The sequence below is a fragment of the Spea bombifrons genome, chromosome 1 (assembly GCF_027358695.1).
Source record: "Spea bombifrons isolate aSpeBom1 chromosome 1, aSpeBom1.2.pri, whole genome shotgun sequence".
In the NCBI taxonomy this organism is placed as follows: Eukaryota; Metazoa; Chordata; class Amphibia; order Anura; family Pelobatidae; genus Spea; species Spea bombifrons.
Genome location: NC_071087.1, coordinates 40201909 through 40273997, shown reverse-complemented (window position 1 = coordinate 40273997; position 72089 = coordinate 40201909). Strand labels below are relative to the sequence as shown.

Genomic DNA, 72089 nt, shown 5'->3' with positions numbered 1-72089 from the left:
AATTTCCACAGAAAGGCTAAAACGTCAGAAAAAACTCCAGAAAAAACGCCAAAACGCAGGTAAATGCAGTGGCAGTTTTCTTGGCGTTTTTCCTGGCGTTTTTCATCAAGAAAAAAATGCAGGACAAAAACCTAAGTGGAAACCTAGCCGAAACCTAGCCTTATTCAGGCCTCTCAAGGTGGTTGCGGAAAAAAGGAAGGTTTCTTTTTTCCTTTTAACGGAAGTGCTCTGGGAGGCCTGATTAACGGAACAGATAGCTCCCAATTTGTCCGCACAGAAAGAGCAGGAATCAAAATCAATTGACTGAATGAATGGACCAAAAAAAATGAAACGAAAAATTGGTCTGAATCATTTTTGGTCCATATGCAGTCTAGTAGCTATTCCTAAGGTTTGAAAACCCCCAAAGATTCCTATCCCAATACATATACAAATGCATTCGCAAGAAATTACTTCTCCCAACATATAAAATATATAATCCTTAAATGCCTAATCTCAAAGGTTTCCATCACAAAATGCAGACACTTCCATAAAATTCCATAAATAATAATGGCCACCAATGCATTAGACAAATGTATTTTATTTTTAAATAAGACTTCAAAATTTGATTTGTACCATTTCCAGTGTGAGGCCATTGCAGCTGTGCTGCTGAAATACCATTTATCAAACATTTTATAGCATTCTGTTGCTTGTGAAAATTATTTATATATATAGAAAAGATGTGCTGCTATTTCTATAAAATAAAGCATAAACCTAATGCATAACACATGTTTATATGTCAACAAATGTGTTGCAGGTCTGCTAAGTTTGGTGATTTAAGAGTAATTGGCCTTATGTTGTGAACAGCCTTGACCACATACTGTAGTTATACCTGGGAACTCTCCAGGTTTCCTCTGGGCGAATTGCTGCTTCGCCTAGTCACTGGGCCGCTCTCTCTCTTTCTGCTCTTTCATGGGGACATAGAAGTGGTGTCTAGTCATCCAACTCCTTGCCTAATTACACTTTCACTCCCAGACAATTCAATGCTATTTGGGAATGGGACATGTCATAATGCCCTTTGTACGGCTAGCCTTTCCCCCTCTGTGGGAAGTTCACAGATATAGCCTATGGGTTTTAGATCATCTTCTGCTGACAGGGGAGGAGTCCAGGTTGTCAAAAGATGTCCCTGTTGCTGCACGAAAATCAGGATGTACATGTACGTCCTAAGGGGCTTTATTGAATGACTTTTTAGTATGTACATGTACAAGCAATTGCAGGGGCTTAACAGCACTAGCCCAATACGCATATGTTCTCTACTTACCCTCTTCACTCTTTCTGTGCTTTCTCAGGCTAATTCCAAAAGACCCTTAGAAGCCCTGCTTGCACCTCAATCGTCCAGCCAGTCTACTGCTTTCAGTAGAGGATGATGGGATTACCCAGCCAGTGGTCTGCATTAGGTCTTGGTTTAAATTGTCATTGTCTGTATAAATCAGTGTGACTTTGTTCTTATACATAAAAGATAATAGTATATTATAATGAAATGATACAAATGTGTGTTTGCAAGGAAAAATAAACGTATTCTTGTGGTGTTCAAATAGTTAACTGTTCGGACAATGCACTGCAGTATTTTTAAGCAAGACAATAAAGTTGGCAATATAACCACAGCTACCACTCTATAAAGAGCCCCTTATATTCATCATCACATACAGAATTTATTCACCTAACATAAGCCTTGGGGAGAATGAAATGAGAAGTGTATACATTTACTGTACTGAATTCAAATCACAATCCCATTACGGAACACATGTCTCAGACAGCGACAATAAAAAAACTCAGTTGTGCAGGTTTTATTGGGTAAATTTTCTTCTCTCGGGTCACATTCAAACATAACCTGAGCAATAAAAAGATATATATATATATACTGTATTTATATCATAGGTGTAGAATGATGAATATGTATGTCAAAACTGTTCATATAAAGAAAATGTCAACATAAGTATCCTTCATATGGTACACACCAAGGTGTTACATTATAAAAAGCAAGAGTTGAAGGAATATTTAAAGGCCTTGTATACCTTGCTTTTCTTCTTCATGAACGTTAATTGTGGTGCATCCTATTCCAAAGTCTGAATATTTGGATTTTTCTTGTCCTGGACTCTTCTCTGGCAATTATTGTAAGCTGCACCATGGGACTAATTACTTCTAAAATAGTAAACACTTGTACAAATATGTGATATCTCTGTAAATCAGAGATATTTTGGGTAGTTTTCAATATAAATAAATAATCCATAAAGATTTTTAAATGGGAGCTAACACTCAATTTTGTTAACTGGTGTTGCATGATATTAAAATACTATTTTCAATATTAAAATACTATTCCTAGCAAATATCTGAACGCAAATTTTGCTTCATTGTTGTTGTTTTTTTGTCCCATTCCCTGCAGTTGCACATAACCTGCTCAAAAAATCCACAGCAATAGTGTAAGATGTGTGAAAGGAAAAAATATTGAAATAAGTCTACCATCAAAAGAAATCCCTGCTCATCCATACAAAAAGGATATCAATTTGCCTGGATACACTATATACAAAGGAAAAAATTATAGTTGGAAAAAACCATAGCTGAATTGTTCTTGTCCCCTGGTGTAAAAAGAAGTCATGGCCCTGAAGGGGTGAAATTTCATCTGAAGCATAAAACTGTATTTTTCTTTTTCATTTAAAACCACAAAAAAACCTTCATACATTTTTTTTTATCATAAGCTACTTTCATTTATTAAGCTGGCCTTTGATGTATTGTTTTCTTACCATTTTTTTTCAATACAGGATATACTTTTTTATTTTTTATATTTTTTTATTACTAAATTTATCTAATGTTGTAACTTTTTTATTTTAGTGAGTAAGATACTCACTAAAATAAAAAAGTTACAACATTACATAAATTAAGGCCAGATGATTAAACTATATTCAATTACATGCATTACATTTTTTTATGTATTTTTCTGTCAAATATAGCCGATGAGAGAGTTGATATTCACTAATCAGATAGATAGATAGATAGATAGATAGATAGATAGATAGATAGATAGATAGATGGATAGATAGATAGATAGATAGATAGATAGATAGATAGATAGATAGATAGACATAGTTTTGTCAGTACATCTCAACAGTAGAAGATAAAAACTGAGGCATAACAACTACTGAGATTACTGTACACAGTGGTCATTCACAAATATAAGAGAAGAGGGGGGCAGAGAGGGAGAGAGAGGGAGAGAGAGAAGGAGAACCCCCCTCCTCCAGCTCCCATGAATCTGAAAATACTGTAATTTTTCTATCTTTTTTCTGCAGCATCAAATCCAAAAAAAAAGTATTGGGTACCATTTTTTTTAAAAAAAAGTATAGCATCATGTAACGCTTCCCCATGCGCTGGCTGGACTTGTTTATACTTTGCCTTATTTATTTCCTGTTTCCAGCCACTAGTGGCCGCCCTTGCTATTCAGAGCCTCTCAGACTAATTATCAGGTCCAGCTGCAGTTGATCTCATGATCAAATCAGCCTTTATAAACCTGCCCAGCCCTGCAGTCTGGGCCTTGACTGTAATGTTTGAGGACTACCTGTTTGGTTCCTGATTTGTTCCAGTACCTTGCCGTGTTCCAGTACCTTGCCGTGTTCCAGTACCTTGCCGTGTTCCAGTACCTTGCCGTGTTCCAGTACCTTGCCGTGTTCCAGTACCTTGCCGTGTTCCAGTACCTTGCCTTTCTCCAGTACCTTGCCTTGCTCCAGTACCTTGCCTTGTTCCAGTACCTGCCTTGTTCCAGTACCTGTCGTGTTCCTGAGTTGCGGCCTGCGCCCCACTAAGTGGACTCCCGAGAGGAGTGCCCTGCATCGCGACTCCCAGGATGACTGCCAACTAGCGGACTACCCTGGTTGAGTGCCCTGCAAGTGGGCAACCTGCCGTGTGCCCTGCAAGTGGGCAATCTGCCGTGTTCCTGAGTTGCGGCCAGCGCCCCACTAGTGGACTCCCAAGAGGAGTGCCCTGCATCGCGACTCCCAGGATGACTGCCACTAGTGGACTACCCTGGTTGAGTGCCCTGCAAGTGGGCAACCTGCCGTGTGCCCTGCAAGTGGGCAACCTGCCGTGTGCCCTGGAAGAGGGCTTCTAGTCGTGTGCCCCGCAAGAGGGCTTCTAGCCGTGCCGTGTGCCCCGCAAGAGGGCTTATCTGCCGTGTGCCCCGCAAGAGGGCTTATCTGCCGTGTGCCCCGCAAGAGGGCTTATCTGCCGTGTGCCCCGCAAGAGGGCTTATCTGCCGTGTGCCCCGCAAGAGGGCTTATCTGCCGTGTGCCCCGCAAGAGGGCTTATCTGCCGTGTGCCCCGCAAGAGGGCTTATCTGCCGTGTGCCCCGCAAGAGGGCTTATCTGCCGTGTGCCCCGCAATTGGGCTTCCTGCCGTGTGCCCTGCAATAGGGCTTCCAGCCAAGAGTCATTCCTTGCTTTAGTTCTGCTTCCTTTATTAGGTCTGCCCCATCCGTGTGTTCTGTTTGTCTCAGTCTATAGTCCAAAGGTATGTCTCCGTGTTATGTGTTTTGATTACATGTCTGGTTTGTTCTGTATGTCTGTCATGCAGGGATTAGCGTTAGGACCCACCGTCATTGGAGTACTTTGGCGTAGTGGTGGGCTAAGCATACTATGGCCATAAGATGTGACGGAATCTCCAATAGTTATCTAATAGTCCTAGGCTAGTTTCTGTATAGTGTGTCCTGTCTTGTTCATGTCTGTTGTATCCCCTGCACCTGGGCTCCTTATCTATCTGTGTCCTCAGTTCGTGACACATCAAGATGGACAACTTATAATAAAACTTGGAGTCAGTCGTCAGTCGTCAGTCTTCACCGAATGTATTACCATTACTTCAAAAGCAACACACATATTATACAATGTTTGTGTAACAATGTTTCAAGCAGTAGATTAAACGAGTAACAAAATGTATTTTCAAAATAATAACATAAGAAAATCAGTAATAAGGTAAGTGAAAACCCAAAATGGATTTCTCAGATACAATGTGACAAAATTGAGAGAGAGAGAGAGAGAGGGACCGGACGCGACCCACCACCAGAGCACCAATGATCAACCCTCCCATAACTTTGTGTTCCGAATATAGATACTTAGTTTAACCCTTTGGTGAGGGTCAGAGGTCTTTCCAAAGTTCTACTCTTGGTGACATTTTCACTTGATGAGGTGAATTTTGAAACTATCCCTAAATATCAAAATAACCTTCTCAAACTATATATTGTTTGAAAGCACACCCATTCAAAGAACAAAGAACTTTTGCTTTTTTTACTCGACTTTTTTATGTTCCATACTTGAGCATATGCTTTGTATCCAGGCCTAGTTGGAATATATGTGGTATCTATGTGCTCTAGTCCAGCATTATGTATCCATCCCAAAAGGTGGCTGATGTAACAATGAAGATTTGTGTTTGTAGTGGACAACCTAGTAAGGATTGGTTCCCACACCAATTTTGGTCACCATGAAACTGTTCTTTGCTTATTCACATTGTATGTCTATTATGGCACCAACAGTGTATCCTTTTTCAGTAACTCTGAAAACAGTGTATCCTTTTTCAGTAAAAAAAAAAAAGTGCTCTCAGTGGCTAAAACATGATGATAAGGCCACTATGGACACTGTGTCCCCTTCTTTTTTTCTTTGGGGGCCGTGCAGGAGGGCAGGATCTTGCATCCCTTTTCAGTTGGTCTTGCATACCCTTTCAGTTGATTTACCCCAAGGCTCAGTTCTAGGACCACTTTGTTAACCCTTTAAACTCCCTCTGGTCAAACTAATTTTGCCCTTTGGCTTACAGTACCTTCTGTATTAACATAACATGTACATGGTTATTTAATCAGTGTTTACACTGAGATACACTTATGTGGCTGGTCCACTTAAAACATCTAGTGTAATATACCCCCTACCTCCTTCTAGATTGTAAGCTTGTTTGAATGAGGTCCACTCACCTTTTGTTTCTGTAAGTCCAAACTGTGGTGTACTACTTGTTATGTCCTATTTAACCACTGCACTGTACATCACTGTAAAATATGAAGGAGCTATATAAATTGATAGATAATAATAATAGTCACATATTAATTAGTGATTATCTATTCTATCCACATAGAATTTTTTTTAGTCTAACTTGATATGCTAATGGTATGTCTTTCAGTCTCCTGGTGGCATTTCCTGTGCAAATATGGCTTGTGTTATGAATAACACCCCATGAATTATACCATTAGAAATCATAAAAGTGCAATATCCAACAGAGTTTATATTGCCAATACTCTCATTTATACAATACATTTGAATGTGTTACATAGTATAAATAGCATAATTGGAGGACCTAACTTTGGAACCACCTTTAATAAAACCACTAGCTTGAAATGGTGTGAGATTATTTAGCTGAGTTTTAAGATGAACCACTACGAAATAACATAAAACTAGGAGAAAGTAAAAGTATAACAATAGAATGTCTTGGTTGAACCCTTAATGCATTAAGAAAACATCAATTTTATTGTGCAGAACGATCATTACACTAAGTAGATGATGACAGTCGATATGGAACAAGAACAATAAATGTAGTGACATACATTATGTCATTCAGAAATAAAACTGTGTTATGTAAGTAATTAGTTTATTTCTCCCCTTCCAGAGATCACAAACAAAAAAACAACAGAGGGGAAAAGGCCAAATGTAAAAGGTCTTCTTTAATAAGATTATCAGGATTTTGGATAATATATTCCCAAGCAAGATTACAAACCAAGTAATTTGGCGACTTGGTGGTTGTTTCCCTAGAACCAGGCCCGGACTGGCCATCGGGCACACCGGGCATTTGCCCGGTGGGCCGGGCCGGGGCCACGGTCGGGCCGGGACAGAGCCACGGCCGGGCCGGATTGACTTAGGGGCTAATGGAGCTGCAGCTCCAGGCCCCTACCTTAAAAGAGGCCCAGTCAGGACCGGACTGACTGGGCCTATGCGGCCGTCCTTAACGCAGGGCAAAAGGGGCACCTGCCCCTTAAGCCCGCAGCAACCGCGACCAGGTCCGCTACTTACCTGGCAGACGCGCGCGAGCAGCGTCCCTTCCGCGGCCAGGGGGACGCAGGAATCCAACGGAACGGAGCCATGTGACGTACGTACGTCACGTACGCCACATGACCCTGCTGTGCGTCTGCTTCCCCTGTACAGATCCGCGGAAGTCTGCGAGCGGCGCGTACATCGTGAGTCCAGGTAAGGGGGTGAGGGAGGCTGTATGGAGTATGTGAGATTGAATGAAAGAGAGAATTAATGAGTATCTGTGAAGGAGTGAGTGAATAAATGTTTGTGAATGAGTATATGTAAATGAGTATCTGAATGAGGGAATTAATGAGTATCAATGTATGAATGAATATCTGAATGAGTGAATGATTATCTGTGAATTAGTGAATAAATATTTGTGAACGAGTGAATGAATATGTGTGTGTGATAGCATGGATGTGTAGGGGGGGGGCAAAGATGCCACAGGCAGGCTGTTTTGGTGGCAAAGATGCCACAGGCAGGCTGTTTTGGTGGCAAAGTTGCCACAGGCAGGCTGTTTTGGTGGCAAAGTTGCCACGGGCAGGCTGTTTTGGTGGCAAAGTTGCCACGGGCAGGCTGTTTTGGTGGCAAAGTTGCCACAGCCAGGCTGTTTTGGTGGCAAAGTTGCCACAGGCAGGCTGTTTTGGTGGCAAAGTTGCCACGGGCAGGCTGTTTTGATGGCAAAGTTGCCACAGGCAGGCTGTTTTGGTGGCAAAGTTGCCACGGGCAGGCTGTTTTGATGGCAAAGATGCCACAGGCAGGCTGTTTCGGTGGCAAAGATGCCACAGGCAGGCTGTTTTGGTGGCAAAGTTGCCACAGGTAGGCTGTTATGGGGGCAAAGATGCCACAGGCAGGCTGTTATGGGGGCAAAGTTGCCACAGGCAGGCTGTTTTGGTGGCAAAGTTGCCACAGGCAGGCTGTTTTGATGGCAAAGTTGCCACAGGCAGGCTGTTTTGGTGGCAAAGATGCCACAGGCAGGCTGTTTTGGTGGCAAAGTTGCCACAGGCAGGCTGTTTTGGTGGCAAAGTTGCCACGGGCAGGCTGTTTTGATGGCAAAGTTGCCACAGGCAGGCTGTTTTGGTGGCAAAGATGCCACAGGCAGGCTGTTTTGGTGGCAAAGTTGCCACAGGCAGGCTGTTATGGGGGCAAAGATGCCACAGACAGGCTGAGTGAAACCGTCCGTGGAAACCCTCCGGATGCGGGTGTCAGTGTGGCATAGCCTGTCCTGGTGTTTGTGATTGGGTGTCAGTGTGGCAGAGCCTGTCCTGTTGTGTGTGTTTGGGTGTCGGTGTGGCAGAGCCTGTCCTGGTGAGTGTGTGTGTGTGTGTGTGTGTGTGTGTGTGTGGGTGTCGGTGTGGCAGAGCCTGTCCTGGTGTGTGTTTGTGTATGGGTGTTGGTGTGACAGAGCCTGTCCTGGTGTGTGTGTTTGGGTGTCGGTGCGACAGAGCCTGTCCTGGTGTGTGTGTCTGGGTGTCAGTGTGGCAGAGCCTGTCCTAGTGTGTGTGTGTGTGTGTGTGTGTGTGTGTGTGTTTGGGTGTTGGTGTGGCAGAGCCTGTCCTGGTGTGTGTACGAACACAGAAAAGAACCCCAGCACTTGGCCAAACAGGGCCTTTGTCAAGCTCAAAAGGCCCTGTTTGGCCGAAACGTTGCTATTTTTGTTATGCTTCCTGTTTTTGTTTTGCCCTTTTTCCTGCTAGCACCCAGCTTCCTGGGAGTTGAGTGCTGAACCATTTCTTCTTTCTTTAACTGTCCTGGTGTGTGTGTTTGGATGTCGGTGTGGCAGAGCCTGTCCTGGTGTGTGTCTTGGTGTCGGTGTGGAAAAGCCTGTCCTGGTGTGTGTTTGGGTGTCGGTGTGGAAAAGCCTGTCCTGGTGTGTGTGTTTGCTTATCTGTGTCCTTAATTTACAGTAGGAACTATTTCATTTTTACTTATCCAGAGATAAAACACCCTCCTGAATTTGAAGTGACTTCAGGGAACAAAACATTCAAGGCCCTGAAATCATTTAGTGGAAAATATAAGGTATTGTGTTCTTTACTCTATAATATTTATTTCAAAGATTAGTCGCACTAAATTGTGGCTTCAGGCCTCCCATGTTGAATGACCAAGTATTATGTATGTGTATGTACGTGTATGTACATATATGTTTTTAAAAAATGGGCTGCTCAGCCTGAAATGCCCGGGCCTATTTTTTGTCCCAGTCCGGGCCTGCCTAGAACTAAACACATATAGAATACATCTCTGATCTTAACAACAAAAGCTCCTTTGATGGTAAATTTCTCATTAAAGCATTAAGTAAATATTACTTTAATTCAAACTCAATGGGTGATTTTGTATCACCATTATAACACATAACTACACCCTTTGGGATTTAGTCTTTAGGGTCCATTATGTTGTAGCTGGAGTTATCAATTACCGTATTTGCTCGATTATAAGACGACCCTGATTATAAGACGACCCCCCAAAATCTGAATATTAACTTAGGAAAAAAAGAAAAAGCCTGAATATAAGACGACCCTAAAGGAAAAAAGTTTTACCAGTAAATGTTAATTCATGTAAACTATTTTTTTTAATAAAAGCTATGATTGAGAAAAATATTTTTTTTGTTTTTATTTCCTTGTATTTTCCAACCTGCCCCCAGTTACGCACATCTGCCCCCAGGCTTGCCACTCCAATATGGCACTGTGGCCCATGATATGCCTTTTAACCCTCTATATGCCACTGTGCCCCATGGTATGCCTTTTGACCCCCTATGTGCCACTCTGCCTCCAGAAATGCCTTATACCCCTATATCCCATTCTGGCATTTAGGGGGTTAAAATGCATATTATGGGGCAGAGTGGCATATAGGGAGGTATAAGGCATTCCAGGAGGCAGAGTGGCATTAAGGGAGTTGAAAGGCATTATATAGAGCACTCTGCCTCCAGAAATGCCTTATACCCCTATATGCCACTCTGGCATTTAGGGGGTTAAAAGGCATATTATGGGGCAGAGTGGCATATAGGGAGGTATAAGGCATTTCAGGAGGCAGAGTGCTCTATTAAATGCCCCCTTAACGCCACTCTGCCTCCTGAAATGCCTTATACCTCCCTATATGCCACTCTGCCCCATAATATGCCTTTTAACCCCCTAAGTGCCAGAGTGGCATATAGGGGTGTAAGGCATTCCAGAAATGACAGACACACACACACACACACACACACACATTTACTTACTTACTTACCGGTGCTTCCAATTTCCTGCTGTATTGCCGGGTTGACGTCTCATTCCGCGGCAGCCGGAAGGAGGTGGAGTTGGCAGCGGGGGTTTGTATGCGTCCGTCGCAAATACCTTCCCCGGCTGTCAGCGATCAGGAACTCTGGAACTCTGATCTCTGACACTCGGGGAAGGTATTTGCGACGGACGCATACAAACCCCCGCTGCCAACTTCACCTCCGGAAGCACCGGTAAGTGCGTGCGTGCGGGGGGGGGGGGCGACGATAGGAGGATCCAGGTCCCCTGCAGCGGTGCGGGGAATCTGGATCTTAGTCTCCTAATCAGACCTCTATTTGAGGTCTGATTAGAAGACGACCCCGATTATAAGACGAGGGGTATTTTTCAGAGCATTTGCTCTGAAAAAAACCTCGTCTTATAATCGAGCAAATACGGTATGTAATAGTGGTTACAAGAAAGATGTTACATAGATGTTGTATAAACATTTCATCAAGTAAAATTTTTAAATGTACTGTTTTCTAGAATTATTAAACAAAGATCAACTTGCTAGCTAGGTACACCATCTCCATTTGTTTGTGTCTGTATAATGTGGAGGCTAGACGAGATCATTTAGGAACCCTTTACTAATAAAGTAAGAATAGAACTGAAACTGTTATTGGGACTGCTAGGTTGCTTGCTTGTTTGTTTAACTCTGCGTCTAAAAAGTGGATTCAATAATTGACCTCGTTATTACTGAAAATCATTGAAACAGGCAATAATAACATTTGCACAAGCAATGGGAGACAAACACATTGAAATGCAATCCGTGACCTTTTTAGTGCTGTATGGAAATGAAGACATGCTATCAAACATATCTTTAAATATAAATCTTTCTAAATATGCCATATAAATATATGTCAATACCTTACAAAGAAAACTCATAGAACAATGTTAATTCTATGCACTCTTTTTTTTAAAAGAAATCAAAATTAGATAATTTACTAGCCTAATATGAGACAAACACGCAAAAATTGTGTGATTGGGAAAATTATTGAAACATATATTTATACTATCATTCAAAACATGTGAGCAGATGCAAAGTCAGTAGGAGATGCAAATATAGCAGTTTAGGCAGATGATGCTATAAATGGCATAGGAATTCCAGTATATTAAACAAAACAATAGATCAGATGACCCTCAAAGGATATCACCAAGCTAAATGAGCTTGCACCTGGTAGTGTGGGGAACAAACTGGCAGTACCATGCAAAATGAACAAAAAATGGTATTAACTCATAGATATAAAAAAATATATATCCAGTTTTGTATTATGTTTCATTTCTTCTTCAGTGCTCACATATTTTATAGAAAAGGATAAAATCACATTAAAATTGACAAAAACATCTTACTTGGAATATAAGAGGTACTCAAATAGAGGTCTGACTACAAGACTAAGATCCAGATCCCCCCGCAGCGCTGCAGGGGATAATCCGATCCTCCTCTCTGGTAGCCGGTGGAGGTCTGCGTGATGCGGAGGGACGACCTCAGCTGCCTCCTCTGGGGCTTCCATGGCGGATCACCGGGATCACACGACCTTACGGTGCTCATTCATAGAAGCCCCGGCGGAAGTGCTGGCAGCCGCATCACACAGACCTCCACTGGCTGCCCCACTAGAAGCCAAGGAATCTGAAGCACGGGGGACAAGTCTAGGGAAGTAATGGTAAGTCGGGGAGGGTCAAAGTAGCATATGGGGGTATAAGGGCTTTTTGGAGGCAGAGTGGCATATAGGGGGTTCAAAGGAATATCAGGGAGGCAGAGTGGCATATACGGGTTTAAATGAATATCAGGGATACAGAGTGGCATATAGGGGGTTAAAAGGAATATCAGGGAAGCAGAGTGGCATATAGGGGTGTATAAGACATATCTGGAGGCAGAGAGGCATATGGAGGGGGTTAAAATGCATATCTGGGTGGCAGAGTGGCATATAGGGGGTATAAGGCATATCTGGGGGACAGAGTGACATATAGGGGGTATAAACCATTTTTGGGGAGCAGAGTGGCATAAAAAGGGTATAAGGCATATCTGGGGGGCAGATGTGCATAACTGGGGCAGGTTGGCAAAACACATGGGTCTTGTTACACCTGGTGTTAAGCTAATACAGCATTCAACGATAAGAACATCATACTAACAGCCAAGCAAAGTAACGGCAGTGTGATGGTCTGGGATTACTTTGCTGCTTCATGACCCAGGCAACTTGCCATAATTGAAGGAACTATGAATGCTGCTCTCTACCAGAAAGCCCTAAAGGAGAATGTCCGGCCATCAGTTTGTGACCAAAAGCTCAAGTGCAGTTAGGTTATGCAGCAGGACAATTAGCCAAAAGCACACAAGCAAGCCCACTTCTGAATGGCTCAAAATAAACAAAATGAAGATTTTTGGAGTAGCCTAATCAAAATTGGTTGATGCATAAGGAGGCCCCTGCAGGTGACCAATAGAGTCGCTTGCACGGCTCTTTAACTCCTCATGGGGAACTTGGCCTGTCTCTCCGCTCCAAGAGCTAAAGGTCTTTAACTCCTGATGGCGTTATCTACGCAGCATCGCAGGGGTTAACGGGAGTGGAAATCCATAGGTTCGCCGTCAGGAGTTAAATGTCCATAAGAACGACTTTATTGGTCAACGGCAGGGGCCTCCTCTGTCATCAACAAATTGGTTGATGCCAGAGGAGGCCTCTGCAGACGACCAATATAGTCGTTCGCACAGCCCTTTAACTCCTGATGGCAAACCTACGGATTCCACTCCCGTTAACCCCTGCAATGCTGCGTAGATAAGGTAGGCTAGATGGGGAAAGGACCAGGGAGATTAGTAAACGAAGACGAAGATGAACACGAACATTCTTCGTGTTGTGTGTCTTCGTCTTTGTACACGTTTTGCCGCCGCCATGTTCGTATGTTCGGTATTTGGACTGAACAACGAAACCACACCCTTCATGTTTGTTTTCATGTTTGCCCGAATACGAATGCACAAGTCTAGCCTTAATCTGGCCTACATCAGTCAAAACTGGATGGTGAATATGACTCATTAAAATAGTGCTTTAAGTAGGTGTCTACTTGTTATTTTGAGTGCAATTATATATTTATACTATGGAATTGACATGTGCTTAATATGACTTGAATATCACAGCAGAGACTTTATCTTTACGGGATGTCATAAGAAATGTTATTATCTTCATTTATGTGGTAACATTATAGTGTATTCTGAAGATTTCAAATCTTAATACTTTTTATACCATCATCTTTATTGACAAATTAACTGATGGATAGGGCATTTTAATTATTTAGAAAAGTTCTCTCAACCCTTTTTAGTACAAAATATTACATTTAACGCTCACATTTTTTGACATTTTGTGACAGAAAGTAGGGAGCATATTATACAAAATTAAGGACTTTCCTGAAATGTTAGATCCAAAATAAGCATTAATTTTATACATGAATTCATATTAAATTAAACATGTTATGGTATATTTAGTTGGTCACACATATTTAATAAATAAATAATTATGTATTATTGGTGCAGTGGTATAATCAGGCAGAATCATACAAATATCCCTCCTAAGGAGTACTGGTGACAAGATATTTTTAACTATTTCAGTAACATCAAAAGTGACATTTTCTGCAACTCCCCTTCAAATCAATAACATCATGGTGTTCGCAAGATTCTCAAAATATTTTTGCAATATTAAAAGTTAAGGCATTCTGTTGGTTAATCGTGTGTCTGAAGCTAGGTTTTAATATCTGAACTGTAGGATATAAATGTAATCTCACATTTCTGCTGAAAACGCAATGACCTTTCTCTTGTAGCTGAAATACATGTCAGTGACTATAACTCTGGATGTTGTTTTTTTTTTAATATAATTTAATTAAGCATGACCAAGCATTGACGTTACAACCTTGGATGAGCTTATGTTACCTTACTTTAAAATAGGAGAAAGACAGAATTTGGTGGCAAATAATACATAACTGTCCCTTCTAGACAGACTATTTTTCCTGATATAAAGATTCAGATCTTAATCTGTTCCTGGTCTCATTTTAGATTCAGTATGGTTTTATGCCTATCCCATGTATGTTTAAATTCCTACACTGTTTTGACCTCTACTACTTTTACTAGTAGACTGCTCCACTGATCTACCACCATCTCCATAAAGTAAAACCTCTTTACATTATCTATATGCCTCTGGCCCTCTAGTTTTAGATTATGACCTTTTGTTCTAACATTTCTCCTCCTTTGAAATAACCTTCCCTCTTGTGCACTGCAATTTATTTTTGGATCTTCAGTGAGAGACATTGTCAAATGCCTTACTGAAATTTGGATAAGCTATATCTACTACTCTGCGCTTCTCACCCTAATAAAGTTGGCAACAAATATATAAACATAATATAAATGAGAGGTTTTGGTTATATGAATTGGCCAAAGCATAATTAAGTTCACCCGTCACATCAAGGCACACTCTCAATAGGGTGAGAAGCTACTCTCACCTCCTACATAGATTTTTTTATCTTTCTCTGTAAACACTATATTATATGTTAGCTATAAGCAATGTGTTTTGGATTTAGTGGCTTTCACTCACTTTATTCATAGTGATGTATCAAGATTATTTTTTTAAAAAATGTTAGCACAAACCCAGCAGATGTTGGGCCATCTTCGGGAATAAAGAGTGGTCAAATGGTAACAGATGATCCTGCAATAGATATATGTAATTTTCACCATCTTCCTATTCACAGATTAACATACAATCAATTGTCTTGAAGGCAACAAAGATCCATTTTAACCTTATGCAGAGAGTGTAGAAAGAAAAATTGCTAATACATAGTCTGGATCAAAGGTCAAAGTAAGACTTTGCATATGAGTGTAGTTTGTTTTCGAAGATGCTTCTTTTATTATCTAAAAGCTTAGTTATGTTGTATCCTCACTATTTTGTCTGTAATACGACATCCCCTCTTGGTTTATGTTTCTAGATAGTAGTTAATTCATTTTTATACATTTTCCTGAGAAAGCCAGAATGTACCCATGGTTTATGGAGAGTCAAGGAAGGTCATCCCAGAATTTAAGCCAGATCGTTTTTAGGTAGTGATAAACAAACTGGTTAGGCCTAAACAAACTAGACCAAGACCTAGGACTGCACAATCAGAAGGATAGTCTGCAAGGAAGCTAAAACATGTCACTTCTCGCAAAAGAGAACTTTCACCTTCACAACAAAACTAAATTAATTTAATTGAAATTATTTATTGATTGTGTTTTTGTTCTTCATGTATTTGGTCTAAAAGTTGGAACCATTTTACCTTAGGGTAGTTAATATCTGCAACAAAATAAACATATAAATAAGTTTCTTTGTTCTGAAGTTCTCTCCCCTCTCCTCATTCTACCCTTACAAGAGCACCCAGAACCATAAGGTAGCAGTAACATAGCAAATGAGCAAAGTAATTTAATTGGAGAAGTAATCATGCAAATCTCGAGAATAGGATGTTAAGATAGTTGCTTCTCAAAATGCTGGCTTCAGAAAATATAATGGAAGCTACTAATAATACACAAAATGGAGGCTTTATGAAGGCCCAGAATGGAAAAAAAATGAACCCATCTATCAGAAATACTGGAGAAGATGCCGGACAATTATTGGTATGAACTGATGTAATACAATGTAACACCTAAAATGAATTTGATCATATGGGCTGACATTAATTCACGTAGTAATATAAGACTTAGTAAAAAAAACATTTTTTGTGGTGCACAAATGATCAATGTATGGGTTATAAATGTACTGGTTATATTGCATGTGTGCTATGATGAGTATTATCAGCTGCTTATATTTATTTTAAATTTAAATTTCTCTGCAGCACTGAAGTGCATAATACAGATTATTTCCTTGTTTTCCAATAAACTAGCACTTGCTCACTTTCACACGGTATGAATTTTAAATATAGGAAGATATAATTGTAATTTTCAAAATGATACCAAAGCAATTACATTATCATATTTACTGTTAATACTTATTTTTCTGTAGTGTGCTTGATTATGAAATTTAACTGCATTATTAAATATTGGAAGTATGAAATGGGGTAAATGCCTAAGAAAAACAGAGACCGATTCATAAGAGAAATAGCCAGACAATTGAGTGTTTATCATCAAAGTCATTGTTAATCTGAGCTGATATGAAAATGCATTTTAAATGTGACATGTTATATTGATTTTGATTAAAATAAAAGTACGGATTTTGCCATGGTTAAATTTAAATGTATCATATTCCTCGCTGAGACTAGCAAATGGACTAACTTTGATGGCCTACTCAACACTGGTAGAGAGCAGATTGTTGTGCAGTGTAACCAATGAACAGTAAATATAACAAAACAATGATTGATGATTGCTGTTCTTATGTGTTCTTTCTTTATCCACTGCTCCTTGTGTCTTCTTTCTTTGACTGTTTCTCTAGGGACATCATGGCCTCCCGATCACACCCTCTCTCCTGTTGCTCCAATTGGGGAGAAGGTGTGTGTGGAAGCTCTGCAATTTTGCAAAAGTTCACCAAGAATTGGCCTGGAGTTTGTTTTGTTTGTTAGTTTAATATACAGTTTTTTCAGATAAACTAATGTCTCAATTGTTAAATTTAATAACCGAACTGGAACATCCTTTTTGTGCCTCAAATGCAATTGGCAAGGAAAGCGACACAGGAATCTTGTAAGCTATGCCATTTATTACAAGTAACCCTAATCGGGATTGGTAATTTATAATGAGATTGTTCTGTATTGACTTTATAGTTTGATGAAGGGTTTCCTCTCTGTGCGGGCCTGAGAAACTACCACTTTACCCTGAGATCCTGAAATTGGGGCAAAAACCCAGAGAGTTTCCGGATACGCTTATGTGACCCTGCTGAGTGTCTACCTCCCATGGCACCTCAGCACATGCTGGCCCGCCCATCAAGTCCAAAATATGACCAGGCCTCCTTGCAGTATTCTGATTGGCCCCGGTCCAGCCTCTGAGTTATATCTGATAATGGACAGATGCACATGACAGATAACATTTTCATACAAAAACATTAATACAACTTAAATAGGCTTACCAAATATTTAAAAAATCACAACAAAAAAATAACAGAAAAATGTAAAAAAATATTTTCTCCTCTAGTAATGAGTACTTTATTGCTTGTAGATAACCTAATCCAGAATACCTAATATAATACAGTTTACCAACTTGCACTTACTTTAACCATTTTAAAACTGATCACAATTTGAATGCACTGTTTATTTGGCCTAGGGTTTTATTTTGTTTGTTAGTTTGATGTGCCTGTTTTTTTCAGATAAACTAATGCCTCAATTGTTTAAATTTAATAACCAAACTGGAACATCCTTGTTGTGTCTCAACTGCAATTACCTAGGAAACCCACAGGGAATCTTGCAAGCTATGTCCTTTATCACAAATAACCCTAATCAGGATTGGTAATTAATCTGTGAGATTGTTCTGTATTGACTTTAATGTTTGATGGAGGATTTTTAGCCTTAAGCCCATCAGTAAAACTCACACATCTTATCGTTAGCAAACTAGGCGACTTTTAATGGTGATGTCTTGTACTTCTCATTTACAATCCTAATCACATCATTGATTTCAGTAATCTTTTCTTCAGTAAGAGTGGTTATTAATTCTCTCAAAGCTGGGATCTCCCTTTTTTTAACTTTGTAAATCACGATAACGAAAATTAAGCCAAGGTAATCCTGCTCCACATACCCTTTACAGTAGCTAGGCCATCCGAGATATTTTAGTCAGTGGCGTTAAAGCTTTATGCTAGCAACAAGCTTAAGCTCTTTGGAAAAATATATAACCTGGTATTTATTCAGCTCGGGAAAACTTTCACTCATACCCAGAATTTGCTACTCTTTTGAAACTTCAGCGGAAACAATGTTGTTTCAGCAAATGGTTTCCACATAATTTTGGGTCACATGCATTGTGACATTTACTTCAGATTTCTTGGTGTTTGTACAATGACAAATGTGACATTTCCTGGAAAATACACTGTTGGAAACTGTCAGTTTCTGATTGCCTTCTCTGAGTTACCAAGGGGGCAAACGTCGCAAACGTCTCAAAGGAACAATTGAAATTTTGTCTAGCTCTAAAATAGCGTACCTAGGGTATTTGGCACCTGGGGCGGATCCTGTATGTGGCACCCCCCCCCCCAAACACACACTTTAAAACTGCATAGTTTCTATCATAATATACTGGCACAAACATTGACAGGGGTACAGCACAACTGTTATTATAAATTGAGGCACACATTGACAGGGGTACAGCATATCTGTTATAATTATATACTGAGGCAGACATTGACTGGGGTACAGCATAACAGCTATCACCACTTCAGTGTCCGGCTTAGTATAAAGTAGGGATGCACCGAAATGAAAATTCTGGACCGAAACCAAAAATTCAGCATTCAATTCATTCACTTGGCTGAAACTGAAAATGACCCACCCACCTTTAAAAAAAAAAATCCTAAACTTTTATTAACACACCAAAATTGGACAAAAAAATTAAACTATACATATATATATATATATATATATATATATATATATATATATATATATATATATATATATATATATATATGATTGTTAACAGCAATCACAATCCTATCATGCCCAGGCATACCCAGATTCTAGCATGTACTTGCAGACTTAGCATGATAGGAGTGTGATTGCTAACAGCAATTACACTCCTATAATGCCCAGGTTTTACCATGTACTAGTTGTCTGGGCATTATAGGAATGTGATTGCTGTTAACAATTATATATATACACAACATCCGCTGCTGTTACTGGCACTTCCGCCAGGGCTTCTACGAATGGGCACCGGAAGGTCATGTGACGCCGGCGCTGCATCATAGAAGTCCCGGCTGAAGTGCCGGCAGCAGGGGAGGTTGTCTGCGTGCACTGGCTGTCGGAGAGGAGGATCCTGCAGCGCTGCGGGGAATATGGATCTTAGTCTTGTAGTCAGACCTCTATTTGAGGTCTGATTATAAGACGACCTCGAATATGCCGGTGGGGTGGGACCCCCCTGATGAGCGGCACCCGGGTTGGAATGCCACCCCCCCCTGCTAGGTATGCTACTGTATATACACATACATTTATAAGTACATACTATCCCAGTATATTCTCTTTAGAAGACATTGTTCAGCATTCAATCAATCCTGGTGTTCCTTGCCCATGAAAACAGCACTCAAGCTACACATAAGTGAAAATATCATTAATAGGGTATGAGGTATTTTTTATTTTCCCTTGAAATAAAAATTAGATTTGCTTTGTCTCCAGACATTTATTAAACGTATTACAGCCACTGCAATTCTCTACTGTACATTATTTTCTTTAATATATGCAAGATTTTTTTCCCATGATAAATCCTTTCTTTTCTTACGTGGTCTGCAAAGCTTGATTAATAGTCCTAATGTAGCCATTGTATAAATTACTTAATGCATAGATTATATATCATTAGCAATATTGACAAGGTGTCAAAGACCTTGTAGGCTAAATAAAATGTTTTCATATAAGTATATGAAAGCAATAACAGATTCTAATTTGGGATATATTTTATTTATACAGACACACACATATGTATGTGTGTGTGTGTGTGTGTGTGTGTATGTACACCAAAAAATAAAGACACATGCTTTAAAATGTTGATGTTTACCAACAGTTATAATGAGGGTGCTGGTAATTTTAATGTTAAGTGTTATTGTTTTCCAAATATGTTCAACTGAAAGATATATATGGTCCTATATGTAAAAGTAATTGCCCCCATATTACTAAATCAACCAATTAACCAAATTTAATTGATAATTGGTTTAAATTTTAGAAAACGTACCCAGGCATGATTACTGCCAGCCCTGAACATCTAACAACATGAATCTAAACATCAATTAAATAGAACCTGTCTTGCAAAGTTAAATAAGCTAAAGGGTCTCAAAAAGCAGAACATGATGTCACAATCTAACAAAACACAGGAACACAGGAGAAATAAAGTCATTGACATCTGTCAGTCTGGAAATGGTTACAAAGCCATTTCTAAGGTTCTGTGACTCCAGCAAACCACAGTGAGAGCTTTTTATCTACGAAGAAAACTTGAAACAGTGGTGAACCTTCCCAGGTGTGGCTGGGTGACCAAAATTCCCCCGCTGACTCATCCAGGAGGTTAAAAAAGAACCCAGACTAACATGTAAGGAAGTGCAGGACTCACTTGCCTCGGTTTGTGACCTTAAGCTCAAGGGCAGTTGTTTTATACAGCAGGACAATGATCCGAAGCACACAAGCAAATCCACCTCTAATGCCGCAAAAGAAACAAAATTAAGGTATTGTAGTGGCCTGGTTAAAGTCTTGACTTGAATCTGATTTATATGCTATGTCATTTCAGTTGATGTCAGTTCATGCTTGGAAACTCTCCAATGTGGCTGAATTAAAACAATTCTGCCAAGGATAGCGGGCTTATATTCCTTCTCAGTGATGTAAAAGACTCATTGCCAGTTATCGTATTTCAGTTGTTGCCACCAAGGGTGGCACAAGTTATTAGGTTTAAAGGGGCTATTACATTTTACATGGGTGATATGAGTTTTGATTAACTATTTATCTTCAATAAATGAAATGATCATTTAAAAAGTGAATTTTGTGATTTCTCACATTGCCTTTGTCTTATATTAAAATTAGTTGAATGATCTGAAACATTTAAATGTGACAGATACTTTTTCATGGCCCTGTACATCTTGTGATCCTCCACATCTGTGTGGGTTTATCTTGTAAATGTGTTTTGTACTCTTTTTGTTAAGTGAAATATTATGCATGTACCCTTGAAGAATACCATGTTCCTGTCCTATATGATTTATTCCCCATGCATAATTTGGTACTAAGCATTTGTTCTTATGTTATGCTGTACAAGTATTCCCAATCTCAAGCACATAAGAGTGCATATTATGGATATATATCTGCATTGGACTTCATGAAGAAATCAATAGATCAGTCACTATGATTAATCTACCAATATGGAAGCAGGGCAATACTTAATTCATGTACTTTCATGAACCACAAGGACAGAAGGGTGGAAAACATTGCCCTACGACCTTAAAGCAGAAATAGGTACAAGGATATATTGCTCTTCAATACCTGCTACTGTCTCTGTAGAATTCTGATGCATTAAAGCCTAGTGCTCATTTGGCTAACATGCCATTGGCTTCAACATTCCCATTTGACCTCACGAGGAGATCTGTGTTTCAGAATTAAGTCTAATTTAATGCACAAGCCAGTTGCTACTGCTGATCCCTAATCATCCATACTGGTTCGTCACTCTACATTGTAAAATCTTCCTTCCAGCAGTAGTGGTTTTTCTGTAATATGTGTCATACCCTGAGAGAAACACAAGGATTTCACACGTGGATGTAAGACAAAACTTTATTATCAGTTTCCCTTGCTTCTTACATACTCAGGCGTAAATAATATATATAGGCAGCAATATGAGCATCATGTATTCATTATTCCACCAATCAGAGAACAAGATAGAACCGCAAACACCTGTGCTGTTAAAACAGAGCATCACAACAACACTTTTTTGTAAACAGCTATACACATAGAACAAGGTATCACCCTTAGATCATCACAATCCTCAGCAACAACTGCCCTTCATATTGAGAGCTTCCAAGATGTACACAACACCTCCTACAGCTATACGTCTTTACTCATGCAGAGACAGACTAAAGGAATACTTGTAGAATACAACCAAGATGCATATCAGAATGAATCACGCATAACAAACCTTAGCAACATTTTAAAAAGATCTCATGTTTCTGTTTTAGACAGAGCATCATGTCAAGAAAACTGGATATAATCATGTTCTATTACTTTCCTGATAATACCAATTTTATATTACACACGTTCTATCATTTATGTTCTCTTAGCAATATTATTCTAGTGTTCTGTTGATCTGGTCATTTGGAGAACTAGTCGCAGTAACCATACAAAGCTCCTTCTGTATTTTATATCTGCCGTACAACAAACCTTGCCCATAGATTCCTGCACAGTGGTTATCATTATAAGCTTACTATTATAATATTTTTCCATGGGATTCACAATCATTTTGCCCAGCAATTCATCTTAATAAAATAACAAATACCTTGCATTTATAGTTTAATACACAAAAAAACTATTTCATTGCCTTTTCGGAATAAAATAATCATAATATATTTATTAAAGACCCTCCTAAAGTGTATATAATGATTGCAACTATCTTCCCTTCCTATTTTCTAAATTTGCATTAATTTACTTCTTCCCTAAGCGACTCAGGCAGTCTTTGTATGTCTGGGATCAAAGCATTGAGAGGAACCTGATTGCTGTGCTAATTTTGCCAAAGATGTAGAGTAGTACCTTTATATAAAGGGGAACTGTCACAATCTAGACTGTCCATCAACCTTGCCATGCTGGTATTTATTTAATATTATTTTTTATTATATTTTCTATTTTATATTCATTTTCACTTAACTAATAATAGGGGGAAAAAACACATCTGTTGTACTCTATGTGGGAATTGTAAACTTGCTGTCACATGTTTTAAACATGCTGCTGTCTCAGTTATTTTTTTCAGTTATATTTGTGAGAATAACTTGCAGGAAAACAGTCATGTAAAACAATCTCTAGATTGTTCTTATATGATCTCGTAAAATAATACAGGCAGAGTCCAGAAAACATGAAAATAGAGAATGTGACAGCAGAACAGAATCATTTGGCCCATCAAGTCTGCCAGCTTTTTCCCCTGATGTAAATAATGCACCTTAATCAGTACTCGTCCTAGATTCAGGATGGCTATATGCCTATCCCATGCATGTTTAATTTTCCTCACTGTATTAGCTTCTACCACATCTGATGGGAGACTTTTCTACTTATCTGCCCTTACATTACCACTTTTCTCTTTGAAACTATACATATTAAAAAATCTCTTAGATTTCCTGATAATTTGTATTAGTTCTTCTTTAAGATTCATGGATTATAATGGTTACCATCATCATTGTTTATCAGCTATGTGAATTGTCATTATATGTCATAATGATATATATATATAGATATATCTATATATATATATATAGATAGATAGATAGATAGATAGATAGATAGATAGATAGATATATATATATATATATAATTATAAATGGTAAACCAGAGGAAGGTCTCACACTGGCCAAATGTATTTACCTTTACCTTTCTAATTCTACCACATACAATTGGGACAATTCTACTATTTAAATGTAATTTATATTTTTAGTATTTCCTAAAAAAAAACACCTTTATTTACAAGCAAGGATTGAAAGAGAATGATATGTTCCTGATCCTGAATGTCACTAGAAGCAAGTAAAAAAGTCATTCACTAAAGGAGAGCTTCACTATTCATCATGAAGGGCAACATACATGCAAAACAGGCTGAGTTTGCCATGTCATTTCTCTTCATATACATTAACATATATAGTACCTATATATATTTATACTAATGTTCTAGTACTATGTATTTACATTGCAGGGTAGGAAGAGGATTAGCTATGCTAGTTGTGCCACAATAAGCCAAAGATCTCAACTTCCTGGAGGTCATCTTGATATTAGATATTGCCAATATTTCAACATGAAACGTGACAAAAGCTGAGCAATGTATTTTTCTTGGATTTTTTTTTTTAAAAAAAACTCTCATAAAACCTTCATCTCTGCCGCCAGAAAACCTTCATAAATAAGGTTTGTTTTTTTTCTCTTCAGAAAGAAAATACACCATAGAACATCTTATGAATAAATAGCTTTTATTCCTAAAAAGACTGTTGACCTTCAATCAGGCATAGTTAGTAATCAAGAAAATTGAGACGCATAAGTACTATTTACCTCACACAGAGAGCACAAGAAGTGGATTGTTGGGATAAACATTTCAGGACAAGAGTGATATGGAAATACATTGAGAAAAAAATCTTACTAATCTCCTAAACTAAGAGGTGGGTTGGAATTATTTGAAGTCATTTGCTGACATTATTAATGCCACTTATCAAAAAAGTGGTTTTCCAAACAAAAGAATAAATGTAGTCAGATGCAAACAGAAATAGAAAATATAAAGTATCCATTATATAAATAGGTGGAGGACCATGTGGTATATTTAGTATATCTCTATGGCTAGATATTTTAGCATTTAGTAACATTTGATTAACACTATTTGCTGTTTATCAAAATATCACATATATCAGATATTAGGTAAGTGATAATTTTACCTGGTATAGCAATTCATCTTACACGGAAGCATAGAATTTGACAGCAGATAAGAACCATTTGGCCCATCTAGTCTGACCATTTTTCCTGATGCAAGACTTAATCAGTTATTGGACTTGTCTTAGATTCAGGATAGCTTTATGCCTATCCTATGTATGTTTAAATCCTACTATACTAACCTCTACCACTTCTCGTGGAAGGCTATATATCTACCACCCTCACAGTAAAAGTAAAAATTCCTTAAATGACTTCTCTACTTAATTCTATTATTTTCTTCTCACACCAACTGGCTGTCCATTGCATGTACATATTTACAACTTAACCAATAATTAAAAGAAACCACAAAGACGGTTTAAATTGGATACAAATGACCGTAGCTTTATTACAGGGTATTAGAGGCATTAACAAACATTAGCCATTCAAAGTAACCACAAACAATTATATATAACAAAATACAATCCGCCCTTTCCTAGCCAGATTGCATAACCACCAAGCCACTAGCTGCAAAACCCGCCAAAACCAAGGTGCACTGACCTACACCTGACCTCTGAATGACCTCTATACCTATCTAATGTCCAGCAATGGACAATTACAGCGCCACTTGGTCAGCCTGCGCTTTGCAATTCTACCAAAGGAGGTTAATTACTTAATGGGAAGGACTCAGGGGTAGGCATCAGCATTGCTCGTGGTGGACATTTAGTGGGGTCTGTGGTAGACAGTTTAATGATGTTCTATGGACCTTTAGAAATCTTACCACAAACACTGGTGTCCTTGTACGGATACTTTGCCTATCCCTAGAAGGAGTTGCCATGTCAACCGTAAAAAAAAAGAAAGTTTGGTTACTACTAATCTACTCTACACTTATGGTGGGTTTCCTGTTATTCATTTTGAATGTGAATTCATTTTTTTTTCACTATGGGAGTACTATTGACTGTTCTACCCAACTGCATCCTAAAAATGGTTAGCACAATAGTTCATATAATACAAAAGTAAATGGTTTTTCAGACAGGAAAAAAAGAACTATGTTCTTTACTTTATAAAATGTATTATTTCCTTAATGTTACGATGGAGAACAGCTAGAGAACATGAAGGAATAAGTAAACTTTTTGTTTCTTTTTTGGGAGAATGGTTACTCAAAAAAAGAAATGTGTATATATATATATATATATATATGCTTACATGTAAAACATCTGTTACAATTTTAATAATTATACATACCAAGTCGGGCCTTGTGCAAAGTTTCTGTTCCTCTGCTTTATCACTAAGCTGTCTGTAAGATGTCACATAGTTTTAATCAATATTATTGATGATGACATCATGGACTTTCTACTTATATTTGATACAACACTACTACTTTGCTTTGCCATACTTTTAAGGTAGATAGCACAAAACAAATGTCAATGAAAGATTACTTCAATAAAAAGAAACTTTTTTTATCGAGAATATAATTCTGCCGTTTGCCAACAGCTCTCTATTTGTGTCTCACAGTTTGAACAGGCAAAGATCTTCACAGCTTGCTTTCAATCGATTAGCTGATTACAACTATGTCGGCAGCAGTGATTTAACTAGACCCTAAAAAAAGCCCATACTGGCAAAGTTAAAAGGAATTTATCATTAATCTACAAATTTTTGTTTCATAAAACATTCAATTTTATCATGGCTTTAGTATCGCTGTATATGCAACTGATATATCTTTATTTTTCAAAAAAAATAAAAATGTTCTTAAAAATGCTTACTACTGCAATAGAAAATATTGTCAATACTAACCAGGGTCAATTATACACATACAAATTCCAGTATACGCTACCATTCAAAAGTTTGGGGTCACTTAACTGTTTTCATGGGGGGGGATTTGTAGCTGTGTAACATAATTGCAAGAGGGTTTTCAAATTATTTTAGTGATTCGGCCTTTTAAACATAACTTTGGATTAGTGAACACAGTGTGCCATTGGAACACGGTACTGATGGTTGCTGATAAAGGTCCTCTGTACGCCTATGAAGATAATCCATTAAAAATCAGCCTTTTCCAGCTACAATAGTCATTTACAACATTAACAATGTCTACAATGTATTTCTGCCCATTTGGTGTTATTTGGTGTTCTTTCAAAAACAAGGGCAATTTTCAATTGTGTATATATATATATATATATATATATATATATATATATATATATATATATATATATATATATATATATATATATATATATATAGTATATATACCACACACATAGCCTCTGTCTGTCCAACTCAACACACCATCATGGGAGACTCACAAATTCCAACTCAACAGCACTTGAACCCAGCGACAATTATCTTATAGACTGACCTGAATGTAAGCTTAAAAGCCGGGCCCTCTTTACCTTATGTATCAGTTTGGTATTCTGTAAATTCTTGTTTTGTCATTACCTTTTGATAGCATGTACTGTCCAAAGTGTTGCATACATTGTTGGTGCTATATTATAATAATAATTATAACGATGTGACAATTGAGTAGATCTCGTCAACACCTAATGATAAGCAGCATCATAAAGTATTCTTCAAGAGCACAAATCTGTAACTAGGTGTCAAAATTGTTGAATCGGCCCCTTTTGATTTTTTTGAAAAAAAAAAAGTAATTTCTTTTTTTTTTCTTAATTAGAAAACACCAGAAATAAGTTCTAGCCTAAACAAACAATTAGACTGTAAAATCATTTGAGCAGAGCACCCTTGACATTTTGTTTCTGTAAGTCAAATTAGTATGTCCTATTTACCGATTTGTACAGGTTTGCATAATATGATGGCGCTATATAAACCAATAGGAGAACCATCCTAGTACTGAGGCAACCGAGGCAAGGTAACCCTTTGGAGTCCAGAGCGCTTGTGTGTATATATATATATATATATATATATATAGATATAGATATATCTATATATATACCGTTTTCCGCAGTTTAAATCAGAAATGGCTACTGCACTTAAAAACTTCCAGCAGCTAAGGGTCCCTGCGGAGATGATACTTTTTAAAGGCTTAAAGTGTATAGGTACGGCCCTGAAGGTGCTTTCCTAATTGAAATCTCTTTGTTTGTTGTCGCTGCCCCCTGCTTGCCTTATATGTGAACACAGCATGACTGCTACACTTCATGTCAAGATCATTAGGATAGCTGAATGTCTGCAGCAGGCAAAGTGTTGGAAAATCCATGCCTCCATTTTCTCTTCTGTTTCTTGCAGAAAGGGGGGGGGGGCTCCTATTTTGAAGCTCTGTGCACACAGTGTAATAATAAGAGGATTTGGATTTAGATTGCTTTCAAGTCATTTTAAACCACTGCAAGCAGTCAGTTATCCATGCGTAGATAGGTTAACAAACCGTTTTCTTATCACAGGGCATAAAGAACAGAAATTGCGTTATCTTATTTGTGGTAATGGATTCACAGAACATTGCCAGCCTTTGTAATTTTAACAAAAATGATCACAGAATATAAAACAATGTGGATGGGTCATTTTAAGCTTATTTTATCTTAAACATTAACCACATATTGTACAAAAATGCTGCAGGGGATCTAAGGTGGGGGTATGCCCTTACTAGTGTTTTCCTTTATTATGGAAGACAAACTAAGAGTATCCATATATGTTAATGTATGTATATAAAAGATTTCCAACCAAATTAGAATATAAGCGCTTCCGGTAAAAAAATAAACAGTTCATGCTGTGAGGTATCCAAAAGAACTTACCATGTGTCTGATCATTTAGTAGGTCAGAAGCATAGATGTAATTTAAGAGATCTTTACTTTACCAAGAGTGTGGTAGATAAGTGGAACAGTCTCTCAGCAGAAGTGGTAGAGGCTAATACAGTGAGGGAATTCATAAATGCATGGCGTAGGTATATTACTATCTTAATGAGACCAAAGACTGATTAACATGTGAGTTCCTACATCAGTAAAAATAGGTACACTAGATGCTTTTGGATTTCTAATAGTAATTATAAGATGCATCTGATACTAATTTTAACTCTGGCGCTTTAATAATTTAAAGGGTTATGTGCTAGAGTGTGACAACCCACTATGATATAGCCGATCTTTGGACAGCTATAATAAGTATTATATAAGTTGTGGTATTTAAATGGGCTGGGATTTTGGGACAGGCAAACAATTGTAAAACACATGGCAGGTGGGTACAATTATGCAAGGGCTATTATAAGAATCCTGACTCCCCTACAGGGGGGGAAATGCTGTATAGCCAATCACATCTGGCCGCACTGTTGGACTTAAAATAGTTGAAGTTTCAGCAATGCTTTAAACAGTTAATCAATCCTTCCAGTTAATTAAATATGTGCACAAGCAAACACAGCTTGGGAGTAAAGCACAATGTGAAGGGCTGAGCTGGCCCTGTACAACGCATAATTCAATATGTGGACAAATCTCATTGATTTAACTATACATTATACAAGCCAAGCTCTCCCTGCTCCAGGTGTCCACTGGGGTTGGACCTTCATAATGAATAGTGAAGTAATTGAGATGACACCCCAACAATCCTCCCTTGGCAACTCCCCCTTTAGTGAATAGACCCCAAAGGTGTGTGTAAATCTTATCGTACAAAGTGACAAATGTGTGTTGCTTCCTGCTACCAACAGAAGCATATCAGTATAAGAAATCAAAATCAATGTAAAGGATTTTAACTCATTGAAGCTTAACATGCAGCACGTTTAGAAAGAGAGCGATTTTATGGGGGGAAATCATATGATGTAATAAAATATTCATGCGCTAGAGGGAGCCTTTGAACCACGATTGCAAGAGTCTCCCAACAATTTCTGCTACATCTGTGCAACAGCGGATACGATGATAATCTGCAATCAATTGAATCTATTGCATGATTTCGGAGCCAATATAAAATATTCACTGGAGGGAAAAGTTAGCAAAAGATAGATTTTTACATATCCGCTCAAAACTTGGCTCTACGTTTTCTGAATTTCAACAGATCCACTTATTTATCTACATTTTGTTATATAGAGAGCGATATTATCTAACGAATCCTTATAAGTATAAAATACCGACCGTGTTTAATTCAAACCCTCTATCGCAATACCTGTGTTGATCACGTCCAATATCTGCTATGATCAGACACGTATTTCCAAGGATTGCAATGCGATCGCAGCTTCCTCGACGCTTACGCTTTTCAAAAACGAAATCTGTCACACGGGCTCCTCTCCAAAAAATGCGCTTCAATTAAGAAGTGTATCCATATAGACACTGGTGCTGTGTCCGTGGGGTCCGTGGATTGATCCACGGTGTGAGTATTGAGTTCAGACAGCAGCTCAGGGTGTGAGTGAATGAAGCAAGGCAGAGATCAGCCACCCCTTCCTTAATGCTATGTCTGGGCTAGGAGTTCTTCACTCTGCTTCTCTGTGTAAGTTCTATGTCATCCATTGATGCTGGAAGTAGTTCCAATAAATGGGAAAGTAAAATGATTGACACATGCCCCCCAGCTCCTTCTTAAAATATAACATGATTTATATGGATTTCCCTTCCTGCCCATCCCATTAAGAGCATTAACCATAAGGGATGATCAGATTTTGCTGTTAGGTGAAGTGTTAATAATGGATTAGTTCTACGCATGTGGCAGTTTTATGGTTAATGGATGCTGTAACATAATCACATCGAGACATTCAAAGGGTTATCCATAATAGTTAATGGTTAAGGGTTAATAATTACTGGGCATCAGAAGGGTTACTGAAAACATCTGCATCGTGTTTGTTGTATAAAATTTCCCTGAGTGTTATTCTCAATCTAGACTGTTATGGTGTTTAACCATTTGTGGTGCAACCCATTAAAAGCATACAGATCGAATTACCAGTCAGGCAAGGACAACCATTTGTGATGGGGGGGAAACAACGCCTACTGAGTAGTTTCACTTAAACACAGCCATTTGTTTTCCGCCGCGATGTGGGTGAGTGAGAAGCCTCACAAGTCCCTCTCATGAGTCACCTCTATCGGTTACAGGATGACAAGCGGACGCATGGATGAGCATTTAGACAGTGCCGGGGTCGCCAGTCCCCGCACAGCATGTCTGGTGTCTCCGATCCATCGCTGGCCACAAGAAGCACGCAGTTCTAAGGAATAACACTTAGAACTGTTACAATGTAATATATGTTGAAAATCGGATTCACACACTGATAATATGTTATTAATATGTACTGATAGTGGATCACACACAGGTAGAGTCAAACTCCTCCTTAGTGAGGATTATTTTATTTATTTTTTGCTTCCTCTGTTTATTGCAGGTTCATCTAGGGTTAACCCAGAATGAAATAAGATGTTATTGATTTATTGCATTCATTTGAATATTTGAGTTATTTATATTCAATGTACTCTAGGGAGATAGAAGTATCTCCACCTTAAGAGGGTTCGATCGGGCTGATCACCCTTCCAAGGGTTAAATCTAATTGACAATCCGCGGGTTGATTGAGCAAAAGGCTTGCCGATCGCTGTATGGCTTCACGCCCACATACATTTGTCACATCATGTAAAGTGGTACCCAGACTGTGGTACCCAAGGGTACAGGGAGCAGGATGCCACTCGGTTATAGCCCTGGCCACGGATGGGTTTCCTTGCCTGCCAGTGACACAGCATCTGCTTCTCGCCACAGGGCTCTGCTTTCATTCAGGTGCTTTGATTTCATTGACTCTCCTCTAATGCTCCAGTTTCCCCCACTTAGTGGCTGCTGCTGAGAACTCTCCCTGTGAGAGCGAGAAGAAACGATCATCTCCACTTGCAGAGGGAAGGGCTTTTCCTCCTATTATTTAACATCTGAGCTCCAGTCCCACAGACACACTTTTTTATATTATTATCCCTTCAGAGGCTGCTGATGTCAACCCCTGGAGGCAAAGCCACGGCCAGCGGATTATAGACAGCGAAGGCAACCGCTATGTGCCTCCACTGAAGCCCTAGCCCTTCCTTCTCATGACGCAATTTAGCTAATGTAGTGACGTCCCACATACACCACGCCCCATGGTCATATCGGCTTCCCTATTGGTTGGCAGGATGAGGGCGCTGCGCAAAAACAGATAAGCTGGGAGCTGGGAGCTCAGACACTGCCAGCAGAGATCATAAGAAGTAGAGTAGGGTAAAAGAAGCCAGCTATATAATATTGATGTACCAAAATAAAAAGTCAGAACACATAGGACAACATCATTGGAGTCCTTGGAGGTTGGATGCTAAGGAAATAAAGTGAAGGCTCAAATAAGTACAAGAAGCTTTTTCTTTTTTTATACATTGTTTGGTCTTTCTACAATTGCAAAGCAAGGTACATTTTTTTAATGTAGCCTGATGCTTGTCAATAATTGAAATCGGTGCATCTGTACCAGAACCACCATGTGCAGTGGATCTAACACCCTGTGTGACTTGGACGGTGAAAAGACAATCTTAAAAGAATAAGACCGGACTACTTACTTGGGATTTAACGTTTGCAAAAGGACAGCGGAATAAAAAGGGGATTGTATTGAATCTCATGGTGACTGCAAAGAATCCTGATGAGGGGATGCCTGACTTCATTTGCTATAGTGTGAGCCACTGATGGAGACCTATGTGTTGAAGGAATAATACAAGTGCACTTTTTTACATACATATTATTTGTTACATTTTTGACTTTTTTTAACATTTCATTTTTGGAGATGATTGTGTTATTTTTATTGGTGTGCATTGTGGATGGGCTGCTTTCACAGCTTTCCTATAAGGTGCAAGAGGAGAGGGACCATGGCACTTTCGTGGGGAATATCGCCGAGGATTTGGGCTTGGACATTACAAAACTCTCCAGTCGTAGGTTTCAGTCTGCACCCAACTCCAGGAGCCCTTATCTGGAGCTGAACCTAGAGAATGGGGTGTTGTATGTGAACGAGAAGATTGACAGGGAACATATCTGTAAGCAGAGCCCATCCTGCCTTTTGCACCTAGAGGTCTTTTTGGAGAACCCCTTGGAGTTCTTCCGAGTGGAGATCGAGGTGCTGGACATCAATGATAACACCCCAGCTTTTCCAGAGACCGACATTCAGGTGGAGATTTCGGAGAGCGCTACCCCCGGGACCCGCTTCCCGCTGGAGAGTGCCTTTGACCCAGACGTGGGCAACAATTCCCTGCGCACGTATGAGATGACCACCAACAGCTACTTCACCCTGGACGTGCAAACTCAGGGAGATGGCATCAAGGTGGCCGAGCTGGTGCTGAAGAAGCCGCTAGACAGAGAACAGCAAGCCCTCCACAGGTATGTGCTGACTGCTGTGGATGGGGGTATCCCTCAGAGGACAGGCACCGCTCTGCTGTCCATTAAAGTGCTGGACTCAAATGACAATGTGCCTGTCTTTGATCAACCGGTATATACCGTGTCCCTGCCCGAGAACTCGCCCCCTGGCACCCTGGTCATCCAGCTCAATGCCACCGACCAGGATGAAGGTCAAAACGGGGAGGTGGTGTATTCCTTTAGCAGCCACAACTCTCCAAGAGTCCGGGAGATCTTCAGCATAGACCCCAGGACGGGTCGAATGGAGATCACCGGAGAGCTAGACTACGAGGAAAGCAGCATGTACCAGGTGTATGTCCAAGCCAAAGACATGGGGCCAAACGCGGTGCCCGCTCACTGCAAGGTGCTGGTGAAGGTGCTGGATCTGAATGACAACCCGCCGGAGATCAGCTTCAGCACGGTGAAGGAGGCGGTGAGTGAGGGCGCTCCCCCGGGCACGGTAGTTGCTCTGTTTAGCGTGACAGACAGGGATTCGGAAGAGAACGGGCAGATACACTGCGAGATATTGGGAGACGTGCCATTCCGGCTTAAACTGTCTTACAAGAACTACTACACCATAGTGACAGATGCGACCTTGGACCGGGAACTGGTGGCTTCCTACACGGTGACAGTGCTGGCCAGGGATAGAGGCACCCCGCCCCTCAGCTCCACCAAGTCTATACAGGTGCAAGTAGCCGATGTGAATGATAACGCGCCCCGTTTCACGCAGGCGATTTATAATGTGCCGGTGATCGAGAATAACGTGCCAGGGGCTTACATCTCCGCCGTTAGCGCCACCGACAAGGACGAGGAAGAGAATGCTGAAATCACATACCACATTCTAGAGTGTGACATCCAGGGCATGTCAGTCTTCACCTATGTGTCCATCAATTCCGAGAATGGCTACCTTTACGCCCTGCGTACGTTCGACTACGAACAGATAAAGGACTTCAGTTTCATGGTGGAGGCCAGGGATGGTGGCACCCCACCTCTATCCAGTAATGCCACCGTCAATATCATCATAATGGACCAGAATGACAACGCACCTTCTATAGTGTCTCCCCAAGGCAGAAACGGAACGGCCAAAGAGCTCTTGCCAAGATCTGCCGAGCCAGGCTACCTGTTCACCCGGGTAGTTGCCGTTGATTTGGACGAGGGTGAAAATGCAAGGTTAACCTATAGTATATTGAGGGGCAATGACATGAGCTTGTTTCGTATGGACTGGAGGACTGGGGAACTAAGGACAGCACGAAAGGTGACAACCAAGAGGGATCCTCACAGACCTTTTGAATTAGTAGTGGAGGTTAGGGACCACGGACAGCCACCTCTGTCATCCACTGCCCTAATTCAGGTCCAGATTGTGGACAGTTCAGTGGAAAGACAGGGGGGAGACCAGCGGCCCAGCCGCTCCAATGACACAGCTTTGGACCTCACTCTCATCCTCATCATTGCTCTGGGCTCAGTCTCTTTTATCTTCCTGCTGGCCATGATTGTGCTGGCCATCAGGTGTCAGAAAGAGAAGAAACTGAACATCTACAGCTGCTTAGCAAGTGACTGTTGTTTGTGCTGCTGCTCGTGCTGTAGCAGGCAAGCCAGGGCACGAAAGAAGAAGCTCAGTAAGTCGGACATCATGTTAGTCCAAAGCTCCAACGTGCCCAGCGCTACCCAAGTGCCAGTAGAGGAATCTGGGAGTTTCGGGTCTCACCATCATAATCAAAATTACTGCTACCAGGTATGCCTGACCCCAGAATCTGCCAAAACTGACCTGATGTTTCTTAAGCCTTGTAGCCCATCCAGAAGCACGGACACGGAGCACAACCCTTGTGGGGCTATAGTAACAGGGTACGCTGACCAGCAGCCAGATATCATCTCCAACGGCAGTATTTTATCCAGTGAGGTAAGACAGACCAAGTCTGACCACCGCCACTTATTGATGTATGTCACGTACGTTGCTACCGCACTCATTTATTTTCAGCTAAGCTCTTCTGTAATATGTTAACGTTCTACACAACTTTCCTCTTGTAACCAGATGTTTCTGATCTCCTGTTATCTGCAAATCCTTCTTTCACGCTTATTTACCCAATTGAAATCCTCTAGATCCCCTTGTAGAGCTGTCTCCTTTGGTTTCCTCCTTGTTTTTTCTTCTTCTTGTGCATATCTACCAACAACAGATTCCCCCCCCCTTAAATAAATAATTAATTGTTAACCCTATGCTGCTTAGATATAGTATATGAATTATGTGGCAGAATAACATCCAGTGTGTACCGGAGGAACATTCATAATAAAATGAATAATACATATAATAGTTAAAAGGATGAAATAGGCTGAGCTTTACAGGTTAAATTATTTTCAGTTGGAGAAACTGTGGACATTATAATTCCTTCTGAAAACTGTTGCAGCCAGAAGCTTACACCACTTGAATATGAATTAAGCTATTCTGGCATTGAGAAATTTGGATATATCCAGCCTTGCAAAGATAGTTTTCAACTGGTCATTATTTATGGATCATAATGCCAATTGATTTATTGAATATGCTGTTGGATCTTTGTGAGTGTTCAAATGTGTCATCCATATTTCTTTGGAAGGAACATACAAAGTAATTGACTATTTATCATGAGGGGACTAATCCCTTCTGTAACATAAGCCATCAGCTGTTTAGCATCAAACTATACCTTCATAGTGTCAAAAATATTGTCATTATTTAGTTTTCCAATACCCCATTTTTTTATTCAGCTTCAAGTCTCATCATTTCCTTGGTACCATTATTTACATAATTGGCAACAGTGTGAATAAATGTAGACCTCTTAGATACAATTTAACAGTGTGTGAATGAGAACACTTCCCATTTTATTCTGTAACCTTTCATCTGTTACTAGAACTGGTATTGGCACTTAAGAGACTTGTACATTATGTTTGAGCTGCTTTAAACCCCACCTATCTCCTAATCATGGGTTTCAGACGTGTCATCCTAATCATATTTAGGGATGGGTACTTCTATTTTGGCATCTGTTCATCTCCCTCCAATGGATTAATATATGTATATATAATGTATGTAGCTTCAAACTATATGATCTCGCTTGACATGATATTTTGAGTTCATTTTTTTCTAATTTATTTTCTAGAATAAACACCAACGCACAGAACTCAGTTATCTAGTTGACAGACCACGACGAGTAAACAGGTATGGACCATACTTGGCAGTATCCATATCTTTATCATCCATGTCTATGCATATTATTCTTGATATAGAAAATTCGTTATTATTTTGTCTTGTAAATGGTCTACCAGGTTCTGAAGCCCACTAATCACCTTTCCAATCTAGACAAAAAACTTGTCACAATAAAACAGGTCACATATGTCATTGTAAAACATTGGTTTTTTGGACTAATGATAATTAAATTAACGTGATTTGTCTGTAGGCATTTTGGTGTGCAGACGAACAATAAAAAAAGATGTGCTCACTAATGACCGTATTTATGGTCTACTCCCTTCTAAGCCTTGTTATTGCATTAAAGGTGTCCAGCCTTCTGTCCTAGATATTGTCATATTGAGGTTAGATTGAAAGTAAGAGCAGTATCAGTGTCATACTGTATGAGCACAGCTATGTATTGCAGCTCCTTGTGTGTCCATGTGATGGCAGAAGAATATTTGATTTGGTCCTTCTTCTCAGTGCTTTGCTGTTTGTGTTTGCAGTTCTGCATTCCAGGAAGCAGACATAGTAAGCTCTAAGGATAGTGGGCACGGAGACAGTGAGCAAGGAGACAGTGATCATGACGCCACTAATCGAGGTCAATCCTCTGGTAAGTCTGATGAACCGAAACTTTTGAACGTTAACCCCATAAAGCATGAAGGTGCCCTCTTTACCTATTCTTTGACAAGGAACATCAAAATCAGCAGGTGATCCGATTAGACATACATTTATTATAGAAGTGCATATTAAGACAGATAGATATTGTCCAATAGCATAGCATGTAAAGTACATTTTTAGGGCTGCTGTTGGTTTAAGATGATTATTATTGACATTTGGATTTAGTTGTGTAATGTAGTTATTCTATTTTTTTACATTTAAAACACCAAACCTTTCCAAGCGATGTACAAAAGTGTCACAAACATCATTCTGGCCAACATCATTACCGACAGTGACAAAGTATAAGGTCCCTGATCATGACCATAGTTGAGGGACAGGTGAGACAGACGGGAGTTGGCTGGCTTATAGCCTCTGTGAAAGACCCTTAAGTCTGGCTCCCATGGCTTTCAATACATTTCTTTACCCGTGACTACAGATATGTGTTCTCCAGCTGTCCTTTTGCTCGCCAATCCATTACACAAGTGCACTAATAAAAAAACATGATCACCCCCCTCCCTTGTCCAAAGCAGACACCATGCAGGATTTGCAGCAGCAGACGTTGATGGAGATATGAGAGTTTTCTTGTCTTGGCCTTTGGCTTGTATGCAGTTAAATTGCATTGTATCCCCGACTATGGGAAATCCTCTGAATTGAAAAAGCTATACCCAAGGCCCCCTTTCTATTTTTACAAGTCATTAACATGCAGACCTAATGAGAGTTCAGAAGAGCCAAGAATCCCTGGAGGTCGCTGCTCCTTGTGGGACTTCATGCTAAAGTGAACAGAGCGTCTATTTAGTGTCTGGGAACCAGCGCATTAGCTAAGACTTGCCAGAAGTTTACATTCAGCACAGAGAATCCTTTATTTTACCCTATATGTGGGGGCTCTGATTTATTGTTGTCTCGACTTAAAGAGATCTGTCTCGTCCTATTTTATTTTAAATCGCTGTATTAATGTAAGCGTTTGAAGGAGTTAGCACCAGACACCAGTCACATTTTAGGATTTTTTTTTGCACAGTTTTTCAAAGCTGCTACCCCAGCGAGTTTTTCAATAAGGATAGTTTATCAGCATAATAATTTGTAATTAGGGAGCACAGAATACTTAATTAACATCTGCTATTTGGTTAGACAATACACATATAATATATGGCTTTCATGAAGGAGATCCCTGAAATGATGAAGCCCAGCTGCAATTAGTAGGAAAACAATTCTAGCCTAAGTCTTTTAGGGCAGACTGTGTTTGTATGGGAACATTTATTATGAATATGATTTGAAATGAAATTAAAAAAATACATAAAAAATATTTTTAGTAAAAATTTAGAAAGTTAAAATAGTGGAATTGAAATGAAAAAAAATATTTCAACCTACTTTTTTAAAAATTTTGTAATGCAAATTAAAAATAAAATTTAAGGCATATCTAAGTAATATTTCACACTGAATTGTGTCCCTTTGTCAATCTGATTTTAGTCAACAATGTTCTGAGTTTTTATTAGCTTATTTAAATTAATACTTTTAATGAAAAATACCTCTGTGGTCCTCCTATGCAAAGGGGGAAATGGTATTGTGGAAACGAAAAAACCCAGTTTATTTGGAATGATGGAGTTCTTAACAGCACTCAAAGGTCATGTGTTGATTTAACCTTTACTGGTGGAAGTGCATTTGGCGGTGAGACCACATGAGAGTGTAGGAAATGCCATGTTTATGCCTGTTGGAAACCATTTGTTGGTGCTTACAAGATAAGCAAATGATAACCTTTTGGCTGTGATTAAAAAGATTTACACACTACAGATCGCTTTGATGGTGGACCTGGGGTCCATTCATTTGTCCAAGATACACTCACACTATCTTCAATGGCAATTTGCCAAGAAATGTAAACTAACTGTATCTCACGACCACCACTGGAATCTATAGCACTGGTTCCCTTTGTAGACGTTTACCACTTAGCATATGTTGATCAAGTGATAATAACCTATATAGCATTTATATATTAACTAGCAGACCTAATAGAGCCATGTGTTGAGAATTTCTGGAGTGAATCAACAATTAAACAACTTTTAATTTTAATTGGCTGTTATAGTGATTGTAGCTCTTTTATCACTGCATCAGAACTGCTTTTTTTAGGTAGCATCTCAAGTGTTTAATGGTGTTGGTCCCAAATTACGATTTTATAGGCTCATTTATTTTACAACGGGAACCACTTGGGTTGAAGTGGTTTCCAAACCATATAAAATGGTGAGAATTCCAGCAAGCCTTTATTCTAGGTTGACAGCCAATCACTACAGCTGTCAGTGTTGAGGGACTCAATTTGTGAAAACGGTTGATGTTGGTCTTCTAAGAGGCAATGATATTTGTTTGGACTTTCTATGTGTGTGTAAAGCCGTGGGAGTTGTCATTGATCATGCATAGTTTGCTCTTCTAGCAATTTTATGGTCTGTTTAGAAAGTGGAAATTAATTTATAAGTTAACTCTACCTGTAGTCTCTCAATTTCTCTGGCCATTGGGTTAGAGCTCTCAGTTAATGTGCTCGGTATTGCACTGGGTTATTGAACAGCATGGTGGCTGATTTTAAATCAGTCATGCTCTAAGACCCACACGGTGGTCATGGATCTTGGATCTAGAGAAATTTAAGGTGGCTTGTGTCCTCCAGGGTTTAGTAGGAATGCAGTTTATGAATAAAACGGTGCATACGTGTTATAAATGTGATGGAATGATTGACTCCGATGTTTAGACCGATCTGACAAATACATAGAATATACATCACATTAACCCATTAGTGGCCCAGAGGCAAAGCAGCGCTAGTACTTCTACAGTTATCAGTAAGAGCCTTTCTTAATCACTGATGGAACAAAATGTTTATCTTTAGATCAGTAACGTGGAATTACATTTAGAGAATGTCAATTTAAGCAAACGAATTATAAAATCCAGTTGCTAAGATACATTGCAATCTCCACGTAATTATTTAATTTAACTTGCGACTAAAGAGTCCACAAAAGTATGGAATATAATTTAGAACCAAACAAAGGCCAGTGACCTCATAAGAAATTGCTAATTGTTGATCTGCTGCCTAATGAGCTTAGTGAAATGTCAGTCTACTTGTTAGTTAATAGAATCGTTACTCTGCATTATAACAATGTTTTAAAAATTCAGGCTTTGCGGTTCGGGAATTTATTTAGTAAGGTAAATTTAAATGTTCAATTAGGATGCTCAGGCATTCTTGCAAATTAGATGCTGGATCACAGTTAAATGTGACAATTTAATCACGCCTTAGTTACCTAAAATGTTGCCCACGCAAGAGACCCACTCCTCTCCCTCAAAAAATAATAATAAAAAAAAAATATAATTTAATTTATATATATGTATATAATATAATTTGCATATATATATATATATATATATATATATACATGAAAAGACCTACAATTAACCGTTTCATTACATTTTGCTATGAATGTGTAAATAACAAGACTTTGAGACTTTACCTCTAATAGCCTAGATTATAATGATTCGATGTAGGGTAAAAACTAGCCACATTCTACTCTCAATCCAGACAATTTTCCCACCATCATTTTACATACATAATCATGCCCTTTGCCCTTCTCCCAGGGAGAGGGAACAATGCAGTATGAAAAGGTGTCAGCACTTCCATACAGTGCTATTCAAAAGAAGTTGATTTAAAATCTGCGATTTATTTTAATAAAGACCTTTCTTGCATTCACAATCGTCCACCGTTTTATTAGAATTTGAACTAAAACAAGGTGGCAGCTGACAATCATAAAATGAGAGAATATTTGGATGACTCAGAAAACACATTTCTGTGTATATGACGTCAGATTGTTTTAATTTCAACTGGTTAATCCTGTTTTTGAGATAGAGGTTCTTATAATCGATCTTGATTTTTTTCTTATAGAAGGCAAATTAGAAATCACATTTAACACTGAATTATATAGCAAAGTCAATCATCTTGCAGCTAAAGGTCTGGACACAAAAAACCCATCCAATTATTTAATACCTTCTCTTCTCATTATTTTTATTTGCACGGTGGAGTATAAAAGATTGAACTTGTAGGCTTCTCTATGAAAGTCTTTATGTTTCTTGCATACCCCTTCCTTCAATTCTTTAATCCCAGCAGCAGTTCACGTTCTGGATTCTTCAACAGCTCACTGATCAGTAATTTATTTCCAGCTTTCTGCATACTTATTATCAATGGAAGGTTAGAATTCAAGGCAGAATTACTACGTGGTACGTTGCTTAATTTAAAATAAAAGTCATTACAAAGTGAGATTAATCTGTTATAAGAATTCCTTCCATTTTCTGCCCTTTAACCCTTGTTGGTGATTCTGCTTTTTCATTTTTTTTTTACAAAATACATTTATGGTATTGAGAGGACACAGAACAGTTAACATTATGCATTTTATTATAATGCAATGAACTGGTTGAATATTAAGCACATATTATAACTGTTTGAATGGCTTTCTGATGAAGCCACAATGTCAGATAGACTTTTTTAAATAGAAAATGGTTTTGATCATTACTTTAAAATTATTCCTACTGAGAATATATACCAATCATCTTATTTACTATTAACTTACAGCCGATGAGACTAATATATATGTTCTTTTTTTCTGAAATCTTGGCAATTTTATACCAAATATGGTGAAAGATCTCCATAACACAAACATTATTATTAATTAAGCCCAATAGGAAGAGGTATTGCATTGGAATGTATTGGTGGTGAAGCATTAAAAGAACTGGGGACAGAGAATTATATATAGCCAGTATGGAAGTGAATTCTTCTGTGTTTATATTGAGTTGTAAGTCTTGTATAATATTTATGTTAAGCTCTTTGTACACAGTTAGTGTGGGGAGGCACATTAGCATACATATGGTGTTGTGTACAAAAGCATTGCGACAGAATCCCAATTTATAAACAACCCCACTGTGTGTGTGTCTGAAATCAATCGTCTGCCAGGCACCTCACTCACCAAACGCTGCTTTTCAGTCGCCAAATGGTTATTGTTAAAAATTGAGCTTACATTTCAAGGGAAAAAAAAGCCCATATTGATTTCATTTACATTATTATAATGTTTGCGCCCGTTGATACATTTGACGCTCTTTTCCCGATGCACAGCTTTCTTTACTGTCCTCTAGAAAGACGCTTGTACTTCGATTATATAGCACTGTATTAAGTATTGTTACCTAGAAATAGTAGAAAATAGTGCTTGTGTCCTTTGAAAATTTAATAGGTTTTAAAGGACGTGTAGGAAAGCTCCAGGGATCTGTTAAGGACAAGTGTAGAATCAGATCTAGGAATTTGTCAATAGTATCAGCATCAACATCTCACCTTACACTGTCTACCTAAATCCAGCTAGTGTGTGGTCATTGGCAGGAGACTTCTACTTAGGCTTAAGAAGCAAGCAACACCGGACACCATTTAAATGCTTGGCATAGAGATTAAAATGCTACAATATATATATATATATATATATATATATATATATATATATATATATATATATATATATATATATATATATATATAACTATTATAATTGCCTTAATATATATATATAGTTCAAGTTGGCTTTATTAGAATTACTATATGTGTATATATATATATATATATATATATATATATATATATATATATATATATATATATACACATATAGTAATTCTAATAAAGCCAACTTGAACTATTATACTAATTGATTTAATAGTAGCAATGTTGATTAGAGCTGCAGGAAAAAAAAATAGTGCCATCTGGATTCTAGCTCTTGATAAATAGTTTCTGCTCTCCTTATAAACAATATTAAAGGTGACATCATACAAAGGTGAACTTGATATTAACCAGCAGAACATAAAACTGCCTCTGCTTTGCCATGGTTTGTAATACACTATGTGGCAGTTTGTGATATATTTGTTAACAGTCTACCTGTTGTGAACTTTATTATGATTCGGGCCATCTGGCATTTGTCCAAGACACTCTTATTCCCTGTTTCCTGGAACAAAAGTAATAAAAGGAAAGGTCACACATCTTTGGAAAGCTGTTAAATGAGCAGCCATTCAGAAAGGGGAGCTCTTTAGTATGGGGGATTTATCATCTGACCAGAAGAGACAGGAAACATAACTGCAAATATTTACAGATATGTTAGACACTGCCATGTAGTCCATGCAGTTGTGTGTGTGTATATATATATATATATATATATATATATATATATATATATATATATATATATATATATATATATATATATATATATATATATATATATATATATATATTTTATTATTATTATTATTTTTTTTTTTTATTCTTTATTGATCCAGTTGTCCAGTTTATTTTGTGAGAAATTGTACTGCCTATCCACAGCGTTATGCTGTCCTCATAAGATTTTTACTTATGCTATGGCAACAAAGTCTTCAGTCGGGGAATCACGGTTTTAAGTACAACTATATTTCTTTTAAACTACCTATTTTGTATTTTGTGACATAGTGTTTTTCTGGGGGGTTTATTTATGATACATTACCCCTTTAATGTTCAGGATGTCATAATGTAGTCTGATCTCAACTGTACTAATGAGGAAATGTGAGGATTGTTTGAGACATATCCCTTAGGACACAACAGTGCACCCCAAGATCATGATGGGTTAAAATTCACCTTATAGAAGATTAGTTCTATTGCTTAGAGGACACAGCCAGCATCATCTAATCAATGTTCCCTTTCTCCTCACCCACCCTTACAAAAGTTGCCTGAACCAACAAAAGTCAGCAACATAATTGTGGTGAGTTCTTTTGTTGTGACTTAGTGGAAGTGAGAATATTTTAGGGTTGAGGTAAGCCCAAACAGTGTAGTTTATGATGTGGTGAAATGTGTCTCTTATGTAGAGGTGAGTATATGTAAGGTGGTCTAGTCTAGTAGAGTTCTGGGTGTAGACAGAGAGGGAAATGCTTATAAATACCCTAGTTAATTATAAAAGGGCCTAGGACAGTAGTGGAGGCTATCTAAATTAAAGGGAAAGTGACAGAATTATTTCCTTATTATTAGTTACACCACTACTAGAATGAGTACCTGTAAGTCCTGGGGAATTTTACATTTAAAAAAATAACAGTTTAGAAATTCTTATATAAATTTTCACAAGTCACATGTAGAAGGGATTGGAACTCTCTTTCTATGTAACCAAGCTAAAGGAAGGAGATGCTGTATAAAAAAGGCTGTGTAATACCAAAGAAAAATACCTTCCATCATAGCCGATGTAGCCAACTGATCAGAACATATGACACATTCATGAGATAATAAACACATCATGGAGACTTAATATATCCAATTGAAAGTGCCCCAGGAAGTGTGCCTGGCTTATTTATTCCATAAAGCCATTACCTTTAGCAGATTTCATGGTTACCACATATAAGACCCTCACATAAAAAGTATATTTTATCCCATAATGAGATCTGCAGCAGTAAATATCTCACTGTGTATGTCCAGCAGTGACTCCTCAGTTGTACATAGCCAGTGAATACATTTTTCCTTTATCTTCCAAGTGCATACATGTTCACTAAACCATGCTGACACATTTCCTGGCAAACCGTCACTGGTAGTATAAATATGCAAAAGTAGGCAGAATGTTTAAATCACATAAGCCAATTATGAATTATTAATAATAATATTTAGAATCATGATTTGAACAATGGCTCTCAGTGAAATACTAGATTAGTGCCTGTTGCTCTTGTTTATTTAAGTGTAATAATGAGAGCCCTGTGCTTATACAATTCTTAGCTCAAATCTACCAACTTCTGTATTTTGCTGTCACCCTTAACTCAACAATATCTGGCTGTAGTTCACCACTTTTCACCTAGATTCCCACAAAATTAGTAGCTGGCCACCATTAGCCCATCTCCCAGAGCCCCTTTAGAACATAGTAATTCATTGATGTGTGCTGATTTTCTTATTCCATTCTCAACCAAATTTGTCAGAATACCTATCAGGGTTGGCCCTCCTAGTTATGCTCCTGGCACCTTCACCCTACAATCTCAAGACCCAAGACAGCAGGTCACATCTATGGTAGGACCAACCCTGATTTCCATTACAACAGCCATATCATCACTAATAGATACTTAAAGCCACCCAGAAATTAACAATTATTATTTTTATTTCAGTTTCTGTATATTATTAGAACTAATTTTCTTTTTGCTATGCTTACTGTGGCTTAGTACTCATTGCATCTCATATTCCTTGCAGGTGCTGATTTATTTTCTAACTGCACAGAGGAATGCAAAGCTCTTGGCCACTCAGACCGCTGCTGGATGCCTTCTTTTGTGCCCTCTGCCGATGGCCGCCAGGCAGCGGACTACCGCAGTAACCTCCATGTGCCTGGCATGGACTCAGTTCCGGACACTGAGGTGTTCGAAGCACCTGAAGTGCAGCCAGGAGGGGAGAGATCATTTTCTACCTTTGGCAAAGAGAAGGCATTACAAGGGCTGGCAGGGGTTGGCAATGGAAATGGAGGCAGTATGCAGGACAGGAAGGAGCTGGATGGCCTGCTGTCTGGCACCAGAGCACCTTACAAGCCTCCCTATCTGAGTAAGTATTAATTCTCCCTTTCTCAGGTCAGGTTAGGTATTATAAATTGATTATAGATGGAAATTGATTTTTTAGAGTCAAGGGAGCTGACAACCCATTTCATAAAGAAGTGCTCCATCTTGACCTCAAACGAGACATTACTTATTACAAAGTATTAATTGGCTAATGCTTTCAGGCCTTAAGGACAAAGTTGGGCACACTTATTGAAACAATTTATTTAATTAAGATATTCATATAAGACTGAAAGTGCTCTACCTCCTTAGTCGGTGGAAGCCACCTCTATCCTTAAAACGCCTGTGTAATATACCTCACATCATGCTTTGCCATCTGCCATGCCCCATCTTTAAACCCCAAGTCCTTTTGCTGACTATTTGTATTTTAGTCTGAAATACAGATGCATCTGTAGAATACATCAAGTAGACATGCATCAAGTTGCAAAGGGTTATTTGCTGGATCTGTCATGGTCCATGAATACAAAGAACCATTGATGTGTTTGTTTAAACCATGGCATATGTTGAAGCTCTTAAGGATCACACTTTTCCTGTATTTGGCCCACATTTTGACTTGTAATTTAATATAGTTCTTTGCAACAATCACCCAAAAAGCTGTAAATATATATATATATATATATATATATATATATATATATATATATATATATGTATATATACTAACATTAAACACTACCTGTGGTAGATGCGACCGTCCGTTCTCTTTTTCATTGTTTTTACTTTCTAAAGGGATCTAAGATTCTGTGCACCAACTAATTTGAATATGAATTACATTTCCCGAAATGTGTCCTGAGTTCTAGCCTTCCAACTGTGCATATAGAAAATAAGTCTATCCTTATTTAGCAGAGGGATTTCGATTGTAATGAATAATAACAGTGTGCACAATTTATAAAAACTGAAAATCCTAACTGATAAGGCAGATATGTTATTAATATACCGTGTGTAAACAATTGAAATCAGTGTATTTCTGAAATGAAGCCCCATAAATCAAATACATACTGTATATGGCTCCTACATTCTGCACAAATTTGTCCTGCCCTGACATACTTTATATACTTACATGCATATAGGTTCTTTCTACCTGTTATTTTTTTGGTATGTGAAGTGAGTGCTTAATACCATGTAATCTATGTAAAAAAAACCTCTATGTACATTGTTTTATTTTTTTATAATAATTATAAACTTAGTGTTTGCTAATCATATATGCCTTATACTTTGCCAAGCTATCCACTTCCAATTTGTTATGGAACCCATGTGTATGGAACCCAAATTGCTAAATAAACCATATACATTATTTACAAAAAGCACATTTATTTATCAAACCTCTGGTTCAACACAAACACAGAAGTCGGAGATGTTACATAATCCGTGACAATTTTCCAGAGCCCATGGGGTCACTTAGGGTTCTGGTCAATTTTAGCCCATAATGTATATACTATATAATATGTTTATGATTATCATGGTAATTAATTGTCAGATATTTACTTATTGTGGAAATGGTAACGCTTTTCAAAACCCCCCTGTAGGCCTCAAAAGCTTACAATTATTGAATTATTTTTTATGGACCTGCAAATCAATTGCTAAATTATATAACGAAGCCCATCATCCATACCATGGTCTCTGATTAGAGACTCTGATTAGAGGTGATTAGAATGCATCATATTATAGGCTTCCAATAAAAGCACCATGTGTCAGGGAAAGAGTAATACTAATAGATCCACTAGAAATTCAATTAAGTGTACTCTTTTGGAGGCAGCCATCTAAATTGAAGGATTTTGATGATTATTCCTCCCCATTAAGTTTCTTTTTGGTAAAGTAATTGTCCCTTTTTGGTGGGACCCGATTCTTTCTGGTTTTGCAAGTTTGAGGTGAGAAAATGGCTTAGTCACTCCTTAAATTAATAATATTTAAAAGAGAGTCTCCTTAAAGAAGGGAAATTGTCAGTCTTGAGTACATTTTCTTCCAAGCCCTGTTATCATTTTATTCATCTTTAAAAGTGCAAACAGTTTTCTTCTGAATTTGAAAACTATATTAATAAGATGTCCAAGGCTCTTAAAGCTGTATCTGTATTTTTTTTTCTGCTCAAACAATGAATCTGTCAAAGTCAGATTGAGAAACAAATGTGCTATAATCTTATGAACTATTTTACTTTTCATTTTTTACTTTTTGACTTTCTATTGGAAAGTCAAGAAAGGAATGCTAGTTCTGCCACTTTAACACAGATTCCATAAAATAACTCCTATGATTTAAACCAAATATCCTCAAAATAAGTAAACTAACAAAAAATATAGTAAAAAATAAGTAATAGTTTTAACAAATTCATTTATTTACCCTAAAAGGTGGTAGCTTGTCCTAACACTTTATATGTAACCTTTATTGTCATTTGTGCAACAGATCCTGTCCTAGAGTTCCACTACCTGCTGGATACACACTTTGAAAGCATATGTATGTAGCATGGGGCCACTTGTATCCAGTAGGCGGCTACCATTTATTAGTGACTGGCCTTAGGGCCAGGGTCATTTTTAATCTCTAGTCCAATCCATTTTTTGTCTCATTTATGATCTTTAACAAATAAGCATTGCAAGGTACAACAAGTTAATTACCTCCTAGCATGACTGACCATAATCACGTCTCATGCTCATGTCTCATGTTAACGCCAAATACATCCATGAATAGCCACATGTCTAATGACTCATGACTCTGAGAATGCAACAATGATCTTTTTGTTTGTATCATGAATGCAAAGAATGGACAGTAAAGTGCAAATTTTGGGTCATCTGCTGTAACCAAGTCGATAATAACAGCAGTGGAGTTTATCTCTAATTGCTGTTCCGGATTATGTAAGGTTTATTTGTACAGTCCTATTGCTTCAGACAAATTGGCATAGCTTTTAAGTACAAATGTACTCTGTAATATTTTACTCGGCTCAAACAATGGGAATTGACTGCCACTTCGATTTTGTGCTGCCATAGACGTGTTGAAACTGTTGTGCATTTGCATAGTAATTTGTATTGCTTGGAGTGGTTATTTAGAAAATTCAGAAGCATTTCTAAGTAAACTACTGTACTTTTTTGTTGCTGGGAATATGTTCATTACAAACCTTCTTTTCAGCAGTAATGAAATAAAATAGTGGCACTAAAATGTACTTGTACAGTAAGTGTAAACATTTTAATGCATGCAAATAGGTTATGTGGATATGATCAGGGCCAGCCATACCATGGGTCCAGAAGGGCCCATAAGACCCAGGCAGCACTTGGTGGGAGGCAGCATTGCAGTCCCCCATTCAACAGTAAATTAAGAGACCGACTGACCAATAGAGTTAAGCGTGGCCCCAGGAAAGCCACTTTAGTGATGCTTCCTCAGCCCCAGCACACTAACTGAATCTGTGTTCCGGAATACAAGGTAATTTCCTGACCCTCAAACCTAGGAAGTGTGTGAAGACTGCGAGGGGGCATCAGACCTGCCACTGGTCTGTGGACTGCCCTCTCCTGAACCAACAAAGGTCTGGTGTGTGTGTAAGGATGTTAGTATGTTAGTGTGTGTAAGTATGTTATTATTATTATTATTAATAATCTGTATGTAAATCAATGAACACCATGTGCTGTAACATAATTGGAGGAGGGGTTTAGGAATGGGGGCACATTTTATTCTCAGTCCCAGGCAGCACAGTGCCCTGGGCCAGCCTGGCTGTGCTAATTGTGATTCTATGCCTTGTTCCTCTCGCAGATCCTATTTGAGTAAGGGAAGGCTGTGAACTAGCCCTAAGCACAATTTAAATTGTGATCAAGTTGACACAGTACAAAAGAATACTTGTTCCTAATTATATAATATTTAACTCAACACAGTGCAGATGCTGCTTTAAACTGGTGGTAGAAGGTTGAATGATTCCAGTGTTTTTATGCCTTGTCTGTTGGAATCTTTTGTCAGTATATTGCATTTCATCTTCTATAATGATATCATTTTGAACTTTCATGGTGCTTTCAAACAACAGTTTTTGTATTTTTTTACAGATAGATTAAATATTATATAAACAGTCCATAATAAGACATAGGTTAGTGAAGGCTTGTTTTTGTTCCTAAATTAACCGATCACTTTAAAAAAATATATTAGCATTTTCAACAGTGACATCAGCTTTAAAGCTACCCTAGCAATTTAAATGGAACAAAAAGGCACGCACTCTCACAAACTGCCAATCGCCCCATTGTTGAGAACATAATGACACATTATGGGCTGATAACATTTGAAAAGATTTTTTTTTTCAACTAATAATGACAGTGATGACATAGTGATGTCTTGATTAAAATGTCATTTTTTTTTTACTAATTATTTTGTTGTACGTTTGTGTGTTTGGGCCATGCCATTTATATTTTTATTTTAGGGAAGGAACAGGTTTTAAATACCCATTGTAGCCCATAACTTCCCCCGAGCTTCCACATTTCCATTCTTTTGTGCAAGCTGCGCACATTAGCAAGATACATACATCTGAAATGAAGTTGGTGGTGTGGATGGTCTTACTTGAAAGATGGCCTGGTTACTTAGACATGATCTAAAAAGTGCTTCTGCAGGGGTGTTGAGGCAATAGAAAACATTTCATTTTTAAATGATATGTTTTTACATTTGTAGTGGTTATCAAGTGTATTTTTAATCTTTTTTACTTAAAATTATATTGTTAAATTAGTTAATATACCCTAGATGGCATTCTTGTTCATGTTTCACATTTTAAGGTGTATTAAGGTCCTTCCATAGCATATTGTATTTCACTGTGTGCTAAAAAACGTTATTTAGTCATAACTAGTCCTAATTATAGTAAGTATATATTTTCTAATGACTTTATTGAGCACATATTTAGTACTCAACAAACTAGCCAACATAATTTTCACAAAGAGTACTTAGTAAATCACTAAATATTAATACACAGTAGAAACTGGTTATAATTTCAATATCCTAAAAAAGGTTTGGTGTGATCATCTCCAGGAGAGGGAGTACAAGTAGATACATCATCTGAAAATGTTCAGTAATTAAATAAATATGGAAATTATATGATTGCAAAGGGAAGTGGAGTTGTGTCTTTTCAGAAATCATATAATTACAGACTATTACAATTACAGAAAAATGCAATTTTTGTTACTTCTCTCCAAATTTCATCACAGTATGATAACAAACAGAAATTTTCCCCAGAATAATTTGCTGCTGTGAAATTATTTGTACTGTGAAATGAGAAGGTATCTTCCAAAGTAAAAATTATTCTTTAGACCATTCCAATCATCTCAAAACTTGGATGCAGAGCATGAAACAGATTTAGTGGCAAATCCTTTTTTATGGTAGGATTTATTCACTAAACAGAATGCTGTAGTGCGATGATGTATTATAAAGGGCCAACCCTGATACGTTTCTCCTGCAGTACTGATTAGGGCTTGTATAATCCCTAGTTAATAAGGAGCGGAAGAAACAATGTCCCCCAATTCAACAACAAACCCTTTATTTAATGAAAATGTAGCAATTTAGGTACCAGACCATCTTTATTCATATTGTATCTTTATTATATATATATATATATATATATATATATATATATATATATATATATATATATATATATATATATTTATATATATATATATATATATATTTATTTCTTTTTGTGTTGAATATTTGCAAATGCATTGTTGTCTGTTTCTTTTATATTTAGAGACAGATATTCTCTGATGTAAAAACATCATCCATCTATATATATATCTATATATATATAAAGTGGAATAGTTTACTGCTTTGTGATTTGATGGGTTATATAAACAGGAACATTTTAAGCTTAGATAGAAAATAACACTCCCTGTTTTCATAGTACAGTACATATTTTCCATAACACATATACTCTTCACAGGTTGGTGCCTATTGCTACCCTGCAATAAAATGACTTTCTGTAAATGTATACATTTAGCATACAAAATGTATTACCTTGGGAGTGCTGGTCAGAAACATGTGAAATGTATACATGTCCTGAAAAAAAAAAGAATGGTGTAGTTACCCTTGATGCAACAATGTGTATCATTTATGTTTTGTGTGTTAGATTTGCTTAATTACAGTTACTTTTTAGTGCTACCAAACTTCATTGGCCCAGTTATTGATTGATTCACTTTCTCATAGCAGAGTTGTCTACGCTAAATACTTAAGTACAAGAAAGTTTTTTAGATGGGGAAGAGCATACATATGGCAAAATATAATTAGTTAGTCTTTTACAAACAAGTTTATTGTATGCATTTTTGGTTTTGGAAAACACCTAAATAATTGGGTGTTACAATATAATAAAACATGTTCCCTAAACAGAACCTGAATATATCATACTTAAAATAAAATTAAAAAATATTGCGGTTGTAAAGACTTAGCTAATTGTTTGTTTTGGCTGTCAATGTATTGTCCAGCCTTGATAGCTAGAGTACTCCAAGCCAAATTCAATGCAACAAATTTGCTTGCAAATTAATTTGCATATGAATTACAGAGTGTAAGCAGTTCGACAGTGTCAAAGTTTCCCACCACTGACTGTGCAATTGTGGAGAACCATTGTCTTAAGCATGCTCTTTGTCAGAAAGATCGAACAATAGGCAGCCAAGTCATGTTCAGTATATCATTATTATTAACGGATATAATCATAATATTTTAACACAGTTAGGATTCTGCAATCTATTACATAACCTTAAAATGAGGTTGGAAATCCTTTTTTCCCAGATAGACATTTTAGTTTTGTGATTAACTTTTTTGCTTCATTCTATACAGAAGACATATTATACTAAGCTGTTAGACCTTCTAGAATGATCTCTGAAACTGCAGGTGTCACCATTGAGAATTAATCATGGGTACTTACAGTGTTTATAGTTTGCTACAAACATTGGTTGGTAATATTTAAAGTTATGCTTCTAAATCCTCCATATCTATAAAATACATACAGTTCCTACCTGATTATTTATTCTATTACATGTTATTTTGCAAGCACAGAAAAGCCCAGTTGATCTTGTGGCAACTGCCTGAGAAAATTTGTGATGTTTTATTTCCATCACAAAAAGTACAGTTTCTACAACAATAATGAACAGTCTTAAGGTTTATGGAGCTTTACAAATGCCTCTTTGAGAGGTGATTAAAAATACAACTGGGAGAACGCTCTCCTACTCCTGAACAAATTGACTGAAAGTAATTTAATCTAAAACACGCAAACATGTTCCCTAAACAGATTGCATTCCGTTTTTAGATATTTTAAAAATGATGACACATGGTCAAATTAGTGTCATATTTTGAATATCCATGCAAAAACAATGATGCTTGTGGTGGCCATGGTTTCATCCATGTTATGATGGTGTACAGTATTAGTGGACGTTCTTCAACTATTATTGCTGTAAACCAGTTGCTGAGGAGGAACTGGGTCATCAGCCAGACTTGATCCATATCATTTCCCACCATTGGTGAACCACAGACTGATTTGTGAGGGATCGGGTTTGATGACAAATACACAAAATAGAAATAGGAAATCTGTTTAAAAAGCAGACTAGATTTATAAACTCTCTGCCCCAGAGACTTGGTAATTTACGTGTGATAACTAGTCTCCTGACCATATCGATATAGAGTTCAACCTTAATTTAATGGAAAAGTACACTTTTATGGCTAGATTCAATTATTTAAAATCATACATTTTTTTGTGTACAAAATGGCGATTATAAAATAAATAATTAGTTAACTTTTATTGGTGATTCCCAAGCATTTCCGATTTCTTATTGCAGTATTTTTGAAACATGATAGCATTCTCCTTTCTGTGTATAACACTGCCATGTAACCTGGTTCCTGGCTCTTACTCTGAAGCAGGTAGTCATGGTGATGCAGATGGGACTCTTGTCTCCATTAGAGTAGCATATTTCTGGGATGAGGGTGAGGAGCTGGAGTCTAGTGGTTTTTCTGTTATACATTTAATTTAATTTATTGTGAAACTCTCAATTGCTTGTGCGTTACTAATTTTAAATAGGCACTGTCACATCTGAACTCAAAATGTAACTGACGTTAGCACTGAAAACCATCTATAGTGTGTGTTTATTTTTAGTTCTAAGATATTCCGATTATATTTTTCAGTTCTGACATTTACAACAACCATAATAAGAACATTTCATGCAAATTGTCATTCATTGGCCACGATTCCTCAGTGCAGATTGTGTTGAAATCTGTCAGGCCCATTAGGATGTTGCACCATACTTACTGGACTTTAGCTGCATTGTTTTACCAGACTGCTATGAGACGATTGAGACTATTGGAGTTCCACTCTCACAAATATCTGCAATTTCAATGCGACAAGAGGGGCAGCTTCCTGAGGAATAAGCCCGTGTTAAGGCTCTGATCTTTAAAAAATAACTCAGATGTATATATATATATATATATATATTTTATATATATATATATATATATATATATATATATATATATATATATAGCACTAAAGAAAATAATAAAGGTAGATTTTATATTAATACTATTGTGACAAGGAACATTTTACATGAAACATTATACTTTTACTTTAGTAGGCCAATCTAATTATGATATATAGAAACATGTATTGAAAATGAAAATTGATGATGGGTGAAAAAAAAAAAATCATATTGTCCTTAAAGAGTGCTTTTACCTTGACTTTTTGTATAATTTGCTTATATAGTACACATTAATTCCTGTTCACTAAATGTACTCTGAGTGCATTCATTGTCTTCAGTTTGTTTATTCATTATTGTGTGTGTCTCTCGTTAGTAATGGATGGCAGAAACTTTCTGTCCTTGTTCATGCAAGCAGTAGGTTTGCAAAGCCTAAAGTTAGCCCTACGGTATAAACATCCTTACAGGAAAAAAATAAAAATGCTTCAACTTAGATTTTATGCAATCCATTAAACACTGAATAAAGTACCTGTGACAAGGCTTGTCAAAATACAGGTCTCAGAAAGCAACTCTATCAATTAGTAGTTGAGCCATTACATCTTTTAGAGTGAACCTAATCAAATATAACTAGTTTCTCTATAGACATACAACTGGTTTTCCTGTTTTAACAAGTGCACCCAGGGCAATGTTATTCTGCACTAAGAAAGCTATAAAATGAGAGAGAACAAGAAGAGACAAGAACGCTGGTTTTAGATTCCTAAAGTTATAGGGCAAAAACAATACTTCCAACCTGACATTTAAGAGGTCATAATTCTAATTCTAATTCCACCTGTGAATATGAAAATATAGTCAGTGGCATTATTAACCTTTAGATGATTTATACTACTTCCTATCATCAGTATGTTTGTTCGTCTATGCATCACTTTTCTCCCGCAATATGTTTTGTGATACAGTACATTACGTGATTTGGACGTTCTGCGAACACCATACTATACATTGAAAATAGAGGAGCACATATCCTAAAAAGCATTAAAGGCATAAAAATTCAGATTCCCAGGTTGATATTAGAAAAAATAATGACAGATGAAGCGTACACAGAATTTAGCCCATACCCAGCAAACATCATTCAAAAAACACCTTTCAAAGGTATCAATATTTTTGTCACAGCATTTGGCCATTTATTGCTTAGCCTGCCACTATGTCAAAATACCCCAAGTTTGGCGAGTCCTATCTCTTTTGTCTCTTTTGGGTTTAAATGCAATGCAGTCCCCTGATTCAGCTCCTTGGTAAGCAATATAGCCAAGTAAAATGATGTCTGGATTAGGGTATCTTACTTGACACACATATTCATGGCAACCGGAATATGTAAATAAATATATATATATATCTATATATTTATATATATATATATATATATATATAAATATTACTGTAAGCATTGTCTCATTGTGTCAGTAAAAGTGATGTTTCTCCTTCTTCCAATACAAGTTCTCTGTACATTCACCTTTGTACAATATAACATTGATTGCATCTACTCACACACACACACACACACAGAATACATACTTCGGCCTTTTTACCCTAAGTAGCATTTCTCCAAAAACAAATTCTGTAAGGTTATTTCTGACAATGCATGACATTACTATTTATTTGAAGGGCTATGTAAATCAGAATATACCCTGATGTATATGATAGCAAGTGAAAATGTTAGCAATAAAACAACTTGGGTCCTTATCATGACTCCTGTGCCCCTCCCCCACACCGATAGCAAGTCAAACCCCAACTGAGTGAAGCATTGACAGCATATAACAATATGTTTTTTGTGATATAAATATCTGTTTCCAAAAAGTCAGACTCTGTCATAGAATATATTTAGAATACCAATGCCTTCATTTTCAGAGGCATGGATAATTTATAGTCAAACAAAAAAAACGAAATGGAGCTTTCTTTATTGAAATATATTACATACGCAAATGGATATAAATGCATCGCATTCGTCATACTGAAGTGCAATGTGTTGCATGTTCTCAAACTGATAACAGATTGTTCAGACGTGTGTCTGTAATTTAAAGAAAAGAGTATATGTATATTTACATCAGTAGATCTGTAATGTATCTTAATGTGTATCCACTGCTTTTGCAAGCAAACGGCAAAGCACATACATAACCTTAATTAACAGCTATAAGCCTACCTAAACAAAACTTTAATATCTCAATTCATTATATATCCCAACACGCAAAATTAACATATGATATTTTGGGTGACTTTCCCTGAGTAAACACAACACTGAGCTGATTCTTTTTCATAATGCTAATTAAATCCGTTCCTCTATAGAATTTAACTAGTCAGAATATCTGGCTGGGTGATTAACACCAAGCCATTCTTTACCACAATACAGTTTCATTGAGTCAGGGTGTTTGTGTAGGTGACTATGCTAAGATAAAAGAACTAGTAAAGTCTAAAAAAAAATATTCTAATATATAATAGTTTTGAAAACTAATTTTCAATGTGATACTTTTAATTAAAAATATGGTGGGAATTCCCCTTAAATGCTAAGTATTGTTGTTAATAAAAATGAACGTTTATCATAATTTATTCTAACGAGTCCCCAGCTTTGGAGGCTATGCAGTTCTTACAAGCAATTGCTGGCCTTGTCCTTAATATAATGCCAGCTTGAATGACTTCAGCTCTTTTTTTTCTTTCATTCCTTGGTTTCTGGGTATTTTCTCAACTTAATGCCAGAATCACACACATTATATTCATATTTGTTCATTAAAACTTATGACTAGCTATAAAATGCGAGTTTTCAAGGGCCAATAAAATAATAGATTTTGAGCCTGAATTTTATTGCAGTTTAAAACTCTTCATTTTCTCTGCAATGCATTACGGATTCCTAGGACATTGGTATAGATTTAATAGCGAAAAAGTTGTGAATAGACATTTATTGCACTTTAGAAACCAAGTTGTAAACAGGAAACATTAAAACGGTGAATGCCAAAAGAATCTTTCCTTTCTGTTTCTTCATGAATAAAAATGTAAGCTGTAAATTATTCAAATTTAAGTTCTCATCTTATAGTGCTTCATTTTTTAAAAAATAGTGTAATTCATGCTTCAAATTGGGCCTTTCCTTTTAAAGAAGCCTTTGTGGCCAACTGGGATCCCTCCCCCTTCCGTGGGCATAGATATCCATAGCATCCCTTTTGCCACCTTGTCAGATAATAGAAAGTAATTGTGCCATGCTCCATCTAAACTGTGCATAAGACTTGTTACTTCTACTAACCCATCTTTTTAGTTAAGAAATTAAGTTTTGCAATTTAGCAACTTCCAATGTGGGGGATATTGCTAATATATCTTATCTAACCTACAAAACAAACATTACCTCCAAATATCTAGGCAAATAACATTTCCCTCATTTAAGCCAGTTGAATACTGTTATTTTAGATAAACCTCTAATAAACTGCTGGCCAAGATGACATGAGCCAAGTTCAAGTGGAATCCAAGCTAGAAAAAAAGTATGAAGTCAATATGGTTATGGAAACATATATTTACGGAAAGATTCCCATAAGTGTTCTTTCATAAGTGTCCATTTTTAGGATAGACTGTACACATTTGGGTCCAAAATCTCTGTATTCCCTAATGCTCTTCTTAGACTACAACCACATCACAAATGTGATCGTCTTTGGCCATTTGAAATATTGTACGCCATGCTATCTGGCAGGATTAGTACATCTTAATTTTGGAAATATTGCGGTTCATTACTGCAATACTGTATGAAATGTTGACAGAATATAGAATATAGTGGTTACCATTTCCATGTATTTGTATAACCTTAGGAAAATGCAAACTAAAATATTAGGTCTTTCCACAAATATATTTGTTCCCTAAATCTCAAGCATATAAAATATAAACCATTTTATTGTAGCGGTACAAACACGACAAACGTTTAATTTCCATGTAAATAATTCCTTGCTAATTTGCCGTGCCAGGATTAAATTTCTGTGGAGTGGTTAGAAGGGTTCAGAGATTTAATGCTATCTTTGAAGCCTGGTTATCTAAGGGAATTTGTTACCAGACAGTTACAATGCAATGGTCGAAGACGCTGTTATACATTAAAGTCAGGATTTTTAAACGGATTATTGGAATGAAAGTTCCCTGGTTTGGTCACAACATGAATTTGATGGCTTAGGCAGCATGGAGTCTTCCTCTATTTCACACATTTTAAAGCAAAATGGATTTCCTGACACGCATAAAACTATTTAGAGGGAAATAAATGCTGAAAACAAAATGTAAGTAATACTGATTTGTCATTTTTCAACAATGAAATAAGTTTTACTCCAACTGATATTTTATGAGAGAATCAGAGGTTCTTGTAACTGTATAATTTAAAAAAATAATGTGTCCCTTTCCTTTTTTTTCCCAAACTTCAGTGAACATCCCCTCATTAAACAGGAAATAAACTGAGTAGATCATAACAGTAGTTGGCATTGTAGACTATGTGATAAAAATAAATACTGGGGTAATGCAAGAGGGGTAGTAGTACTGGGCAGAACAGTGGTTAGGCCCAAGATGAAGTATTGTGTGGTTCATACTGTGTTAGAAAAGTAGGCTTATCACTATAGCAGCCGACAGAATTTTCCTGCCACTTGGTTGTTATGGTTACAGGATTGCTTTTTAAACTGTGTACCACAGTCATTTTGTAGTGACTGTATACTTGATAGCACCAACAGTAGATATGTTATAGAGGTTATATAGTCAAGATTTTTTTAAAAAAATGTGTAAGTATATGAATCATCTTTTGTTCAGGATTTCTTTTCAAGAGCTGTCAGAAAGATGTTGGGAAGGGGTCTAGAATTTACCTCTGAATATTATGTCTGTCTGATTTTTGCATATATGGTTTTATGACAAATAACAAAAAGGTTATCAGTTTTTTAGTAAAATCGTGTTCGACGTGTGCGTTGTGTTATGAGTCAACATACCAAAGAAAACATTTATTTACAATAATTATAGGGAGGTGCATGCACATGTCTCCAAAAATAAAGAGTTTAAAAAATGTAAAGACTGCAATTTGCCAAGTGTCCCAAAATAACATTCTTAAATAATAATAGTAATTATTATGTGGTAACAACCAGCACAGTCCATGGAAAGGTATAATTATTATGTGATAAAATACAGTATAAACACATACTGTATAGCATTGGAGTAAAATGTCATATTGGTTTAGTGGATCAATGTATTTAACCATTTTATATTTTTTTTCTTTTTGTCGAGTCTACACTAACGAACACATTAAAAGGGGTTTGCAACTTTGCATAGAAAATATAATATAGAAGCATTTTGTCACAAAGTTCTTGCAAGATATAGATACTTCAGGCTGCAAATCTAGAATCACATCCCTTTAACTGATTTAATGAAAGTGCTAGCAGTGCCAGTTTACCTAGAATTTAATGTTTTTGACTTTTTTCTTATTGGAGACAAATATTCAACACTTTCTCATCCAAAGAGCTTGTTAATAAATGTCTCTCACCTTTATTTTATACTCTGGTCTTGCGGACCACAAACAGGTCAGCGTTTTTGGATATTCTTGCCTGAAAACGGGCAGCTGAATCAAAATGTAAACAACTGATTACATTGCTTGTACCAAAGGAAGGAGACAGAGAATTCATTGTCTGTTTGCACCACTCAGTGCCTGAAAATCAACAGCTCTGGCTTAGTCCGTTAATGGATAATACCTAAGCCTTTCCCCTTTATATAATTGTAGATTATATTTTTCAATTCACAGTTAGTGCAACTAAATATGTAACTAAATGAGATTTTTTTTTAACTCCATAATTATATATGTAGCATAGGGAACTAAATCAAAATTTCCATCTTTTTAAATAGATGTACATTATAAAATAAATTATCCAAAGCTTGTGTTTATAAGCTCACCAAATGAGATAGTACATTTGTATTTATGAGATGGTTATTGGACAGTAATGCATCCTGAGTATTAACAGATATAATAACCTTTTATTGCACGTACTCCCAATTAAACTCCAGTTACCAATTACCAATTAGCAAGTAGCAAATGTGCACACTGCATTATGTATTTCTAGACAGACTTTTGGTTGATTATCGCCATTGACTCAATGTTCAGTAGCACCTATAAGTACTTTTGTTTCCTTATCTACCAGAATTAAAACAAGCAAATGACTTGAATGCAATGAAACCTTGTTTTTAAAAAAAGTTACTTATTTTGAAGTTCAATCTGTTTTAAATACATAGCTCTCTCTCTCTCTCTCTCTCTCTCTCTCTCTCTCTCTCTCTTCAGAAATCCTCACCTCTATCCATTTATTTTGAGATAAAAAAAACTTCAAATATTGAATTCATAACTTTTAGAAACAAGGTTCTTATGTCAGCATTATTTACCATAATCTGTTATCTTAGTTGACGTTTGCATAAGTAGGTTTGGAACTTAATAGTATTAACATCAAAATGAAAACTGTTGTGCAAATTATGACTTAATGGAATTCATTGGAAGCTATTAAACAACATACTCATATTATTCTTTTTTATTCTCTTTTCATAGCACGGAAAAGGATATGCTAGTCAAATCTACAGGACTTACCTGAAGCAGCATGATTTGCACAAGTTGAACAACAAAAGCATCAACTTTTCAACTTCATTATCTTGGCCATCTAGTTTGGTACTACCGAAGGATTATTAGTCTGCTGCTGAAGACATGGCCAATAATAGGACCTTACTGCTCTCAGCAGGCCTGAGAAATGAGTTGAAATGTGAAGAACTGTAGAAACTGGGGAGGCAGATGATCTTGCCTCCATTTTCAGTGTGTGCCTGTTTACAGCACTATATATCTTTCTCCAAAATGTCACTGAGCCCTTTAGATGTTTATATTCACCACAAGAAGCCAATCGTACAAATAGAACGTGCATTATTAATGCAATACCACTGTTTTAAACTTGACTGTTTTATATTATTTTTGTGTGATCGAGTGTTTCCCAAACTATCCAAACTTTACAAGACCGATTGTGATCATGTTCTTTTCACCAGTGGGTCATGAAAATGTTGTTTATCTGAAGACCCAAATAATATCAAAGACATTCTGTAGTTTATACACCGTGTTGCAAAGTGTTTACTGTACTATTTCAAAGCTTCTAAATAAATATAAAGTATATATATATATATTATATAATTTTCTGAAAGAAGTGGTACAAGTTAGTTGATATATAAATAAATTCATACAGCCCATGGTATAAACACAAACAAACAATTCAGGTCCTAAATAATTTATTGTTACAATAATTCTTTAATGTTTCGTAATGAAAAAAATTGGACCAATTACTGTTCACCCTATTAAAAAGCTGTAAGCTACATCAATTTGTACGGAACTTTCAATACCAAAGATGCAGCTTTCAAGTTTGAGCACTATTACCTACCAAGGCATATTTCGATCTTCCTTATTTTAACTCTGTGGCTTTTCATTTTACAAATGCATTTTATAAAACAAAAATAAATCGATCTGTATATGTTGCTAAAACCCAACACTGGATACTCTGTACAGTTTGAAATTGTAAAATATGTATCTGAAGATTACTATTTTGAAAGATTAGCCCCGAATCATGTAACTTAACATGTATCTTTCTCTAGCATAGTTTTGTGGAGACTTGAAACTATATATATATATTCTAATCCTGCCTAGAAATGTTTTTTAATAGACAATTCATGAAACACAGTGTTTTTCAACTCATTTTTTACACAGTAAGATTTAACATTTAGGACCATGTCACATAATTAAACACATGAATATTATCTGTGTCTATGATAATATTTTTTCATGATTTCAATTGTACTATATATATAAGCATATGAAGAGTATAATATGTTTTATTAAAAAAAAAAGAAAATCAAAACAAGTGGCTCATAAGGACAATCATTCTAAGTTACTTCCATGTTTGAAAATGTCATCGTTATTATTAAGACTCATTTGCATAATTTTAAATGAAGTTATTTTTATTTATTTTTTCATATTTCAATGTGTACTTAGTAAATTTTTTTTGTTGTCAATTTGTCGTCTTTATTATGTGTAAAAAAATGAACAATTTGATAAATGAATCATATGTCATTTACATCATATACATAATATATATTTTTTAAGATCAACAATTTCTTGAACTCTTGACTTTGTTGTCATGTAGACCTTCGAGGCTGCTATGTAGATGTATTCTGGTTAACGTTTACTTGACAAATAATTGAAACCATACTTTGGATACATTAACTGATAAACTCCAAAAGAAAGGATGGAATAAATGATTAGATATACTGAAATCAGATTTACCCATACCCTGCAAAAAAAAAAATGAGATAAAACTGTACAAAAAGTTGAGTTGAGAAATCTCTGGCTTATAGGTACATTTTTTTTACATTTTAAAACTAATTTATCTCAAAAATGAATTTGAACTTGAACCTGATCCAGGGAAAACTTAATTAAAATATTTTCTAACTGCAAGATAGGCTTTAATCTAGTGCAAATTATCAGACTGGTGAATTATTGTCTTCTTGATCACTGTGATGCAGGTTTCTTCCTGTTAATTAAAAATGTTTTCTAGTTGCCTCTTAAAACAATTTATGATGTATGTCATCCTGTTCTGTGATCATTTTGAGTTTGCGTTAACTTGCCAACCTATTACAAACTCCGAAATAATCTTTAATATGGTTCTGATTGTTTTATGTAGTGACATTTCTTTGAGATTAGGAAAAATATTTAAAATATGTATATTTTTTTGTTCATTAGTCACTACATAACATTGTTGACCCTATTTAACTAAGTAAAACAATATGCCAACTGTTACAAATTGTCATACATGAAATGATAATTTATTTTTGGCAAAAAAAGAAAAAAAAATGTAGAAAGGAATAACTTATTAAGTTATATCAATATTAGTATTACTAGAAGGGCAATAAAATGAATAGTTGCCCTGACTGTGTTGTATTTACTTCATTTATTAAGAGGTTTATCTCACATATTCCAGTCCTTAAGTAAAAGTGTCATTCACATTGAAACCCTATGTACCTATATATATATATATATATATAATCTAATAATTTAATTAATAATGTTCAGTGGTATTACAAACAGCCTAAAGGTATTTTTTCCAAAACCAAAGAATCAAAAATTATTACAAACTGCAGTTTATTCCGGGTTCTTTTTCCCAATTATTCAATATGCAGATTTTACAACAGATGCTTACATTTTTAAAACTGTCAACATCCGTGATGATGCTGTGGAAATAATAAATTGGGAGTTAACAGTTATGTAGAAGATTTAAACTATCAGCTTTTGCTATGCAATATGAAGGGCCAGCATCAGTAAGAGAACGACATTGCTGGCCCTACATAATGCATATATATATATAATGATCAGACAATTTTATAGAAACCTCGCCATATTTACTACACAGGCTAATTTGATAGAAGAGAAGGAGTAGCTCAATGTGACTGGCACCTGCACCAGTAGTCAAAAAAGTTGAAATGTCCAACTTGGTACCACTTTATTCATGTAGCTTTATGATGTCATGTTTAGGCCAATACCAACTGCAATACAAAATGTCTTTGGACATGTAGTTCATTTACTGGATACTTATTTGTTACTCGCCTCTTGAGAATGATTTTATATTAGTCTTTTATCTGCCTCACTAACGTATCGTTATTTACAGGGAATATCTTATGTACAGTCTATGTACATCATGCCAGAAACTAGTGACGTTGGGGGTAACATGTGGTTTTGCATAGCATTGTAAAACACTTTGGTACTCAAAGGGTGCTTTTTTCCAACACCCTTTTGCAATAAAAAAATAATGTATATCTTGATCTTAGCCGGCTAGCCTTCCACGCTTTCCATATTTGTTATACTAACAATCGTTTTAATTGGGTAGTTTATGTAAACGCCTTTTGCATTTTTGTAAACAGTTCGGTATTTCATAAAAAGTACTTCCTTGTGCTACTATCACTGCTCTGTCTCCTATATTTATTATACCGTTATAGTGGATTATAATGGAGTAGGTTAACTGAAAATATTTCATTGTATTATCATAGTGTGAGGACACTCCCCGGTGCTCATCTTGAAATCAACGCTCTTTTCCCAATGTGAATGTGTAATTGAAGCCTTTTGAGTAGGCCACATTTCATTACGCGATGACCCAGCTCTTACATTCAAATTCCTTACATAGACAAATATCTTTATATTTCTCTCTCCACATCTATCTATTTTAGGAGCACTGTTTTCCTGTACTTATTATCCTTAACCACAATGTCAGATGTCATTAGATAATTTTTAGTGAGCAAACTATTTTACAGTACACTATAACTGAATGTATTTTATATGTTATAAATATTTTTAGCCGAATATGTTTGTTATTATTATAAACGACCGACTTCTCACTAAACATCTCATAGACCATTATTTCTTGAGAAAAATATCTGCCTGGACAAAATTTCACTTTGTGTTTTGTATTAATTATTCAATGACATATGAGCCACTGTAAACCACCAGGGGATGTTAAGTAGAATAATAAAATATTTGAGTACATCAATACTCGGGAGAGAAATTACTCTTCTATTTGTCATTATATATATTTGGGATATTTTGAAATAAAAAATAGATTCCAGTGTATAATAGTAATATTCATAATTACAGTATACTATTTTGTATAATACAGTTTTCTCTATTTAAGGCACTTGAAAAGTGCAGGCATAATGTATAAAATATTGGAGATTTATAAAAATATATTCTATACATTTTGTGCTACAGTATGCAGGCATATTGTGTTCAAGTATACATTATACCCAAGATTTTAAGGTACCAGTATATCATTAGTAAAATTAGGAAGGTTGTTTAGAATTTAGGCTAAATAGGTTGCAATAGGCTGTGCGATGGACATTTCTGTAAATGCTCCATAGGTATAAAGGATTCCATATGGCTTAAAAGTACACTTCCATACACCTCAGAAAAAAATATTCTTATAGGAGCGGCGCAAACAATGATCATTACCGAGATTGGGGTGCATCAGGATCATGACCACTGACTGGCACTAACCTGTCAATTCACTAACCTGTCAAAACATGCATCAACTGTACTTCTATGTGATAGCAACTCAAAACAAGTCCATATAGAATTAAACCATACAGCATAGAGGTGGAAGTAAAGAAGGTACTCCTACAGTTGTATATGGTAAATAAAACACAAGAGGGAATGTTTTACATAGAAATACACAGTGGATATAAATGCATAATAAAACCAATTGAAGCACTACATCTTTCTCGCAGATGTAGTATACACTTGCTTTGCTGGGATCTTGGATCTTCTTCACCTCCGAAGGTCAGAGTAAAATGGCCCTTCTGATTACTACAGAACCTTGTTGACATTTTGCAGTGTAAGTAGTTAATGTTGTCCTAAATAGGGGTTTGTTTTTGTTCTACATAAATAAAAAAAGCTGTTGATAAGTAAAATGGTATCCATATTTCAACCGCATGTCCTTCAAAGTAGTCTCTCACTCACTCACTCACTCACTCACTCATTCAGAGAATAAATAAGGAATTTTAGTGGTCTTGCAGAAAGGGGATGCTTAAACTTCAACAGGCTGATGAAATCTGGATTTCATGTCACAATAAGAAATCTTGATTGTGGAAGGTAAAACATCCACCAACAATACTTTAGATGTATCCAGGGCCGGCCCAAGACAAGAAAAAAATTTAAAATGCCGCCCCCCCATTATCTACCCCCCTTGTACTTACCTTTCAGCAGTCCTGCGGCTAGTCTCCCTGCTCGGTCTTGGTGCCGGCTTGTAATGCTGAGCGCCGGAAATGACGTCATCTCCCGGCGCTCAGCATTACAAGCCGGCACCGAGACCGAGCTAGAGGGCTCGCAGAGGAGAGAGGGGTGCCGAGCAGGTACTGACAACTTGGTAAGATAAAACCACTCGGTGCCCCTCTCTCTTCCGCTTAAAAAAAAAAGGGCTTGGGGCGGCAGTTGCCCCACTCGGCTCCATTGTTGGGCCGGCCCTGGATGTATCAATCCAATAACATGACACGCCGATTGGTATGATTTGAAGAATAACAATAACAATAATTGATGTCTTAATTCATCCAGTTAATTTCAGATTGCCAAACACAACCTTTAAAGAGTGAAAATTCTTGGGCATTGTTTCCCTTTTTAAAGAATCACCTATGCCTGTATTTTAGGGATCAATAAAGAAACCACAATGTCGATATTAAAAATAAAATTAAATAAGGAAACAATTGGTTTGCCTTTTGCTTTAAACGTGTCTGTGCAAAGCATTGAATCACTATTCAAATATCTTGAGTCTTTTGTATGTGTGATGCTTGCTTTTAGTGAAGTGTACTATAAAAAAATCACAGAAAATGCAATTCTTTCATGATTTAGGGCAAACAAGTGTGTTGTGTATTGGCCTGTATATAAAAAGTTCCCAGAAGTTTGATTGATTGTTTTCCATATGTTTAATGCACATTATACAACAGATCTTGGGGTATGTTGGATATCTCAAAAATGTTTCTTCCCCTGTGTGCATCTTCATTCAACTTTAAAAAAAAATTATCTGCCTTTTTATGTAATCGTAATTCGGTTTTTTGAATTAAAAATTTTAGCCTGTTCATGTTTAATGTGAACCTCTAAGGTAAATATGAAGGGTTAAAACCTTAACTAAATAGTTAGTAAATATTTAGTTTTTGTCTCTGCGCAGAATGAGTCTCCATTAGACAGAATAAATAGTTAATACGTTAACAATCACATTTTAATTAGCTTTAATTGAACAACTATTGCATTGAAATTATTTTCATTAGGTTTGTAAAGCTCCTTTTTTTTTACCAAATTTGTCGTTTGGAGTCCATCTATATTTAAATAGACATAATAAGAGAACCACATGATATTCATAGAGTTATTATATTGTTAAGCAGGCAAAAGACATTCTAATAAAGAGAAGACTGAACAAATAACTTGCACAGCCCTTTTTACAAGATACAATTGTAAGTGGACATAAAAAATGAGGCTACATTGTATTGTTTGCACTAAAAGTTATAACATTTACAATGGCACCGTAGTGCAAGGATAGGCCAGAGACCAATATTCATTTCTGAGACAGAGAAAGGGAAACTGCCTTTTCCATTAAATAAGGCTTTCAAACTAGGTCAAGTCTTAATTATGAGGGATTTCAAGCACCCTGACATTGATTGAAGTAATCAAATTAGCAGCTGAGCTAAATAAATCAAGTTTCCGAATGCACTGAAACCAAATTATATGACGCAAATGAACGAGGAAGTACTGAAAATCTAAATGTTGGACACAGATATAACAAGTAGACCTAGTGACATATTTAAATGAGGAACTGTAGAAATGGTAGACATAATTCTTATTCATTATTGAAGAAAAAATAACACATATCACAGCTGGGAATTTGGAGGAAAAAAATCATTATTAGTAATTTGTCATAGCATATTTTACGAGGGGCGTTCGAAAACTTTCCACACCTTTTTCATATAAAAAATATATATAAAAGTTCGAACGTTTCTCGTAGAATGACCTTTAGTTCCGGTAGAAATTCAAGAAAATCTCTTATGTCTCCTCTAGATCCATTGTAGAAATGACCATATTTGCTCGACTATAAGACGACTTTGATTATAAGATAACCTCGATAGGAAAAACATTTTAGTAGCAAATATTATTTCACACATTTTATATTTAATAAAAACTATGATTCAGAAAAATGCGTTTGTTTTTATTTGCTTTTATTTGCCACTCTGCCTCCCAGACTTGCCAACCTGCCCCCCCAGATATGCCACTCTGACCCTCCAGACTTACCATTGCATCTCCACACTTGCCCCCAGTGCTCCAGACTCTCTGGTATCCAGGAAGGGCAGGCGGTGGACGCAGCACTTCCGCCAGGGCTTCTATGACAGAGCCCCAGAAGGTCATGTGACACCGGCGCTCCAACATAGAAGCCTCGGTGGAGGTGCCGGGCAGCAGCGGAGGTTGTCTGTGCACACCATGCAGACGTCCACCGGTTGCCAGAGAGGAGGATCCAAGTCCCCCGCAGGGGTCTTTTTCAGTGCATTCTTTTCAGTTATATTATTCATCAGTATATGCGCGCCTTGATATAAAAAAGAACCAGACTAAAACATGAGAAGAAGGCTTTGCTAGAACTAGTGGAAGTTATAGAGAGGAAGTAGATTAGAAAAATAGGGTGTAAGTGGTGGACCATGCCCAAGCACCACTACTGTACATGAAGTGGGGCTGATTGGTGAGCTCAGTGTTCTCCTCCGAATTGGTCCACAAAGAAGTGGAAGGGAAAGAATATAGATCTATTCCTCCATTGGTGCAGACCGGCATTTGCCATCATCCTTCTGCTGCTTGTAACTTTCTGGGACTAGCCATCAGGGTATGGCTTCATATCCTGACACTCAACTCAATGAAGCTGAGTACAGCACAAGGACGATGGAGAGCCTGTGAATGGTGAAAGTGCAGGGCATTAAACATAGGGTAATGAGTGCGAAACAGCTTCTTTCCTTCCCCACACAGTTAAGGTCAAAATGCTAAAAGATTATACACTTTTTAGATTGAACTGTTTTAATTTGGGCACATTAATAATAATGATTTTATGTTTACATTTTTTAATTAACATTTTAGCAAGTTAACAGTTGCAGGTCTTTGACATGAGTGTTCTTTCCTTTCTCTATCCTAATTCAGTGATAGCTGCATTTGATCAGTGATATTGTTGAATTGTATCATTTCCCACCTAACACCCGCCTATAAGTACAGTACAGTATTGCTGCCCAAACGAGGCACATACATTCACACCAATAGGGACCTGAAGAAAACCTAAACAGAAAGCACATGGGTAGAATAAGTTCAAACCAAACTGTAGGCTGTAAAAGCCTTTTTGGGGGTTTACTTCCATTTTCATACACACTGTGACAACTTTTATAACAAGGGTTTTAAGCAGTATTTATACCCTGACTGGAAAATGTTTTGCTCCACTTAGGGACTTTCTACAAAAGTGGGTTTGGGTTAAACAGGTTCTGATCCACATCAAACTTTATGTTAGTGGCCCAATAACTTTAGATAGCCCCTCAACCTCTTCCTGCTACATATTAGGTCAGTGCTAACCTGCTACTTATCATTGTAATTTCAAATACGATTGCTATAAAGTTATTGGAAGTACATCTAATATGAAAATTATCATGAGCTGAATATTAAAGTTAAATCTAATGCATTAAGTTGCCAATAATTATCAGGGTCCATGGACCAGCTTCTTAGACATGACTATGTGGCATAGAAACACTTAACCTTTGTTCTGTGCGTTAGCATGATATTGATTTGCTTTGGGACAATAGTCAGCATCACATTTCGTCTCTAGCTGGCTTCCCATAGATGGTTGGCGTCTGAGGAATATTTATACTTGTCTTTACACAATTGTTCTAAAGGCTTTAAATCAATGAATCTACTTACAAAGGCAAATGCTATTTATAATAACATACATCTTTAAAATAGCAACGGTTCTTTTGGTTAATCATCTAAGCTGTGGTGACAACTTAGAAGAAGAAATAACTCTGTTTCCAGGTAAGGTGTTTATGACATTAGCACCTTTCACATAACTCTAACTTTCAGAGGACATCTGTAAACTGTGATATTCGTTGTGTGCGTCTTTATTTCTATTTTATATCTGCCTGATCATAAAAAGGGTAATGTTAGTAACAACAACTTCTGATTTGCACACAGAAGAAGCAACTGCTGGTGACAAAGGTATGGGGTTCATCTAATATCCTGGATGTGTACAGTGACCTGTGCCCCTACCACATTAACATGCAGCATTCCAACTTTGCTAGGCATTGAGAAAAACATAGCAGACCTGAAACATTGTCTGTTTTTGTAAAGAAATAAAAGTGACTGAACGTTTACTAAAACTGCAAGTGTGCTTGATTTCTTGTATCTTTCTAAACCATAAAGGAGGGTCAATACAGTCCATGGCATTTGTTCAGGGTCTGCCATGAATAGGGATAACTCCCACCAGGACAGAACAACACCTTGGGTTATTTACTAATTTGAATACTGTATATTCATCTAGCTTGTAACGGGTTCACCAAGAGAGCTGTAGTAACTCCCAGAGATCACCCACATGTATCCTCCTGTTGTCCCCAGAATCACTTCCAGCACCAGTCAGCATGCGCACCTTGGAACCCTGCCATGTGTACCCAATAAGTAGACACAACTACCTTGAACTGAGTACAGCAGGAATGAACAGTTTATTGTAGTAAAACATAGACTGATATAGCCACAGAACGTCATTAACATAAATTAACATTGATAAACAGGTAGACAACCCAACCTTTAATCCCCTTTAGCTACTGAATATCCCCCTGGTAGCCATCCTGTTAATAGGATTAGTTTAACAATGGAGTTCCTGCCTGTTTGGCAGCCAGCCTGGAGCCATCTCTGAGTACCTTGGGCCCCTGTATGACAGCTCATTCTGTCACATAGCTCATTTTCAAAATATGGTTCACATGCTAACTAGAGCTGGTTTGGCTCATAAATAGGTGGTTGTTAGGTCTAGAAAGCAGCCAGCTAGTACCACATAATAGGCTTTTACTGCTCAAAAGCTGTCTCGACAAACCTCTAGTGCAGACATTTATATTTTGCAGCAACTAAAAAGGTGCCCATACTGTACCACTAATTAAAAAAGTAGAATAATACTGAACTATTTGTACAAAGCTCAGGGTCCCAGCTCCCAGTCAACACCCATGATAAAAAAAGCAAACAAAAAAGCTTATTTATCAAAGCAAAACCATTGTTCATAGTTGTTGAAATAAAAGAACACATTACAGCTTTATTGTGGGCATATGTCTGTGATTGTCATATGCAATGGACAAAAGTATTGGAACGCTTGAGCATTACGCCAACAGGGACTTTTATGAGATTGCATTCAAAATACATAGACATAATATGTAGTTGGTCCCCCCTTTGCAGCTATAGCAGCTTCTACTTTTCTTGGAAGGCTTTGGACTGTTTCTGTGGGGATTTGTTGTATATTCTTCCAGTAGAACATTTGTGAGGTCAGGCACTGATGTTGGACAAGAACGTCTAGTGTGCAATCTCTGTACCAATTCTGTGCAGACCAGTCAAGTTTTTCCACACCAAAAATCAACCAGCCATCACACCTATATGAGCTTGTTAAATTTCCCTTTCCAAAACTATGGTTATTAATATGGAGTCCCCCTGTAGCTATAACAGCATCTACTCCACTGTTGATGCTTTCCATAAGATGCATGTATGTGAAGAGTGTGCCTGTAGGAACTAGTCCCCATTCAGCCAAAATAGCATTTGTGAGGGTAGCTGAGGCAGTGAAAGACAGAAGAGAGCCATAGAACCACAGAGAGACTCATAAAGATAGACTGAAACACCTATAATGGACTATAGTTATCATAAGTAAGATACTCACAAACATTTTGGGCGATGCCTTGACATATAATGTATATCTATCTATATGTGTTTTTCCCGATACGCTGACTAGCTTCAATGATTTCATTTGTTTTGTGATTGTATTACAAGCATTATCATGGACAGAAGATATTTAGGACATCACACCATCTACCTTCTGGGTTTAGCTCAGAAAAACAATTGACAGAAGTCAATGCACTAAGCCACACCCACACCAAATTGAGACAATCAGACTTACAGGTAAGGTTCAGTGAAGTTTATGTGTTTACATTTTGTTTATAGAGTTCTAGCTCTATTATAAGACGACCCCCCAAATCTTAATATTAATTTAGGAAAAAAAGAAAAAGCCTGAATATAAGACGACCCTATAGGAAAAAAGTTTTACCAGTAAATGTTAATTCATTTAAACAATTTTTTTTAATAAAAGCTATGATTGAGAAAAATATTTTGGTTTTATTTCCTTCTATTTTCCAACCTGCCCCCCAGTTATGCACATCTGCCCCAGAAATGCCTTATACCCCCTATATGCCACTGTGCCCCATGATATGCCTTTTAACCCTCTAAATGCCACAGTGCCCCATGATATGCCTTTTAACCCTATATGCCTCTCTGGCACTTAGAGGGTTAAAACGCATATTATGGGGAAGAGTGGCATATAGGGAGGTTTAAGGCATTTCAGGAGGCAGAGTGGCATTAAAGGGGTTAAAAGGCATTTCACAGAGCACTCTGCCTCCAGAAATGCCTTACACCCCCCATTTAACACTCCCCCTCCCTCCTCCAAACTTACCGGTGCTTCTGAGTTGGGGGGGCGCATAACACAGGAGGGTCCAGGTCCCCTGCATCTGAGCCCCAGGTGCTTAGTCTGGGCAGCATGTAGAGCTCCACGCGAATCGCGTGGAGCTCTACGGACTAAGCACCGGGGACTCAGAAGCACCGGTAAGTTGGGGGGGT

General features: G+C 37.1%; 1 protein-coding gene across 1 annotated transcript; it reads left to right on the top strand.

Annotated features, from left to right (window-relative positions):
- Nucleotides 1-31582: 31582 nt before the first annotated feature.
- Nucleotides 31583-62002, top strand: PCDH10 (protocadherin 10). The gene is made up of 5 exons (XM_053461264.1): nt 31583-34700; nt 35926-35984; nt 36497-36603; nt 44887-45228; nt 60204-62002. The coding sequence occupies exons 1-5, from the start codon at nt 32202-32204 to the stop codon at nt 60221-60223; spliced, it is 3027 nt and encodes a 1008-aa protein (XP_053317239.1). The 5' UTR covers nt 31583-32201; the 3' UTR covers nt 60224-62002.
- Nucleotides 62003-72089: the final 10087 nt, after the last annotated feature.

What these genes read in the sequence shown, in the direction of transcription:
- PCDH10 (XM_053461264.1), top strand. Translation starts at nt 32,202, where the DNA reads ATGATTGTGTTATTTTTATTGGTGTGCATTGTGGATGGGCTGCTTTCA. An exon ending in GCAGTATTTTATCCAGTGAG is followed by an intron (nt 34,701 to 35,925) that starts GTAAGACAGACC and finishes TTTATTTTCTAG; the next exon opens with AATAAACACCAACGCACAGA. An exon ending in TAATCGAGGTCAATCCTCTG is followed by an intron (nt 36,604 to 44,886) that starts GTAAGTCTGATG and finishes TATTCCTTGCAG; the next exon opens with GTGCTGATTTATTTTCTAAC.